At 38.9% G+C, this 72,089-nt stretch overlaps 2 protein-coding genes and 1 long non-coding RNA gene across 8 annotated transcripts in view; 2 read left to right on the forward strand and 1 right to left on the reverse strand.

Annotated features, from left to right (window-relative positions):
• Positions 1–3,348: 3,348 nt before the first annotated feature.
• LOC130578966 (autophagy protein 5-like) lies at positions 3,349–47,511 on the forward strand (the record flags this gene model as incomplete). Its single annotated transcript, XM_057375421.1, has 3 exons — positions 3,349–3,443; positions 18,871–18,988; positions 42,936–47,511. Coding segments are annotated over 3 exons (350 nt in total), but the record flags the coding sequence as incomplete, so codon positions are not given.
• A 6,958-nt stretch (positions 47,512–54,469) lies between these two features.
• On the forward strand, positions 54,470–69,980 carry LOC130578962 (uncharacterized). Of its 2 annotated transcripts, XR_008965935.1 has the most exons (5): positions 54,470–57,564; positions 58,657–58,853; positions 59,941–60,068; positions 62,595–62,764; positions 69,948–69,980. It is a non-coding gene; the product is annotated as an uncharacterized LOC130578962 (long non-coding RNA). The 2 variants fall into 2 exon arrangements; XR_008965934.1 differs by having other exon boundaries at positions 58,657–60,068.
• Positions 69,981–71,632: 1,652 nt separating this feature from the next.
• Positions 71,633–72,089, reverse strand: part of PRDM1 (PR/SET domain 1) — a 98,025-nt gene continuing 97,568 nt past the window's right edge. For all 5 annotated transcript variants that reach the window (XM_057375415.1, XM_057375414.1, XM_057375417.1 and 2 more), the window contains one exon: positions 71,633–72,089. This exon is cut by the window's right edge and continues 1,244 nt beyond it. The gene's annotated coding sequence lies outside the window, so the exon portion shown is untranslated.

A 72,089-nucleotide genomic window follows, 5' to 3' on the forward strand; every position in this document is an offset into this window, starting at 1 on the left:
ATTATTTGGTTATTAACTTTCTGATCTTGGACATAAAATACAGAGAGAAAAGTTTTTATATTTTATTTTAGGCTAAGTTATATAGCAGTCATTATCTCTTGTTCAAGAAATATGATTAGTGGAGTCACATGAAACTTTTACACTGTCACTATTCTCACTTCTCTTCAAATCTTACTGTCATTACTTTAAATTGTTATTCAGATATGGACATCTGCCTTTTGCAAGTACTGCTTTTTGCTAATACAGAAACTCTAACACTTTGAGCAAGCACTTTCTTAAAAACAGATGGACTGAGAAAAACAAAAGTAGTCAGATTTGACTGTTACAGTAGTTTAGATATCGTGCAGACTACATAAGCTTTTCACAAGGGCGGGAGACAAGTGTGTAAAGTGCTTTTGCTGGTAGGTAGAGGCAGAGAACTCTTCCTTGTTTACTGGCTTGATGAAAACTCAGTTTTGTTTTGATTAGTACGTTTCTGGCCAGCACCTTCTGTCTTTGTCCTGTCTAGCCAATAAACTAATTAGTTCTTATAACTCATTGTAGCACTAATAACGTCTTTAAGACTTTGCAAAAATATGGAGTATTGATATGTTAAAATGGGAGAAGGATGAATCCTTTGACTTGGGTTTTTAAGGAGATTGGGGGAATATTTGTCCCAGTACAGGTTTTGTGTATTTTAAGTTTTGAGTCTAAAGGATTCTGTGAAAAGCAGTTACTTTTGTATTTTGTACTTTTGGAGCTTTGGGACTCTAGCACTGAGCCAATGCTCTGCTAATAAAAGCTCTTGCCAGGGCATATATGTCAGTGTGGATAGCTTTTTTTCTGCCACTTCCTTTAAAAATCTTAGTTTTCTAACATGCAACTCTGTTTCCTGCAGTAAAAATACTGTATCCCTGGAAAGATGTTTGAAGGACAGCAAAATAAGGTTGTGAGGAGGAATTTGATTAGAGTGTTCAGATAGTGTTGTATGCACAGTGGAGATCTGTCTTAAGATATGTGACTCCATTATGTCTAGCTAAAATTCCTGGGCTATCAGGTGGATTGACAGAACTCAACTGTTGCAGATTTAGCACTGTTATATTTGGAAACTACAGAAACTATTAGAACTTTGAACAATAGATTGTCTTAAGTGTTCAGAGAATAATCTGAGAGATACAAATTTTGTGATTGCCTGCCTTGAATAAGATTACCTGGTTTACGGCATGTTTTCTGGAAGTGAGGAAGCAGGAATGAAGAACAAAAGTGACTTAACTGCACATTACCACTGTTTAACTTTATTTTTGTCATTCAGAGCCTCCCTTGTTTGCCATATATGCCACAAGGGTCAATATACTTAATCTTCTAATGTAAGTCTGTTATTTGTTCATAATTTCTTTTTCTTCTCATCCATAAGATGTGTTGTTCATTTCTGGTGAATTTTGAGGACAGTAAACCGTTCACCCAGCTTGCCTAATTACTATAATATGAGCATTAAACTAGTAAATAATGTTTATTTCTGTTCAATGGGATATCTCCACATATGGAGATTCCTTATTTAAGTGTGATGAAACTCACTCGCTTGAGTAGGTCTCAGTTGTTTTTTTTGTGTGTTACCATGACAGTTTTCTTAAGTGAGTTTGAAGTGGTAATTGAGGTATAAATCTACCAGTCCCTACTGTAGGATGCCTGTTCACCTATCTGTGGTGAAAGCTGCAAGCCATTCTCAGTGCTACCTTCAAGGATAAAGGAAGCAAACGAAATCTTCACCTTCTCACTGTAAGAGTTCCTGAGGAGGAGGCAGTCATCCTTAGTGTTGCACATTTTAAGACTAAACCTTTGACTCTGTAGACTGGGGTTCTCAAATGTGGGATTGCGTGATTACAGTGTGCTCCAGGGCTGTCATTGTCACTCCCAGCCTAGCAGGGAGTGACCATACCCTGCTATGGGGTAACACCCTGCATCCTGGCAGCTCCTCATCCAGGGCAGGTGCCTGCCTGCTGGTGCTGAGTATAGCTCAGGTAAGTGCCTGTCAAGAGGCACTTGCTACTAATCAGGAAACAAGGGTGTGGAAGTACTTTCTGAGGTGAGTATCAGGAAATGCTCCTACAGCATACCTGGCAGGAGTTTGTTCACAGTTTCTTGGAAATTCCTGCCTTGTGTTGCATTCAGTCAGGAAAAGCAATGTCTTATAAAACGTGTATATACTGAACTGTGCTTTTTAGTGCACTGACATGCATCTATCTGTGCTGTATGCTGGAGTGAAGCAAATCTGAAACTCATTTTCTGCAATTGCTTTATATGTTTATATCCTACTTTTGGAAGCAGGAAGAACCTTTGTCCTGTGAATACATTTCTGAATTTTACCTTGCTTTAGTGGGACTGAATTCTGTAATGGATGTATTTTATAAGAGCCCAGCTTCTTGAGACTTGACTAAACATTGTGCCAAGGAGGGACAATTTTGCACTGTATTCCTTCTATGGAAACATCCACATTTGGTGTCTTGGAGAGTTGAGGTCTATAAGGAAATGGATCCCTTGCTCTTCCCCTTCTAAAACTGCCTTCTCCAGTAAGGCTAATAGCAGCTTTATTCATCTTAGCTTTTCATATTCCTTTCTGTCACTTCTGATATTAGTTATTTCCTTCATTTGAATGATTGATTTGCATGTATAAAGGTCTTTATTACTCTTGGACTTATGCTGTCCTTAAAACATTTTAAATGTAATAAACTGTTCAGTTCTTGTAATGTCTGAACAGCATGAAATTATGTGCAGACTGTTTTGCTAACCCTAGTTGCTTGGATAATAACAAATGTGTTTCAAGCATAAACTTTTATTTTCAGGTTGTTGTGAATCTGGTAGTAAATTTTCTGGCTATATCATGCATTGTTGCAGATTATTTTAAGATCTACGTATCCAAATATAAACCACTCAAAAAGTATTTCTCCTGCTTTAGTTTCTCTATACTTTACACCCATTGTTCTTCTATAGTTAAGAACAATTCGATGTTTTTAGCAGACTGTGAGACAGTATAGACCAGTAGGAGCAGGGAGTGGGGAAACTGGCACTGTTAGCTGAGGTAATGAAATCCATAATTTATAGCCCAATATTTCCTTAACAGTGGGAGATAAGATACGAGTTAAAGTTGCTTTCTCTTTCAGTCCAATAAATCACCACATCACTGTTTTCATAGGAGAATGTAGATGGCCTACTTTTGGCTTCAGGCTAAATAGGGAAGAGAAATGTGGGAAAAATAATTTGTACATGTTAAACTTCCTTAAGATAAGTTTGCATGTTGTTCCAGTTGTGTCTCATTTAGGCTGAAAAAATATTTGTTCTTGATGTTGACAAAGTCTAATTTTACCTTCACAGATAAATTTGAGCAGTTTTGGGCAATAAATCGAAAACTCATGGAGTATCCTCCAGAAGATAATGGATTTCGATACATCCCATTTAGAATTTATCAGGTAGGAGACAATAAAATAAAGCCACTTTTACCAAACTCTTCCACTGAGGTGTCATATATTTTAATCTGTTTTCAGAATTATATGTTTTCTTTTCTAGCAATATGGTAAAACTTTGCATGCCCATCTTTGCTGGACCCTTGAGTTGTAGGATTAGCAAACAAAATAGACTATATATATTCTAATAGGTGATTAACATTCATTGTATTATAAGTGTGTAATACTTGAGAACATGCTAAGGTTCGTGTACATGATGTTTGTCTGTTTGTTTTTTTTTTTTTTTAAATAATACAACAACCTAATTCTGTTATTTAAAATAACTATTAAATATGAGGAGGGCTTAGATCAAAATGACCTATGAAAGGTCTAAGTCAAGTATTTTAGGAGCAACAGTTTTTCTTCAACCACTGTATAGTCTTCTTTGTTGTTGGCATTTTAAGGTGGAAGTAATGGCATAGGTCTTGCATCTGGTTCTTACCTTTGTCTTCTAATTGGATACTTCACAATCCAAAACTAGCTTTGAATGTTTTTTTCTGTTTTAATGCACCACCACTTTATTTTTCTCAACTTTTTTTGAGATATATTCCTTGGAATATACTTACAACTTTTGACATCTCCCTAGCTTTTATAGCATTAAGGTCACAATGAAGTTTGGAACGTTATATGGTTAAAAAGCTTATACAAGCTACAAACTTGTGTAACCTCTCTGTAAATTAAACAGTTGTGCACTGTTGGAATGTTTTGATCTATTTATATTTAAGTTTTGCACCTATAGCTATGAAAAGAAAGTCCTTTATTCATAGTTATGAATATGCTGATGCTACTTTGTAACAGGTTATAATGACATAGAAACCTATGCAGTCTTTCAGTGGGACTGGAGTAGGTTTTAATGTAAGATGTAAGACATTTACTGTCATAATGAAACCCTAGATTGAGAACGGAAGTCAGTTATTGTCAGAGATCATAGCAGATGGCAAGGTTTGTATAAGAATCAAAAAGTGTGTATCAGGAAAAGCAGTACACACAGCATTTTGTTTGGTTGGTGACTAAGTTGTTTGCTTGTTCTCTGATAGGTGTGGGGTTTTTTAAAAGTCTTCATAGAAATCACGTAAATGGGTTTGCAAAAAAAAAGAAGGTTTTCTGAATAGGTTGCAGATCTTTAAGGTGTCAGGGAAGACTTCTATGATACTACATGATTTCAAGCTAGCAAAGCTTTTTAAAACTAAATGAATAAATCAGTAAAATCTATCACTTTAGCCAGTAGTACTTGTCTTGATTCCCATTGTCTCTTCAATTGGAAGCCCTTACTTGCTGTAGTTTAAACCCAAAATACCTAACTGAGAATTTAAGACCAAATACAAATAAAGATTATGCTGAGACAGCCTTTGAGAAGGTTGGTGTGTATTTTTTCAGTAATACTGCTCTTAGCATTTCTAAATATTTCCAGTGTTTTAAAAAAAGTGGATGCAGGTGTCTTTAGCTTTTTTGTTTGGTTTGTCAAAGTGTGTGCTGATTACTGCTCTGTGTATTCAAAGGAATTTTCAGAAAGCCTTAAGAAGGGTGTGATTGTAATTTAATTCCAAACAAGGAGTTGATTCCTGTAGTTTTAACATAATTTTGCAGCAGTTAGTGACAAATGTGCATATGCAAAAATAACTGATTATTAATTGTTCTTCAGATGTATTTAACTCCCACTTCAAATACATTTAATTTCCATTAATGCTGGCAAAAGTCAGCTTGGCATTCTAACTGGTTGCTTGTATATCCCTGTGTAAACACCTGATTTAACCCGAGTTTGTGTTGCAGTGGATATTTATTCCCTGTGTGTCTTCACACAGTGTTCTTGTAGATCCTTAGGGATACACAGGTGGATGGTAGGAAATGACAAGGCAGGAAATGAAGAACACCTTCAATGGGGAGAGTTTCTCCTTTGTATTTCTATAACTTCTATTACCCCAAATTATTAGAAGGAAATTCTGTGAAAGGAACTGTCTGCATTTTCTTTTGACTGGTACGAGGAGGATGAATTTGTTCTCCTTCAAAGAAATGTACTAGATTATGATATCAAGTAAGAAAAACTGGTTTTAGCAGCAATTAAATGTGAGTTAGCAAAATTGCTGCAGAAAAAATGCATTCAGTAAAGTGATCTGATACTTTTTTTTTTCACTGAAGAATTCATTATTTTTAAAACTCAAAAACTCTTTCGGTTGTAAAGTTTATCTATTAAAATGCATTTCTAAAGAGTCATATGAATCATACCTCCTGTGGTGACCAAATCTGATGGAGTGTGTGGGAGAAAGATGGCAAAAATATGAACGTCGTACTTGGGTAAGTCAGAACTAAACTAACCACAGGTAATTTTAAAAACTCTTGTCCAGCACCTCTTCCTTTAAGTATAGCAGCCAAGATTGGACCAAAATCCTGGTGTTTACAGTAGATGATGCAAAAAAAGGTTGAGAATCACTAAAGATCAACTTGTTTGCAATTTAAAAAGTTAGCTAAGGTATCTGGGAGATTTTATTGCCAGCTGTTGTATTCTGTTAGCCATGTCATATGGAACATGAACTAGATAAACCTTTGATATGGGTGGAAACTGTTCTACCAGAAATGGTTTAAAAATAGTGATTATTTTTTTTCTAATACTTTTACTTTGATGTGTCAAAAAAGAAGTTCCCCACTTCATCACTTAAGAGGTGTAAGCTGCTTTGTCGTCAACAGACAGGTACACAAAACCTTTTTTTTGCCATTTTATCTGATAGTACTGTAGAATAGAGTACTTTTTGCACTTGTTCTTTAAAGATAAGAGAGAAAATAATAGTAATGTTTTGAGTATATTCTGAATTCAAGTGTTGCTTTTCATGTCTAGTACTAGAGCTAGTTTGGCTTTTGGAATTTCCCCCTGTGTTTATAACACCAGCTGATGTTTCACAGTCTAATTGAACACACAGGCTGATAGATGGCAGGAAGTTTTCATCAGTCTTTGGCTCCAGGCACTGTGACAGGGCATATTAGTCAGGAGAGCAGTCTCTACATGCTGAAGAGACTGCTGTGATGAACTGCTGCCTGCTGTGGGAGCACTCYGRGTCTCAGTTGTTGTGYACTTAGTTTTCACTCATCCTGCAATTTTGGGATTTTGCTCTCTTCCCATGTCACCCACATCATCCTACTTTTCCCAGGAGTCTGCTCTCTGAGTATATAGAATTTAAAGCTGTATATTGTATTTCATTCTTGACATAAAAATTACAAAAGTATGGGAAAGAAAAATAATGAAAATTTCATGACAAGTTCTCCTGAGTTTTTCTAGAGTCAGAATTTCTTGAGGCAGGCTGGTTGTTGTATGTTTGCCAGGCCAAAAAGGGATGATCTGGGATCGTTTGCTTGTTCCTTTTTTTAGTACTGGGAAGTACTATGGTGCTGGAATGAGCATTTCCTTTGCTTCTATTTTTTTGATTAGTTTATTAATTTTATTACTTAATTACATAATAGGTCTTAACTTTGAATAGGTTTTCTGATCATAAGTGCCTTAAGATGTTGTGATTAAGTTGTACAATCACAAATTTTTCGGATATTTATCTTCCTTAGTAAATTGAGTGAAATTGTCCATACTTAATAGTACATCAGCACTTTGCTTTTTATGTCAAAGCTGCAGTATTGAGATGTCTGAGTAGACATAAATGTTTGCCATGACCTGTCCTCTGAAAGTAGCAACATGGGAGTGGGAAATGAAATATTTTAAGACATTATTAATATCCGTCTCAATAAATGAATCAGAAGCTCAAGCATGGTCATTTCCAGGCAGTTGAAGACTGTTGTATTCATATTTCCAAATTAATTGGCAGAGTTCTGATAATCAATTGCAAAACCCATTACAAGTATGCAAATCAGCAGCATAATTTGTCCCATGTTATGACAACTATTAAAAAAATGATCAAAACAGATTGTTTGGAAAGATACTGGGTCTCCCTGTAAAGTTTTCAAGCAATAATTATATTTACCCTTTGATGCTAGTAGGTAATTAATTTTTTTTTTTTGTTATTATTATTGAAAAGTCTCCATTGCATTTCAAGTCTGAACTTGTCTGACTTGACAGTTTCTGGGTTCTGTTTTGCCACTTTAAAGTCATCTGACTTCCTGACCTCCCAAGTTCACTTATGGATTGATTTCAGGAGCTTTCTTTGGTAAGCTGAATCAATTGAGCTCTTTAAGCCTCTTGTCATGAGACTTGCTTATCAGTGCTGAAGTCAGTTTTTAGTCATCTTTTCAAATGCTGTCCGATATTTTGATAATCCACAAGATTAATATTGAGGTTAGGGAGACATAAAGGGCAAAAGTCAAGTTTATATTTATAGGATATTAAACCAAAAATGCTTCAAGCAGTGGTGGAATGCAGGTGAACTTAGCTGCTACTTGAAACCTCAGGTCTGAAAAATGGTATGAAAGAAATTGCAACGCAGTAACTCAGCAAGCAGAAGAACTGGAAAATGTTACGTGCTGCTGACCTGAAGAGGGCAACACAACACAGCAAGTTTCAGCATTTTGTTGAGAAGTGTAGAATGCTATTGAACAGATCTGTGTACAATGCCTTTTTTTTTTCATATTTATTAAAAATTATCTTTTCTTAAAGCACCTGCTGAAAATAGACTATTTGTTTCTTAAAAACTTCCTTTTACAAGGAAGAAGTTTGAGTGAATAGTAAAATCATGTGAAATGGCGATTTGTGTAGCAGAGCTGGGCTCAGCTGAATTTCTGTGAAGAGAAACAAATGGACTGTGATTTGTTCTAATAACTAATGGTTCAGTACTAAAGAAACCGTAGCACACTTCAACTATTTTTAAATTACTTCCAAATGAAAACTATACGAATGTGAAAGTTTAAAAGCTTTGTTAGGTAAATATTTTTCCTAATGCCTCATGATTGGGGAAAAAGTAAAAGAAACCCTTCTGTCAAGTATTGCATGGGGGCAACATGATCCTTAAACACTTGTTTTCTGAACTGGGTTGTTTTGTTCTGTGCTGAAAGTAATAGCAATTTGACTAGTTGTCACCTTGAGTTGAAGGTCGCTGTGGCCACAGTTGAGGTTCCATAATTGCGTAAGTTTTTCTTATGCATCTCAGTGCACAGTGAAACGAGCTGGCTCAAACCAGTGCTGTTACAGATGACTTTTTTAGCATATTTGTATTAAGGAATGCCCATGCAGCTCTCTTAAGAGACTTAAGGAACCGAGATGCAAGATCAGCCTTGCCTTTTAGAATCTTGGTACAGGATGGGAGTTTCAAAGAAAAATTCTGAGATTATAAATGATCTTTGCTGTCAAAATGTGAGTAAAGTTTCCATAAATATGCCCAAATAGTCTGTAAAACTGTCAATCTCTCTGTTTCAAAGCTATGTGAAAGTTACACAGTGCTCAGGGAAGGAGATGCAGTGGAGATGGAGCTGTAACACCTTGATTTGGGTTGATTCTCTGCTGTGGTTGAGCTGTGACCAAGCAGGATGGTTTTAATCTGGTTCAGGCCTGTCAGTTGGAGCTACAGTAACTCTTCTGAGTTGAATGTAGATGTAGCTTGTATGCAGTGAATGAAGTAGTTTTTCTTGTATACAAAATAGTTTGTTGAGGTTCTGGGTTATATTCCATCTGGTGTGAAATAATTTCGAGATATACTGGATTCTGCTTATTGAGGAAAGAATCAGTAGAGTTTTTTTTAAAATCCTTTTTTTCTTGCAATACTTAAGACACTTGTAACTCTCAGAAGAATCTTAAGTATATGAAAAACCAGTAGAATCCTACTAGTTAATAAATTAACTTTGTATAAACAGTTCTATGGATTTTTTTTTTTAAGTCAGAGTACATCTTAGTTACAATGAAATAATTTTTGAACACTTTTTGTGGGGAAAAAAGTCTATTCCCAATTTGAAAATACCTTAATCTTGCCTCTTTGATGCTCAACTGCAATTTGGTAGTTACTTTTTAAACTAGTTGATTTTTTTTTATAAAACTCTACATTTGTTGTCTTCTTTCAATTGTCTTATGATAATGGAATTGGGTGTAAATAAGTTTGGGTAAGTGTTCATGCTCCAAGTTTGAAATTAAGCCATGAGGTTTGAATTCTTGTGGCTCTTACTTCCCTAAACTGTTTCATTAAGGTGGTACCCTTATATATCATTGTATAGATATATACCCATTGTATATCATAAGGTGGTAGATTTATATATCATTGTAAATTTATTAGGAAAGTTAGTGTATGTATGCAGTTTGTTTTTTTTTTAAATGGCGCTTTTTACCTCAAGGGAAATCTTGAATCTTTATTCTTAAGGACATTGAGAAGCTGTGATGAACACAATTAATGAAGCAGTAATTCAGTTGAGCTGGGTCTGTGTATAGTTACTCATTGATCGTGTAATTTAAATGCATTGCTCTTCAGCATACAGCTGCCTCTCTCCTCTGATCATTTTACTGATCATTTTACTTTTCCATTTCGCTTGCTTTAGTCAACACAAACTGATTTGCCACTTTCACCACATACTTTGTAATGTGGTCAGGTTTTTATTTTGTGGCAAAAGGGACTTTGCCTACCTGAAGCTTACAATGTGCAACTGTATTCATCAGTTGATTGGCTTTTGTACTCTGATGTAATAGCAAAATTTAAAAAAAAAAAGTAGTTGGTGAACTGCTTTGTGCTCAGAAAAAGGGAAAAAGCTGATATGGAATATTTTCTTCAGTGAAATTAAAAATGTCATCCTCAAGGGGTATTTCTGTGGCTGTGCTGCAGAAACAATTCCTGTTGCTTAGGAATTAAACTAGAACTAAGCCTAGCCTACAATGCTGATACAAAACTCTGCATAGGTGAAAGCTACAGCCAGTACCTGTTTTGACTTATCAATATCAGTATGCTACCTTTACTTATTTTAAAATAAAATAGGCGAATAAAGCAGGTTAACTTCTGCACAAAGTTGAGGATTAGAAAGTATTCTGTTTTTTGGAAAGTGCCAAGACTTGTATTTGCACTTTCCAGAAGACTGGAAACAAATTCTCTATGGGTAAATGTAAATGGAACAAACCTATGAGGAAGGCGGATATGACACCGTACTGTAGAAATACAATATGAATTAGCAAACAAATTTTTGAAATTTTGCTGCCCTTGATTGTGGGAGTTCCTTCCAGTTAATCATGACTATAGGAAATTACAGAGAATTACTGGATTTAATGGTTTGAAGTAGCTTGAAAGTAGTTTATGAAGTATTGTATTCTTCACTGCTCTTAAGCAAGCAATGTAGTGTTTGCTTTTGTGGATATAAATCAATTTCTAAAGTTGTTTGCTTCATAGGTAGTCAGTACCCAATTGCTTAATTGTTAAATGAGGTGTAGGCCTGCATATGCACATAAACACTGCAGCTGTGAAAAGCACTATTGATTTGTTGTCCCTGACTCTTCAGATTTCATGATATTTTACCAGTTACAMATGCAAATTCTTTCCTGTGAAGGAAATGTAATACTTGAAGGCTGTATCTTYATTGTAGGTGTGTTTGTCTTCCCAGGGCTCAACAAAACTGCCTCTTGAAGCTGTTGTATTTGGTCTCTGCTATTTCTGGCTGTATTACGGTTGCCAATTATTTGGATTGCTGTCTGCTCCCTGTGTCTCAAGTGTTGACTTTCTTCTGCTACTAAGATCTGTCCAAGTCACCTGACATTCAATAATGCAAATTCAGTTGTTCAGAGGATACACAAGAAAATTTGATAGGTCATTTGAAAGACCAGGTAACAGTCAGAATATGGTTCAGCCATGCTTGCTAGGCATTTTGAGTGGTACTTCTGCAACTTTTTGCATGGAGTTGGAACTTCTGACAATACATACTTTTGTTAAAAATGACCCAGAAGGTATAACAGGGCCTTAGCAGTGGGACCTATGACAAGGAGAACTAAATTGTATCCTGGGCTGCTGTAGGATTAGACTTACCAGCAGCTTGGGAAATGATCCTTCCTGTCTATTGGACACTGCTGAGACCATGTCTGGAGTCCAGTTTTGGACTTTTCARTTGAAGAGAGACACGGAGCTGTGGGATGAGAGTGCGATAAAGGGCCACTGAGGTGATTGAGGAACTAGTGAATCTAAGGTGAGAGGAGAGAAAAGGCCATGGGAGCTKGGACTGTTCAGCCTAGAGAAGAAAAGATTTGGTGGTGGGGAGATCTCATCCGTGTGTATAAATATCTGCCTGAACATCAGAAAATACTTCGAATGCAAAGTCAATGTGGACAMCATGATGCATCATTTACAGTTACAGAAACTGAAGCAATGTCTTGTATTCTGAAGTGTCACAATATGCTCAGCCCACTAAATTTTTAATCAGTTTGTTAAGGGATGCTTTCTAACTAGACTTACCTTTTTCAGATAAGTAGAACACATGGTAGGACTTTAACTTTCAAATGTTTTACGTGGTTCGAAGTACTTTTGTTGCTGTTAAGTGAAGCTTTTTCTAAAAGATTGTGAGGAAGTATTCTCTGCCAGTTTAAATAATATGGGAAAGGGTGATATTTTAAATGGTTCTTTAATCTTTTAAAAGATGAGCAAGTAATTGCCCTCAACAATGTAAGGGAGAATTAACTGAAATAGTTGCCATATTTCTCTGTAGGTTTATAATAACGCTTAACTATTGTTAGTTGTGTACAAAGTTAGGATAGAACTGCAGTTGCTTCCATGAGTGTGCTCTGTTCAATGAAAGGCATCAAAGAAGACATGAGTTGTTGTCCATGAATGATTAGGAGAATAGTCCTTAACCATTCATGATCAAAAATGGTTCAATGTTATTGTCTAGACATAACTGTAATAAGCTCTACTACATAAAATTTTAACCTTATTCCAGATGTGTTTATAATTCTAGTTGTGGCTTTAATTTGACTACAGTCTTGGCTAAGATAGTAGATAATTTTGGCATTATTACTTGCATCAGTCCTTCACATAATATTTGCCACATGTTATGGGGGCCATTGTAAAGGTCTGTTAAAGCTTCCACCAAGAAAACACATCATATAATTCGTCTTGCTTTTAGAACAGTGATCATTAATGTTCAAAATGTAAAGGTTTTCCATCTTGTTCAATACTGTTAGAAGTGCTTTCAAGAATAACAAAATTTTCACTTTACTTGATGTTGCAATTCCTTGATATGTGTGATTGATATGATGATTACCCCCCCATATAAGAAGTTTTAAAGAGGTGTCTGAATAGATCTTTAGCATGACCATATTAAAGCATATGTGCATGTATTCATAGATTTATCTTCAGCTTCAATCTAGTGGTAAACTTCTGCACTACTAATTTAGGTGACTGGAGTTTGTGTAATTAAACATATAGAGTGTAGCCTGTTTGCTGAATCTTTTTCTGCTGTTGTTGTTTTAAGCATCTTAAAAATATTAGGGCGTATAAAGTTCCTGTCCATCATGATAAAGACCTTTATTTCAGGATGAAACCAAAGTGTACTTCTTGCAACATAACTGCAGAAGTTCTGCAGAAATTCTACAAACTCAAAAAAAGGTGAAAGGATGCATTTTTTTTCCATGGGTTAAACTGAGGTATGTGTTGTAACTTTTTTCCAGACAACTACTGAAAATGTCTAATTTATTGGAGAAATTTAAAATGTAGTATGGGAAAGCCAGATAATTTAACACATTTGTTGATTTTATTTATTTTTTTTTAACTAATCCTGCAACCCACAGCACATCCTGTCAGTGTCTCAATTTTTGTGGTAATTCTGGGTAGGTGTGTTGAGAATGTGTATTCTTCTTTTTGTCTTATGGGTTTTAGATACATGTTGGACATATAAAAGCCTTACTTGGTTCTTTTATTAAAAAAAATTAATTCTGTTTTATGGTGAATTATATCTTGTTCTCTGAGCAGTGATGTGATGCTGCAGGTAAGCAATTCAAAATTTTGAATACTAACAAAAGCAGTGCTAGCTTTATTCAAAGCACACAAATTCTTAACTAGAGCATCTACTTGATGGACTTAGCAGAGACTAAAGCAATATTAGAAATAGTCCTTTTTTTTGGTATGTTGTTCCAGTCCTAACATCTGAAAGAGTAAGTGAAAAACAAAAATTATCAAAGGCATAGCATAAAGCAGTGGGTTGTCTGGGAGAAGCCCTTTATTTCTTGGAAGATCTGAAGAAGAGGAGAGGAGCAATTAATACAGGATAAAGGCATATCATGTTGTSTATGTTTTATGCCTCTTGTAATAGAAGCTCAAAAAATACTAACAAAATTTGAAAGGTGACAGATTTCAAACAGATGAAACGAGATCATTTTTGTGTGTACATTAGCTTGTTGAGCTGAAAATCACCTTTATGAAAGAGATGGAAGTTTATTTTTTAAAGTTTTTTAAAAGAAAAGAAACAAAACAACAAAGCCCATCAATTCCCRCACAGAAGCATTGCTTGTGCCTTCTCCCCAATTAAGTACTCAGTGAGTCTGGTCTAATATTAAGCAAAAAGAAGTCACAGATACCCATCCTGAAATACCAGCAAAACCCCAGCATTTCAGCACCAGTGAAAGAGCAGTATTTCAGTATTTCAATACCTTGCAGTGTGGCAGCATCTTGCTTCTGAACAGGCATGGTGTTGTGATGGTTCTGTGACTACAGCAATTCATCAGCTTTTTAGTTAGTCACTTTTACATTGTGCATTGAGATTTTTAATTGAAAACATTTTTACAAAGCAGAAGACATCTAAAAATTACGAAATTATGACAAAATTACTTTTGAGCAAATATTTACATAATCAGGGACTAGTTAATTTTCCTGTTCTGTCTTTTTTTATATAAAATAACCTGCACATCATTATGCAAATTCTTATTACTTCTAAAGCTTCTTGGTTGAGTTTAAACAAAATGGTTCTATGAAATTAAGAGAGCTTTTTTTAGTGTAAAGTTGTTCATTATGAAATAGCACAGACTATGAATTTGACAAGTTACTGAAAATATAATGGAACATGTAGGGAAGACTCAGCTTTTATGGTTTTAGGTTTCCAGCTTATGCACATGTGGAAATTGTAAGAAGTTTTTGTTTTTATTTTGCAAGTTCAGTATGTATAGTAACTTTTATTTGAATACTGAGGAGCAACAGAATGTTTAGGCAGAAAATCTAAATCCCTTCCTCTTGATGAAAATACTGGTAACTGTGATTTTTCCAGATTAAAACCCAATGGTTCATGAGTTATGTTTTTAATTTTAAAAAGCATCCTGTATAAAATATCTGACTAATTAAATTGTGGATTTCATACAGTGTTTGATGTTCTGTTGATTCTGAAAAGGGCCAGGCAAGCTGACAATTTTTATTTTTTTTTGCCAGGATGGTAGGGAAGAATGAACTACAATTGTTAACACAGTGTGTAACTATATAGCTTGTCTCTCATCCTGTGAGGCTTTACACTGCCTTAAAGGGCCTCCTAAAACTTGCCCTCACCTGTAACTCTTCCCATTGACAGTAAACCTGAATAGGTAACTTTAGTCTGTTTTTTTTTTCCTCACTGTGGTGTAGTTTGTTTTCACTGTCACTTTTCTGTCATTGGTAGGGTTTAAACTTTCTTCTAGAAAGAGTAAAGTCTTCGTTTGTTCTGCAAAGTATGGGATTCGTGTACTATTGCTATGTACTGATAGAGAAGAATGAGAATTGCAGTTGCTGTTAAGTCTAACTTTCTRGAAAATATGTTAATTCAGAGATGAAGATTTGTTTTCATATAAATTTGATAAGTTGATACTAAATTGTGGATATGATCAGTGTAAAATGCACTGCAGTTTTTAGGCTGAGTGATTGTCTTCATATGCTCATATGCTGGAAGGCATTTGCTCTGTAGAGGTTGGCAGTTACTGATTGGCTGTCACCTGTTGTATCTTGCAAATGCATCCAGAATCTTGAATATCTCACAGCTACGTGGAGGCTGCACTTTAAAATAAACTCATTTTACAAGTGCTACATTCTGTTGAAGCTGTGATCATTTTAGTAGGTAAAATGATAGGTATTGTATGAATATTTGCTTTAGATCKCATGTAGATTATCAGTTATTCAGTGATATCTATGGATTAGATTACAGGTAGTACTTTTTTGCATGATTGATTAAGCAAATATTGTACAAAACACAATGTTATGTAAGCAGTTAATTAATGGTGGATGTTCTTCCATGTGTTCTTGTAGTAAATACAACCACAGAATAGTTTGAGTTGGAAGGGATCTTTCAGAGGTCATTTAGTCCAACCCACCTGCCATACTCAGGGACATATTGCACTAAACCAGGATGCTCACAACCCCATCTAGCCTGGCCAGGATGTTTGYAGAGATGAGAGTACTAGAGCAGAAAATTGTAGTCACGTTGGTCTTACATAGTAATGTACTTGAAAAGTACACTTGAAAAAGGGTGATGGCAAGATTTTTCTAAAACTATTTATGCTCCCRTATGACTAAGATACTTTGAAAAATTATCCTATAAATATTGGGGAATGTAGGATGGGTCTTTTCAGTTTTTAATGCATAAAGCATCTGCTGCACGTGAGGGAAGAAGTAAATTGGGGTAATACTCTGCCTGTAGGATAAGATTTGTGAACCACAGTCTTTGTATAAACAACATGCAGTTACTTTTATCATTTTAACATTGACAAAGACCAGTGATTTTTATTTACTTTACCACATCTGTGTTGCTTAACACTTACAAAGCAAAATAGAATTCATTTTCCTTAATGTTTCATGATAGCAGCTAAGGGTATTGTTTGCAGCAGTCAGCAACTGTGTGGGATACCTGAGAAAATACAACTTTGTCTTTTCCCTCTTGGCATCAAATTATTATAACTAGGACACAAATGATCATAATTTATTAATAAATAATGAGAAATTTGCAGTATGCTGTTGGGAAATTGTTATCTTAAAAGTCTGTTGATMATAACCTTTGCCTGCATACTTCTGTTTATTTCCTATTCTGCTACTTCAGACGGTAAGCACGTGGGAGCTATGACTGGATTTACTGTGCATACCTGATTATTTTTAAAACTAAACTTATAATTTTTTTTATTATAACAATGCTTTAGGGAGGATTGTCTTTTTCCCCCTTTTTAAAATTTTTTCGCATACACATTTCTTCAACATAACATCCCAGAGTTCACTTCTCARGTGTGGATCTGTCTGAGGTAGATGGAACCTCCTGGCTGTGTGTCTCCCATAATTTTTCTGATGTTCAGATATTTCATTAGCACTGCTCATAGCCACATATTGCTACCCTGAAGACATAGAGAATTGATTACAGCAGCTAGTAAGCKCCTTCTGATCAGTCTTTATAAGAAAAACTGGGAAAATACTTTTTTCCATATTTGAAGACTATTAGCAAGAAGTAACAAATAGCTGTCAACAGTTCTGCACTGTAATGCCCTGGACTTAATTCTGAGTTATTATACCACTCTTAGAAAAAGACTCCCTGCCTGCCTGTTACAGCTGCATTGTCATCCTTAATCTGCTTGTTGCTTTTCATGTATGTAGAGCTGACAAAGATCCCACTGTAACTTGCTTTGAAAAATAATTTTTAACTTTTTTTTTTGGGGGGGTGTGCTTTGTTTGGAGGGGTTTTGGTAGAGATTGGTTTGTTTGTTTGAGTGATTTTTTTTTCTCCCCATAAGCCTCCACTGGAAGATAAAACACCTCTTGAGTTGTTTTGTTTCTATTTTTAATTACCATGGTAGGATGGGAAACCCTTTTCAAGAGGTAGGAAACTAAATTTGAAAGGGCCAGTGGCTTATATTGCTTGTTCCAATTAATATGTGATGCAAGTATAATTTGCTGGAGCCCAGTCACCCATAATGAAGGGCTCATCAGCTGCTTTTGGGAGTTAGCTGCTTGCAGAAAATTGTCAGCAACAATTTGGAGCTAGATTAAAATGTTTGGGTTGGTTAAATATGAGATTTCTAACTTCCCTGGCTCGGGTGTCGAGTTTGGGTGGAGATGTCAGGGAATCGGGAAAAAAACCTTTGCCTGTCCTTACAATATTAGGTTCTTGCTGCCCCTGGAGCTGCTCTTGAAGATACCCAGCGAGTTACCTTAACATAACCATGGTTCTTAAATAAGTGCTGAAGATCTGATAGAAATAAATATGGTCAGGGACAATAAGGGCAACAAGAGAAGCTTCTGTAGGAATATCAGGGATAAAAGGAAGACTKAAAAAATGGTGGGCCCTCTCCAGAAGCAAATGTGAGACCCAAAACATGGAGGTGTTCGGTGTCTTCTTTGCCTTAGTCTTGACCAGTAWGTTCTACAGCCAGACTGCCTAAGTTCCAAAGTGGAGAAGGCAGGGACTGGGAGAATGAAGAAGTTCCCACTCTAGAACATCAGGTCTGAGAACTCCTAAGGAACCTGAAGGTGCAAAAGTCTATGCACCTAAGGGACTGGAGGAGAGACATCCCCACAAATACGGATGAAGTGGCTAAGCCASCATCCATCGTATTTGAGAAGCTGTGGCAGTCCAGTGAAGTACCTACTGRAATGTAGCCCCATTTTTAAAAAGGGAAATAAGGAATGCCCAGGGATCTACAGGTAGTCTAACCTCAGACCCCAGCAAAGGTCACAGAGCAAATCCTCCTGGAATCTGCTAATGCCTATGGGGAATAAGGAGTTTGGCTTGATCAGCCTGGAGAAGAGAATASTCTGAAGAGACCTTCCAGTACCTAAGGTGGCCTACAAGAGAGCTGGAGAGGGACTTTTTGCAAGGGCTTGTGGTGATAGGACAAAGGGGAGTGAGTGGCTTTAAACTGAAGGATGCATAGTTACAATCATTCTGAATTCCTTTGCATCTGCAAAGCATCAGAAGTGGGGCGTATATGTTCTTTACATACGACTAATTCCTTAAGTAGACAGGAGATTCTAGGTTGTCTGTCAAAGCAAAACACTTCTTTTTCTAAGTTGTAGTGTTCCTTGCAGCTGAAATAATTTGAAATTTTTGACATCAAATCTGCTGGAAAAGATCATCTGTTGAGCTGTAAGAGTACAGTATTGCTTTGACTTAGCAAAATGAATATGGGTATGTTGAACTCCTAAGTTTGTGCTCACAGCTTGTTTTTTTTTAATTAAGGATATATTAAAATGTGGGTTTTTAAGCAGATTGTATACCCATAATAGAAGGTTTGGGGCTTTTWAAAAAAATAGCACTCTTATATTTATGACACTGTCTGTAAATTATCTTTACAGTTTATCTGGGTTTTTTTTCTTGCAATTTTTTATAAACAAAAACTTGCCTGCATTTCATGATATGAATGAAATGCAAGGGTGGGGGGGGGCAAATGTGGAAATCCCAGATGTTTCTTCTGCTGCAGTCTTTAGTTCTGTCCTACTGTCTACCTGTCTCAAATGCTGATGTTACATATTTGCATGGTCATTAAATTGTTGGCTTTGATTTTTTTTTTTTATTAAAATAGGCAACAACAGAGAGACCTTTTATACAGAAGCTATTTCGACCAATTGCTTCAGGAGGACAGTTGCATACTTTGGGAGACCTGCTAAAAGATGTGTGTCCTAGTGCTATCACCCCTGAAGGTACTGCAGAAATTACTTTTGCCCAATAAGTTGATTCTTTTTCTGTTGATTTACTGGCGGTTTTGGTGGTTTGTTTTTGTTTTTTTTTTKTTTTTTTTTTTTTAATATGGGTATTTTGGAGGTAGAACTAATTGTCTGTACCAGAGTTTCAGTTTTCATTCCTCCCTKGATCTTTAGTGTGCCCTGCATCACTGTTTCAAGGGGGAAAGATTGAGTCCTTAGCCAGTCTTGGAAAAATCTCTACAAGTTTTATTCTAAAACTAATCTCTAGAAGTTTTATTCTAAAATTCCTGTACTCCTTTTCCATTATGTTGACTGTAATAAATACATTCACGTTATTTTCTGCACTTTAAAAAAAGAGTCCTAAAGCATCAGCAGAAGTTTTAAGTTACCTTTAATTCCATGTTGCAAAAACTTTTTTATATGTAAAACTCCAAAACTGACAGAAATTGAGGTTGTTTTCAGGATGCTTTTTTCCCTTTGTGTAGTTGAACCTTTTAAAATTGTTACAAGAAAGAGATTTTTACAAGTATATATATTAYGAGAGTTTTTGTATGGCTGCTAAGTAGTATTGTATAAGCCTATTATTTCATACAATAGCATTTGTTGATGTGCACTTATTTAGAAAATAGGCATTTTTGGATGTAATTTTAGTCTCAAAGCTTGCAAGTATTAGAACTGAGATATATGTTTTAGGGGAGATAAATGTAACAGTTATGTGCTCTGCAAATTAAGATCAAAATTATTTAATGTGAAAGGTTTGTCAGCATTTTCTTGCTGTTGTCTTACCAGTACCTGTAAATGAGGAACTTTTGAGAAATGTGTGATATTCTAGAGAAGATTTTGGCACAGAATTTACTGGTCTAGTATCAGCATCTTTTGACAGAGAAGCACTAAATTTGAAATCAGTATAAAATCTGTAAGATTTTGTTGTACTCAGAAGTTATGTGATTCAAAATTAAGCAGTTGTCATGGATTTCTCCAAGTATCATTATCTTAGAAATTCACTGAAATATCGAAGTATTTTTTCTCTTGTTTAATACTTGTTAACACATGGGAACAATTTCCAAAAATAAGAAAAGGTAAGAAAAATATGGAATTTTGCTAACCATGTGTCCATTTTTCATAAAGCTATTGTAAATTTTGGAGTATTATTTCAAGTAATGTTTTCCATTAACTATCCAAARGATAAAGGGAGTTACTAATAGACACATGAATGCTAGCACAAGTGAGTTTAACCATCTTTAAGTACTTAACCATCAATATCCTACAGACCCTACTGAAAAGATAGAGGGAGTTTAAAAAAAAGCAATGAGAAGGATGGATGCATTTTTTACTTGGAAGGTAGTCAAGTACAAATTAAATGAAAGAAACTCAAAAGCATTTATGCAYAAATTATTCTAGGATTATGGTGATAATTTTTCCATCCATTTGCCAAAGCTGCAGATGGTGAATGTGCTACTTACTGCCCTTATTAAAAGTGTGAATGTAATACAATTCTATCTGAATACTAGTGATAATGCTTCCCATCAGCATGCCTTCTTTTCAGATGTCCACAGAAGCACCAACCTTTAATAGCAGAAAAGTAATTGCTTGCTTCATTTTTGTTAAAAGCTAAAAACCCCTATATTTACTCAACTTGGACCAAAAAAAAAWGAAGTAGGTACCATTCTGACACTTAGTAGGAGGGATGTGAAATTTGGTGGGTTTTTTGTGTGTTGGAATATGCTTACCTGTCCCTATATACATCTGCTTAAATTTGGCCCAGTTTTTACTGAGCAATTTGCAAACTTARGAGTTTTATAAATCTGATCCTGCACATGAGCACGACCTATCCAGAACTCRGCACATTTTCTCCTGTAATGCAGCTTTGTATTCTAGCATTGTTCAGCTGTTCCTCTTGTCTTTTCTCCTCCCCTGGTGGTATGTAAGAGAAGGAAAACTGTGTGAGCTAAATGCAAAAAATAATGTGGGCTCCTGAGGTGGTGTGGGGGTAGGCTGATGCATAGAGCCAGTGGAGGGGAAGGCAGACTGACTGAACAAGTAATTTGGAAGAAAATGACAGATCTGGGAATCATTAAATGTGATGGGGARAGCAACTATAAACAATGTGGTGAAATGAAAGAGATTGGGGCAAAAGCCAAAACCTGACATAATAAATGCGAACACCTGGACAGAGTAAGTGGGGTAGGAGATGATAAAAGGATGAGYGAGAAAAAGAAGCATATTGCTTGTGGAACAGGAACTGAGTTTGTGCAAGGCATCTGTAAAGGAATGGGGTGTAGATATCCTGCTGGCCAACTGATTCAGAGAAGGGATTTGCAGAAGAAAGTTGAATCAGAAGTTGAAAAGAAGGGCAGCTTGTGCTGGCAGAATGACAAGCTGCAGGTGAAGAGGTGTTCAGGTGGAGGTGGGGATGGTCAGATTAAGGACTGAGGAAAACCTGTTCAGGGTTTGCTGTACCCCAGACAGGAATACAAAGTAGAAAATTAGTTGTGGCAACATGAAGAGAAAAAAGGAAGAAGCAGAATTAGAACAAAACAGTGGAGTGGTAGGGAAGGGTTCAGACATAAAGGAGACTGACCTGAAAAATTGATGCCCATGATAGCAGTGGTTCTTACTGCTAAGAAACGTGCACAGGGAAGGACAGTGCTGGTTTAGGTTTGACTGCTAGAGGTCATCATACTCTGTTCACCGATTATTCAACTTAGCCAATAAGTGAATTTGATTATTCTCTTGCTTGACTAAATCCATTCATTCATTATTCAAAGGTAATGTGCACCATAATAAGTGTTCATGCTCTAATATAGCTTTGATCTATTAGAAAACCAACTAACTCACCAGACTGCTTAGTGCCACTTTTGAGTTTTGCCTGCAGAAATGTTAGCAGCCTTGATGAGGAGAAGCTTCTCCCTTTTCCATCAAGTAGACTAAACTTCTGAGACTGCAGAACCGCAGCACATCTGTGCTACTGAAGTCTCCATGAAACCTATTCAATAAAATAATTTTCTCTCTGATGCTGTATYACTGAGAATTTAACAAGCTTCCTCTGTCAACAGATATTCCATCAGCTCAAAACACAGAGGAGATATGAGCATAGGAGAGATTAATTTGCAAGCATGTTTAGGAAACCTGGGACACATAAAGGTTTTACTTTTAAAACATTTGAAGTTGAATACTTGAGGTTTAGAAGGTGTCAGAGCTGTAGACTGCCTTACAATTGTAATTTCCTTACACACTTATCATTCAGTTTATAATCACCCTCTACTTCTCATCTCTCTTTGTCTTCTGTGAGATTATTGTCCTCCTGCACGGGCTGGGCATGTTTTAGTGTCAGGTGTGTGTAGTGAAAAATCACAGTCCTGATTCTTGAAAGGATAAATCAGGAATTAATGTGCATCAGGAAGTATTATGATTTAGACAGCTGAATACTGCCTTTGGGAACTCAATTTAGTTCCCTTTTCCCTGGAGAATTCATTCATATGCTATTGCAGCCAAGCTGAATGTTACAAAACCACCCATTTTATAGAGAGAAGCATCAGAAGGGTGCAGTGATCAGCATGGGTCTTCTGCTGAACAGGTTGCTTGCTTGTTCTTGAAATCAGTGAGAGCTCTGGCACTCTGAGTGTGCAAACCCCAAGCACTCTCTAAAGTAAAGTTTATGCCTTATTATTATTCTTCTGTCCCACCCTCTAAAAAGTGAATACTTCTGGCTATAATACCTATTTGGCTTCAATTTGTCTTCTATAAAATGATTATARTACAGTCTCTTTCTAAAGGAAACTCTTGCTAAAATGGTTTCTGAAGGAAAAACAGACTGTAGTCAGACATTAAGAATTGTTCTGTTTRGACTTTATTTAGTATCTTCTGATTTTTTTTTACTTCTAAATTTGTATGTTTTGTCTTAATCTACACTTGCTTGTGGTTGAGGCATTAATATAATATTGTAACAAAACAATACATTAGGAAAGGTTTATTCGAAAATTATGAAAAATATTTTTGGGATTTTCAGACTGTTGAGCTATCCAAGTTTACATTTACTTAATTTTTCTGAACAAAGGCAAAAAAAAGTGATATCATCAAAGATATGCTTTGATGGTATAATAGATACTGGAGAAGGTATAATAGATACTGGAGAAGCAGGTGTTTTTTTTATCTTTCTACTCTTTTCTTGAAAGTCATTTAGATACTTTTCCAAGCTGTTTTTAACTTCCCTCTTTAGTGAATCAATTCATTGGTGACATTAACTGCATATTCAGTTCAACACAATCAATACGAGCTTCTTTCTTTTTCTCCATCTGTTGACTTTTTTTTTCCCCTTTTCCTCTATGGTTTTCTCTTTTCCAATGACTTTTCATTCAACTGGAAGCTTCACGGTAATTGTGGTGGTTACTTGTCTGTGGTGACATCCATAACTGAGCTTTGTGCCGTGGGAACACAGAGAATGTATGGTTTTCAGACTCAGCATTTGTAGCCATGTATGTGAGCTGTTCCCGCTGCCAGATTCTTAGGGACCACCACAAGAAGAGGGAGGGAAGGAGTTCAAGAACCACCCACAGTGTCTATATGCCTTTGCTTTATGAAACATGGATATAATTAAGTCTTCCTTTTAACTGTGCTGAGAAAAATATTTCAATGAAAAAGTGTATTCATATATATATATATGTGGATTGAATATATGCATTGATTATCAACTGTTGAAAACATGGTGTAAAGAGCCTTGTCAGAAGAACAGGTTGAACAGTTATATTAAAAGATTGATAATGAAAAAGGTCTTTGTAAAATGCTATGTCAATATTTTGGACTGTTACAGAGTGTGGTAACTGTTTAGAATACTGTGTTTTATTTAAATTAGCTTAAGAAACTATTTATTCAATGCTTTTATTGTTTGTTGAAGTGCTGTAAAAAATGAAAACTTAAATTGTTATTATCCCAACCCGTACTTTTCTGTCTCTCCTCAAACTGGTCTCTTATTCAATTTTGTATTTGTGTATATGTATAATGTGTATATGTGTGTGTACATATATATATATATATATATATATATATATATATATATATAATTTTTCTGCTTAATGAATTCTTTACAGGGCTTACCTTTCTGGGTTGCTAAATTGTTTCTCAGGCTGTTAATCAGAGAAAAACTGAGGGGAAAAAAGGCTTTTTGTCATGGGTGTTGTTATACCAAAGCAGAGAGTGGCTTCTGTTTAAGAGTCCATCCTTCAACTGTTGTGATTGCAGGGAGTGTTGGTTTTTTCTTCTCTTATCCTTAATCACTGCAGTGGAGTTGGAGCAGAGTTCACAGTAGCTGGGAATGCATTTGTTAAAATGTGTATCAAGCATCTTATATATTAGTAGTAATGGTGAGGAAGTGTAAAGAAAAGCAATGCTTGGAGTTAAAACAAGCACTAAGTAGCCAGTGAGGTTCTTAAAAATATTGGCACTTACATTAATAATCCCGACTTTAAGGCAACAAGGAGAATGGACGCCTTTATTAGTAGCAAACACAAAATCATTGAATGGTTTGGGTTGGAAGGTTAAAGTTCATTGAGTTCCAACCCCCCTGCCATGGGCAGGGACACGTTCCACCAGACCGGGTTGTGCGAGGTACCATCCAACCTGGCCTTGAACACTGCCAGGGATGGGGCAGCCACAGCTTCTCTGTGCAGCCTGTTCCGCTATCTCGCCACCTGCTGAGTAAGGAATTTATTCTAATATCAAATTTTAATYTACCCTCTTTCAGTTTAAAGCCATTTCCCRTTTTCCTRTCACTTCATGGYTTGTAAGAAGTCCCYCTCCAGYTCTCTTGTAGGYYTGCTTTAGKTACCAGAAACATCTTTAAGAGATGTTCAACCTTCAAGGAAGATGCATTTATCTCACCTTGTACTACTCCTATTGCAGTATTGTACAATGCTTTCTTTCTTCCAGAAGGCTAAGTTAGAACTGAACTAATATAATCCTCTCTAATTTTGTGTCTAAAAGAGTATTTAGACAGCAAATSTGTTAAATCAGCTGTTTTCTCATTAGCTGAATAGTTTTTCATTTTACATGGTTCCTATTAAGCTGCTTCACAGGCAGTGGTTGTGATTATGTGGCAACAAGAAACAGTAAGACCAGGCCATCACCTTCCATTGAATATTAAGGCATTTAATTTGTTTCAGTTTTTTCTTTGTTCTGATTGTCCTGTGTTGACACAAAGTTTGAGAAGTAGTGAAGTTCTTCTTGTCATGTTTAATWAGTATTAAAGTCAGTATTTTCAAACAAATCAAATAATCACTTCCTCTGTATTGTAGCCTGCTGTAATCTTTCTTGAAGGCACGTTATATTTTTGTTTGTAGCAGTTCATAAATTAAAGAAAGTCACCTCGGTCCAAAAGYTTACTATGAGTAAACTTATATTGTGTATTAGTATGTTTTTTTTTTTTTTACTGTATTTCCTTAATTATTGTTTAATTCAGTTTGCCTAAGGTCTGAATACAGTTGAAATCAAATTTGGGAGTTCTGTGGTTGTATAGATTTACTTAGCTTGCTATTTATGGGCTACTATTCCTGACCTTCTAGAGTTATTGGAAATCCTTACTGGAAGACGGGCAGTTTAATTTCAGTTTTTTGAACACAGTAAACTGTGTTTAGTTCTCAGTAGTGATCATTCTCTGTTGGAGGAGTGTGCGCGTTTTTTATGTTTGCTTCTCCTGAGTTGTTGATACTTAAATCTGAGGCAAACTGGTCAGTTAGGTTTTGGGCCGTGTTTTATTATATTTGATTCTGATCAGGAAAGAGTGGTACTTATTTTTCAGTTCTCTTTCCAACTTGTGTTGACCCATTTTTATTTTCGGTAATATAAGTGTCTCTTTCCTGCTCATGTGCCTTCAACATCTATTCTAGTAATAGATAGTTCTTGCTGTCCTTTATTACTCTTTTAGTATCTGCTTTTGCATCCTCTAAAACTAACTCTTCTACTTCTTTGACTAAGCTCACTGTAATTTATATAACTGATTTTGTAGGTTTTCAGATCTTGGCTGATTTCCTAACAGGAATAGATCTAGTTCTCTGGGGCAGATGGGACAACATTCCCTAAGAGAAAAAAAAAGAAAGAAAAAAAAGCATAACCTCAAACAGGCAGTAGTTAGTCAATAGTTAATTCTGTGTTCGTTTTTTTTCTTTTTGCTTTTCATCTTTTTGCCCTGTGGTGTTCTGTTATCTGGATTTCTACTTCAGTTTCCTAGTGTTTTCCAACAAATTTTTGTACCCCTGGATATGAAAATTGAAAATATTTTGACACCTGTGGACAGTGCCCCTCTATCAGCATTCTTCCATTTCCCAGTTTCTCTTGCTTTGCATTTGTCATCCAAGATGACCAATGGACTGGTTAATTACTCAGGAAAGGTCAAAATTGTCCTTTGTCCCCCTTCTCATTCACATTTTGCACTCTTGAAATTGTACCAAGATCCTTTCCAGCCAACAGTCCAAAATTCTRTAGCTTTGCTTCTCATAGCCTGTGCATCATGTACTTTTGAATCTAAGCTCGTGACAGATGGCTTTTTTATTTTAATATGAAACACCCATTCATGAGGACTCCAGGGTTAGAATCAGATTATTCTGATTATTCATGCTGCAGCCTGTAAACTCATTGTCTGATCTTTTTTCCTATGYTTGTGGATGCCACTTGCACAGACAAAAGTTAATTTTTTAATTGGACAGTTCTTGTGTGGTAAAGTGCATTTGTCTGCAGTAATTCCAGTACCAGAAAATTAGGCAGTCATTTAAATAACTTCAGAGTTATTACTATTTGTGGGAAGATTTAGTGGATTATGCAGGAACAGGCTAAGATGAAGCTTGATATTGCTTGTGGTCACTTTGACTGKGTTGTTACAGTTTCTGTGCAGATAAGGAAGACAAGATGTTAAGACTATGTTGTTGCCTGCAACTACAGCATAAACTCACATACCTGATATAGTAGAACATGTTACTTACGAGTATTCTTCTCAAAACTGACAAGTAACAAAATTATCTATCCCTGAAGGAGATAATACCATGGCTACTCTCCCCTACTGTCTAAATTTCTCTGTTTTACTGWGATTAGGTGGATTAGGCCACCTGCTTACAGCAACACCGTTGTTTATGGCAGATAATAAAAATAAGTGTTATTTATCTGTTGCTTCAAGGAACTCATGCTGCGCTTCCCCATGGTTTTCTGTATCTGATGATAGTTCCTGTTGCCAATTAAGGGGCCTTTGTTTCCAGAAGTAATATCAGTTCTGAATGTCAGCATTTATCAAATTGAAAGAAAAAAGAAGTGGAAAATTCACAACTATTGAAAAAAAATTTTGTTCAGTACACCTATATGAAGTTCCTGTAAATGAACTTCCTAATATTGTAAACAGTTCATTTAGAAATAGTGAATCATCTTATTAGGAGAAAGGGAGGAACACAGTATGATCTTACATAACTGCAAAGCAGCAACTGCAAGAGGAAATAGTCTTGAGTTCCAACAGAATGCTTTGAAGAGGCAAAGGGTTAAAATGATGGAAAACAGAGTTCTGGGGAGGGAAAGACTTTTCCTCTTCCATACCAGAAATTTAAGACATTAGGCATAATGCAAAGATAAAAACTGTGTAATGCAGAAGAAAGCAGTTTTCTTCCACTSCTATCATGTCTAAACAATTCTGGATACAATTTTAATTTGCCAGTGTTGTTGAAGTCTTCATAAAACTTGTTTTGATTTTTGTCTCATGCTTCCTTGAAGACTCAAATGGTAAACATTTGGGCATAATGACGCAAACAGTAGGCTATCAATCAATCCCAGTTTTCACAGCATTGTTGTTCATTCAGAAAAGCTGTGTGAACTGACCTCTTTCTACAGCAGTGTCATTAGTTCTTTCAGAAATAAAACAAGGATCAAAAAGAGTTCCAGGATTTTTTTCTTAAGACTTGCCGTACTGARTGATTTTGTAAAATTAGGGATCAACTGTTTTCAATTAACTCTCAGCTTTTTTTAATGTATAATGTATGAGAGACTACATATTAATTGTTTTTGTTCTCCCTCAGTTTTCTAAGCATYGACTTCCAGTAAATTAGTTAAACAGAAAATTGAATTTAGATTAGATTTGCCATGTAGGCTCCTAATTTTGATACAAATGAGAAATTGTGCAACAGAAGGAGGTAAATTTATGCAGTGTGAATGTCTTTGGATAGACATGAAATATGACTGGGCTTGCTGTGCCTGAGGTCAGAATTAGCTTGACTTGGGGTTTACTGTGGGAATTGGAGCTGCACAGCACCATCCCAGTCTTTGCTGCTCCTGTGGTTGAGCAAACTTAGGAAGTGTTTGCTCCCCATGTCTAACTAGTAAGTCTGATTGCATGTGCTCTCTGCAGGCTGGGCTCTGCTTTTCCGTGCTATGAAGGTACAGTGTTGAAATACTTTCCCAGGCCGCCTAAATTTAGAAATACTACAAGCCCTGAGCAATTTTAGGCAGTTTATTAGCCACGCTTTATCCCACATGAGTATGAGAGCACTGTGAAGGGTTAGAGGTCTTGTAGAGTGTGGGTGTACYAAAAGATAATTAAAAATGACACAAATTCTAGTCCACTGTCTCCTCTGCTGTGAGAGTTATCTTGCAGGCCTCAGCTGACCTTCAGACCATTGCTTAAGCTGTTCCACCCTCCTTGTGTCCTTGACTCAGTGGTGCTTTCCATGTTGGAGGAGGTCATCGTGAACTTCTCCTTTCTGGTGTGAGTCATTATTTGTGCCTATTATCTTTTCCTAACTAGGCCATCTGCTTGGATTATCCTTCTGCATCTGACTTTCATCTGTCTTACAACTTCCTGATTTTTGGGTTTTTTACACCCGCAAATACCTACCTGTCCCTTTTTTTTTAAAAGTTGAAGTGGAACCTTTTTTTTCTGTGTTAAAATTTCATACCTTTGGATTTAGTAGTCCTTTTTGATCAAAAGGGGTGGAAGTCCAGAGGTTGTCTTGAGATKATAGAATTAATAGTCATGACTACAGAATTAATTCATATAGAATTAATTTGTCATGACCATGTGGAAAGGTGCARATAATCTGAGAATAATGTGGCAGCTGTGCTTCTTGTTAGCAATTTTCATTTCTAAACAAACCCTGCAAAATCAGAGAGGGCTTCTGTTGTGTGCAGAATGTTCTGGCTCACTTGCTTTCAGAAGAAAACATAGTGGGTATGTGGGTCTGCTTGTGATCTTTCTACATACAGTTTCTCAGGAAAYAGTGAACATAGCTTGGTTTCAAGGCTTTCTCCAACTTTGCCTCAATTGACTCTACAAGGATTATCATTTGGTATCTTATGAGTCCTTTCCTCCTCTCCTGTTGACAAATGGGATGAAATTTAATATGTCCAAATGCCAGATTTTGCAGTTGGGACAGAGTAGTGCAGAGCACAGATGGAAAATGGGAGAGGAGTGACTGGASAGCAGCCCTGCAGAGAAGGGTCTGGGGGTGCTGGCCAGCAGCAGACTCAGTATGAGGCAGCTGGGTATCCTGCAGCTTAGAGAGCGAACCACATCGTGGGGTGCATCAAACCCAGCACAGCCAGGTGGTCAGAAGAGGGGATTATCCTGCTGAACTCAGCACTGGTGCAGCCTCACCTCAAGTGCTGTGTGCAGTTCTGGGCCCCACAATGGAAGGGGTGTTGAGGTGCACAGGTGCCTCCAGAGGAGAGCAGTAAAGCTGGTGATGGGGCTAGAAGGCATGTCCTGTGAGGAGCAGCTTCCTGAGGAGGGGAAGTGGAGAGGGAGGTGCTCAGTTCTTCCCCTCGTATCTGGTGATAGGGCAYGTGGGGATAGCTCAAAGCTGCACCGGAGAGGTTTAGACAGGACCATAGGAAGCATTTGTTTACCATGGATGTAGTCAAACACTGGAACAATTTTCTAGAGAGGTGGTCGATGCTTCAAGCCTGTCAGTGTTTAAGAGGCATTTGTCCAATGCCCTTAATACCATGCTCTAACTTTTGGTCAGCCCTAGATTTCTCAGGCCGTTGGATGAGGTGATCATTGTAGGTCCCTTCCAACTGAAATAGTCCTTTCTCATCTAGTCTTTCCTCTTGCAACCAGTAACTTTTCTAACATCACAAGAGTAATGTTATGGTTTTTTGTGACTTAGATGTGGTTTCTGGGCATGCACAGGCACACACATTCAGAAGGGTAGACTATAGGAAGAGGAACAGCAAATAGGGAAATAATCCTGTTTCTCAGACAAGCCTTTGGAAATTTGTTCAGCTTCAGCTAAATTTGTTCTGCCGGCCACCCAATAAGTTTTATTAGTATCAGACTCCAGACTATTCTCTTTGAATTAGTCAAAARGCCAATGACTTTATTCAGGCACAACAAATATTTTTAAGTCTATCATTARCAGTAGTAGCATGAAAGGAGAAAGTAAAGTCTTCCACAGAGCAAAAYAACTTTTTCAAAATTGAGCTTTTTCTGTTTGAAAATCACAAGCCAGCATTTGTAAAATTCTCTCCAGAAGAGAAGTTGAGTTTTTCCATCCTAGAATAGGCTGCTCTTCTTGGGAACGTTATGACCAATTTCCTTACTSAATGCTATAGATCTGGAAATCTAGGCAGTTAAGAAAAAAATTGTGRAAAATTGCTGACAGCAAACCTGACTGATTTCTAGTCATCTTTTATGTACGTGAGCTTTAGAAGAACTGTTGGGATTAAAGCATCTTGACAAAGTGTTTTGGTTGTGTTGAATTTTCAGTTTTAAAATGAGTATTTTTTGTGTTTTAGGAGACCTCAGGTTCCTTGTGCAGTGTACATGTTGCAGTGTGTTCCCACAGAATTTATCACTTAGATAAAAGATGAGTGAAGAGAGACAAAAAGGAAGGAGAAATTAAGAGGCACAGAAGGGTGATGTGGCTTGTACCTGGTCACACTGAGGTCAGTAGCAGAGTTAAGAAYTGGATTTTTTTGAGTTGTGATCTAAGTCAGTCTGTCTTCCTCCAAAGAGGCCACAGAGACCACTCAATATGACTGMGACATAAAAAACGTCACAGAAAGAAACCCAAACCAAACCTTCCTTCTAGTTTCTCGTATGTCCTTGCTCACTGAAACAAGCATGTCAGCAACAGCTGAAGTACACAAAGTACATAGAGTTACAGGATATTTCTTATGGTTAGTTTCATAGAAAATGTGACAATGCCTTTCATGCTGCAATTGGTGCAGGAGTAACTGGCGGTTTGGGTTTCACAAAGCTTTCAGGAGACAGTAATAACCCTCTGTGAGGGCCCACAATGTCAAGTGCTCAACCAGGACACTGCAGCACACAAATGGATTTAAATGTTGCGGTGTCAGTTTTATTTATACTAGTAAACAAAAGAGGGCTAGAACATGTATTGTTTGTGCTATATGATTATTAGTAGTTCTCTGGCATAATTTTAGTCAAGGCAAATTAATRCTCTCCCAGAAAATTTGAGCAGTGTTTATGGATTAACAGTCTGGGGTCTATATTAATAGGCAATAGAGAGGGGCAGATGATTTAGCTGAACAGGCATGAGCTGTTCTCTGGCACTTGCCCTGAAGTTCAAAGAGTGGGTTCTGGTCCATTTTAGGAGTTACATCTATACCTTTAAATTAGGTGTATGGWCTGTGTCTTTGGGGATCAGCTGAGTAAAATCATCCCAATGTTCCCTGCATCTYTCTTGCAGTCTCTTGCAGATCATGACTCTCTATTTTCCCTTGATGCAGCTGGTMTCTACACTCTGGGAAGCTTTATTAGATCACGTATCTTTGTGCAAGCTCTCTCCAGACATTTAAGCCTAGAAGCCACATGCATGGACCACATAGACAAATAGATGCCCTTTTGCCTCTTGTGATGCTGGGCATCAGTATCCTCAGATGGAGGGGTGGTTGCAAAGCCAGTTTTCTTTAACACTGCAAACTAACACAACCAAAATAGTGGTAATTAATTTCATAGTTACATGTGTTTTTCCACATAGCTAATGATTCCTAGTAATCTTGCTAACTAATTAATGATAGTAACTTAGCAAACTTTGTTTGCAAATGCTGTATATTTGTGTTCTAAGCTTTATGGTTCTATTTTTCTGCTAAAAAGTGAAAAAATGCTTTCTGAACTCTAAACCTAAAAATACTTAGGTTATGAGTCAAACTCTAATTAAAAATAAAGATTATATTATAATCATCAACTTTGCAGCTAACTGTCTTAGTATTTTCGGAATGGAAAAGGTAAAAAGAACCTTATGTGAAAATTTACTTCCAATTTTAACTCTGCCCAGGAGCTGTTTTGAGAAGGGGTTCTTTTTTTTTTTTTTTGAAAGTGAGTGTTTAGTGTAAAGCGTCCTGCAGGTATTCCATTATTCCTTTCACCACTCTTTCCTGAATTTTCAATGCTAAATTCTTTAATGGTAGGGATCTCTGAAATACTTTAGTCTGCTAGCTGTTCAAAAGAACCTACAGTACATGTACTAAAAAAAGGTATTTCATGTGTGCAAACGCTACAGCCTGCTCATTACAGAATTTATTTTTCAATGAGTAAGGGCCCGGAAGAAGCTAATGTAAGTATTTTAGCAAGGGTTTGTATTTCTCTGATAAACAGCACTCCCCTTCTGTTTGTGATCACAGGATGAAAGCTCTCTAAGCTTGTATATGTACATTTTTACTGCTACATCATGTAGTGTGCTCTTAAGATTGAGATCTCATTCCCCAGGAAGCATTTCTGTCTAAGATTAATTGCCCTTTTAAAATCAGTGTTTGATGTATTCCTTTGGCTATATCCTGACTCACTTTAACCCTCTTTGACCTGACCCCACTGGCTATTACCGCCATGGCTGGAGCAGAAATCCTTCAGTCTGATGTATGCAGTACAGACTTGAGCCTGTGGTTTTTCACATCGATGGATTCAATTAGCTGAGTTTTTACTGATCAGCTTAGCAGAGGTTGAAGAATTTGTCAGACATGGAACAAAACTGTCCATAGTTTAGACATAATTGAATAGCTCATCTCAATTTTCACATGTAGTTTGCTTAAGAAGTTGTTTACTTTGCTAAATAACATAATATTCCTAGAAGAAGCATTTTTAAAAAGGAAAAGCTGGTTTATTTTTCTCTAGTTAAAGAGGAAACATGAAAAACATGAAATAACAGCCATTAAGCCTTCAATCTGTATGTGTCACATATCASTCTTCAGCCAAATGTTTTTAAATGGTAATTATGTCTCAGTGTCCACTTTTGAATTTCATGTATTAAACTGGGCAGATAAACTAGCAATTAGCATTATGGCTTGAAAACAAGTGAAYATGCTGGTCTCTTCTGTATTGAGAGTGATTTTTCAGAAACAGTAATCCTTCTTTGCTTTGCTAGGAATAGGTCATCATTTGATTAGCTGAAAAGTTCTTTATAAAAGATGGACGGCCATTAGGATCACAGAATATTTGCAGGCATGATGTGAATTATAGTAACTTGAAAATGAAGTAAACTTGAGGTTGAAAGTTCAAGAATGCCATTAAAAACCTTTAAAAGTGTATGAATGTGCATATGCTATGGGGATATATAATACAATTGCATAGAGAATTTGTTATTTAATTGTTTGGCATAAAAGTGTTTTGAAAACTATGACATTATGAAAGTTCTCACAAACTATGAGTACAAGGTCTTTTACAGCAAATTGATTTGCTTTAGACCAAGCTTTGTACAGATAAATCTTTATCAAATGTGATTTGGGTTTTGTGTTGGTTTTTTTTTTTCCAAGAACCACATTGATCACTTTTTGTTTTCCAGTTGTATAGAGAGATAGCCCAAATTTCTGAAGGTCAGTTGTACACAGTTTGGAGGGAAGGACAACCTCAAATCTAATTAAGGGCATAGTGCATGAAAGCGTTAACTTATTGTAAATCAAGATGTCTGCTCTTCAGAAAAGCTACACAACTCTTAAAAGTGATTTACCTCTCCCTCAACAATGGAAAACATATCATGGATGAGTTGGCCTCAATTTGTCACGCATTCAAGTGTTTATCTTTTAATGCACACCCTGCCTGCTCCTTGTGTATATAAATGTGTTGTGTGCTTGCTTGTTRCATGGAGCAGCAGCACGATTTACACTGAACTTTGTCACTTTGTTCACATGTCAATGGTAAAACTTAATGCATTGAAGAAAATTGTTTTATAAGCCTCAACTGCTAACCCCAGTCTTTTATAAACTACCACAGTTTTATTGCTGGTCAAAGCTGAGGCTAAGGCGCTGATGCTAAGGAAGAAGGATTATAAGAATATTGCCTGGGAGTTTAGTCTTAAATTCTTTTTTATTCTACTGGAAGCTAGATGTTTGATGGGAAGCATCTTTGGACTTGTAATATCTTCTAAAAAGCCCCTAGAAGACTTAGATGTCAGATGTTTAAGAAAAGTATTTTAGGGTTCTGTCATAAATCAGTTTGGGAATTGTTCCAAGAACCTAATTTAAAAAACTATGAAATATACAATAATTAAGTAATAGTAAAAAAGCAACAACACAATGTTTAGTTAAGTAAGACTTTCATTTCCACCCTCTATCTGATTTTCCATTGAGTTGTATGAACTCTTTTACAGAAGGAAAAATTCCCTTGTCTTACATGGCATTACTCTCAGTGTTAACAGTTTTGGGKAATTATTAAAAATAGTCTCTCAGATTTAGTCTGATTAGTGGTGTTTCAGGCCAAATTCACTTTCTCTAAAAACTTTTTGAGTGGACTAGAAAAAAATTTTCTAGTTCATTTACTTGCTTTCTGGCTCCTGTGAGATTAGAAGTGTAAGCCAAGTTCTCATAAGCTGCTCCAAAGCATCATAAACTTTTACTTGTGGTGATTACTTTAATCTGCTTTTTTTGCTATGTTTCAGAAATGTGGCTATCTAACCTGAGGATAGACTTGAGGTAGAAGATTACAGGAAATAACAAKAGAGAAAAATTGCATGGAGAAGAAAATTATGAATGGGGTGATGCCAAATACTTGATTTGATCTCAGTATTTAGTGATATTTAATGTAGATAATGGTAATATTGCATATGATAATATTGCACTTATGTTTTGGGGATTGAGAAAGCTTCACTGTGCCTGAATATAATCCAGGAAATGTAATTGTACAAAGAACTGTGACAAAGAAAGTTTTATTCCTCTCCATTAAGTCACAGATGTCTAGATTCAGGTTGAGATGTTTATACCATGAGAAGATTGTGTAGATACCAGCCAAGTGGCCAGTGTCAAAACTATGTCAAGAAATAGAGCAGTCATTAAATCAAWGAATATGGATTTAATGTCAGTCCATATTTTCACCTTGCCCAGAGTTGGGCTTTTGTAATCAGGTRCTCTGCAAAAATGGAGTTCACTGAGTTTGATACAGGTCTAGCTCTATCACAGCATTTTGGACAAGTAGYTCTTATGAGTGGTTCTGGTAAGATGACATGAAGGTGCTGTAAGGGTTAAATTGAGACATGTAAKAGAGTGACAAAACGCTCCAGGTTCGAGAGACTCACATTTCTAACTCTTTATTTTGGAGAAGAATTTTAAAAATCAAATTAATGAGTTAGGATAGGTTAAGCACTCCTGTTATCTGTTGCTTGTTCAGTAAACATATTAAAAATTAACATTCCTTTCAAGAGATTTTAAAACAAAATATGAAGTTGTAGATTTTATTTGCCATACCCATACTCCAAACTGAAAACATACATTTAGGAAAACTGTGACCTTCAGTTTCAGCAATTGAAACCATGTTACTATCAATGGTTAAAATGAGTGATGCTGTCTTACTGCTGACAGTTAACTAAATCTATGTCATGGTTTATTTGTATTCATGTGGGGCATTTAGAGTCTATCCAGGAACTGTAATTCTTATTCTCCAAACCACATCTTCTGTTTGGAAAAATGCTTATTTAAGACACAGAATAATTTTGAAAAAGAAATCTTTACTGAATAATGCACTGACCTGGTATTTCTGYGTGTGAGTTCTTCACCTGGAGTCAGTGCTGGTGAGATATGTAGGCAGGAAGGAAAAGTCAGTCCTAAGCGTTCGTGTCACATACCAGCATCTAAAATTTTTGAGGTCAGAGGAACYTTTTGTTGTGGCTAGGCTATTGTAGAGTTGGCTTTGCAGAACTTTTTGTGTGTTCTTGCTCTTGGTCAGAGRATGTGTATCTGGTGATGCGATCCAGTGTATCATCTGTGTGTCTCCTTAAACTGATAATTATTCCAACTTAGGGGAGAAGAAGAGAATATGGATTTTGGTAGCTTGTGTAAGGTTGAAGTGAGGTTAAAAGKATGTTAAGTTTGCTGTGGAAAAAGAGTTATGTCTCACAATACAGCCTACTATTGTGACAAGAAGGGTCATTTTTGCACAGAATGGAATTCACAGAAAAGTAGGGATAGTCTGGGATGTGCTGGCTGAAATAGGCTAGTATGAAGCTTCTGAAAGCTCATAAGATTTTATTCCTATTTTTAAAATTCTAACTAAAAATCCCTTGCTCAGTAGAACATGTGGTAAACTTAGACCTTGAAGCTTAGTTTCTTAAATATGAAATATTTGGTTTTATTAAAGATAACGTGTTTGCTGTCCACACTATTTGTGCTGAGCTCATCCAAAGAGCAAATGATCATTCAGCCATGAGATTTGACCAAAATCAACTCTTTTTATGCAATTCCCATAAAATCACATGGGCATTACGCTCCTGTTAGTACTCAGCTGAATAAGTACGATTTGTTCAGAATAAATAATTTGTTTTTCTGTTTGAAACCTTTATAGTGGGATTGTCATTACTGTGGAATCAGAACACCTCACTATATTTCTGTACCTTGGTCGCTATTACACTTACACATGCCAGAAACTGATTGCTGATGTTCCAATTGCATTGGAGTTTATGGATCGGAAAGTCTCTAATAATATGTTTAAACTTCTAATACTTTTTTAAGGTACTGAAGAAAAATAAAACGTGAATATTTGATTTATACATGGGTTTAATTAATTCTGTAGCTATGGTTGCTCACTGAGCAAAGAAATACTTTGTCAYGAATGAAAAGATACATGGCATCTACCCATAGTAAATATTACAGAAGTGATAATGTTCAAAAATACTTCTTAGTCTATTTTTTGTGTGTTTTATGAACGTATTATTTTTTTTTGGAGCACACACAATGAAAGTAATTGTGAAGCTTGTTTTGTTGTAAATGGTATCCAATTTTATCAGTTTTAATATTGGACATTGGAGCTGTTTCCAGTTTTGGACAGGTTACTGCTAAACAAGGTAGATGCTGTTCATCAGTTTCAGGGCTAACAAATTGAATCATTGCTGACAATAGTGAGGTTTGAGGGTTTTTAGAGATGCTACCTACTTAAAAGTGCAGAAAGTGAAGTACATTCATCAAATGTTTTTTTGTTTCCATTCTTCTACCAGTGCAGAAGTCACTGATGGAGAATTTCTTTAGACTATGAGGCTTGTTTGGGGCTGTCTTGTCATATCATAGAATATCCAAGCTGAGGTGCCTAGAGAGGGGAGTAACTTCAGCCATTGTCCAGTGCTTTCCTACCATGTGTGGTTACAGGTTAGAACAGTCTTTGAATTTGCTCGCTAATATAGAATAGTCTTTTGTAAATAAGTCCATGGTTTCATAGTGATCCTTGGTGCTAGAGCAGAAGCCTAGCTTCCAAGAAGGAAATTTTCACTTTTGCTTACTGGAGAGTTAGCCCTGCCTAGCTTTGGCTTTAGGCTTTCAAAATTGGGTCAGCAGTATCTGTCAGTAACAAACTTAGTGGTTGCACACTACATTACTCACGCAAAGGACATTACTGAAAGCTGTGTTTCTGTAAGTWACTTCGTAAGCTATCCTACAGAGGTAGATTAAAATCTTTCCAGTGAAGGTGYTGGTGTGTTTCTTTGGATCCAGAGATGTCCAAGGCACCAAGTGCTGAGCACACGCTGTTCTCCTGCCTCGTAATATGAGGAGCAGCAGTGGGGAGGAAAGCAGACACACCATAGTCACAAAAGGAAAATTCTTCTCCTTATAATGCTGTCCCAAGATTAGTTTTCCTACAATGTGGTATAGCCTGTTGTCAGGAATACCTTTAGTATCGTCATCTCCAGAGCATGCAATATGTTCTGAAGATAAGCAACCAAATGTCTGGAAAAGCTGGCATCCAGTTATGGTGCACTATTGAAATGCTGCTRCTGCTTAAAACTTGGTTGCGTGTACTTGCACATTTTGGTATCCTTGTCTATAGTTTCGTGGCCTTGTATCATACAAGAAATGCGTTGTTTGCTCCTAGTTTGAAGTACAGGGTTCTGTTTGCCTTTTTAGGGCTGTAAAGCTGGTTTTATAAGTGGTGCTGCCCCTGAGTACAGGCAGATCCTAAGACTTGCTATGCAGAGGTCTAGCATACTGAAGATCCTAATTGAGTACTCCAGGGGCACTTTTGCTAAAGCCTGAATATCTTGAATTGTCTATCAGTTAAGGGATTTAAGCYTTCTAAATTGCCCTGACAGGTGATTGCTTGAGGCCACAAATCAGAAGGGAGGATTTTCATCCCACTAAAGAATTTGTAGAAGATGCAGTCTGGATAGAGGAGCTGATCTCCAGTAGGTGAAAGGGAGTATGTCACTGCAGCACTGGTGAGCATTGAGGTGCTAATCTGGGTAAAAACCGGCTGAAATAATTACCTGTGACAGAAGCAGTGCCTTCTCATTATTCTCAGGCACTTGAATCTATCTCAAAACTAAACCAATCATTTCCCTCCATCTTAATTTCTTCTTTGTAAATAACAACATCATTCAGTTGAAAAAAAGTATGTAGATGCATCAGTGGTATGTGCAACAATCTGAATTAATGCTGAATAAGCTCATTTTCCTAATAGTGAGTAGTTTACTTTGTAAGCAGCAACTTGTATAGCTGAAGGAAATAGAAAAACTTACTGTATGATACCCTGACATTGCACATCTTCCCACCTTCTCTGAAGACTACAGATTTTCTTGTTTCTTCTTCTGCCATACTGATTCCTGGATATTGAGAGGTTTGAAAGGAAACTGGGGATTAGCAGCAGTGGATATTTTAGTTCGGATGTTGCCCTAAAAGAAGGCAGAGTGGACTAAGCTGCCTCAGATTGAGGCAAGGACTCACTTGAGATGCAACAGGCCACTCTCTCTTGCTTYCTTCCAGCAGATGCCTATCTGTAAAAGAGAGACCTTTGCCAATACTTTCTTGTTGTGATTTCCTCATCAGGAACACTGAGACACCTTACAGGTGACAGAGAAACAGACAAACTCTTCTTAAGTCCTTCACTTCAGAGGTTGCTTCTCTCCATTTTCTGTACAGAGCTGGAAAACTCCTGTGACTTTACATGGTATGATTAATTAGCCTGGGTCAGGTACCTACTTCAAGTGTTGCAGCCTTGAGTTAGTGTCAAGTTAGGTGATCTGAAATGTCTCAAAAATTACTTAGTACATAACATGTAAGCATAGTTATCTACCTTCTGGAGATGGAATATTGTTAAGTTTTACCAAAAAAGCTTTATCATTTGTGCTTATTGCTTGCCTCTAGTAACTTTAGGGCGCTGTAGTACCTTCTCTATTGATACAGGCTCCACAAGGAAAGCAGAAAAAAAATTAATCTTGGGACAACCACTCTGATAGATGACTTAATTTGTTTTCAGCTTTTTTTTTGCTTTTTTTTTCCCCCCAAATATCCAAACAGTGTTTGTTATTTGTGCATCACTTCAGTAATATAAAAATACTCTGATTTGAAGTAACACTATAAAAATTCCTTGCAAAACATGTATTGCTATGTTTTTATTCCCAAGAGTAATTTGCAGCAAAGTGAAAAAAAAAATCTTAGGTCATGTGATTGGTAACATGTAACTCAGTTCTGACAGGATTTTAAGAGGACAGAAGAAGTTGATGAGTTACTGGAAAATTAGTGGTTTCGAGGAAATCCTGGGGTTTTTTTTCACTACATTACTGACCATTGTAAAGTGAGTATTGACAGTAATTATATCAGACCCCACGCACTGCAGATGAGCAGACTTATTTGCCCTAATTTACATAGGCATGATCCAATGACATAGAGTAGCATTACTCTTTGGAATTAGGTAATTTAAGTCTTATACCACTAATTTAACTTTCTATTATATTTAGCAACTTGTACACTTTGTAGATGCATTTTTTCAGTTTAAAAAGACTTCTGACTGATCATAGAATATGGGGTGGGGAAGGAGAGGACAGCGGTTGGTATGTCAAGATGCATCCAAAATCATGGAAGGAAAAATATTTCATAACGTATTAATCTATTTTATTTGTAAAACAAGAGGATGAAGTTTTCATGATAGCTAGCAAATCATCCAGGACTCCGATCATAGTGGAAATGGGTAAGAATTAAACAGCTGTTGAGAAAACAGGAATACTTTTCAGTAATTTTAGTGTATTTGCTGTTGACCTCTTTTTGCTATGAAAAGTCAAGAAGACTTCTATATGGCAGAGACTGTGATTTAAAAGTGGATGTGTGACTGAAAACATGAAAGTTGAGGAAAGTTTGGGTAAATGTGCCTTAAGTGAGAGTTTATGGTTCCTTGTAACAAAAAGAGGAAAGAATGTTGAAGTAAAAACAATGGATTTTGTGAAAGAAGGCTACAGTAAATACAGAATTGGGAGATAAGATCTCTTCAGCCAAACCTCAGGGGGAAAAGGAATTAAGGAGATGTGATGCTTTGTCAGAGATAATACTAAAGCACAAACAATGCTAATGCAGAGATTTAGATTTAATTAAAAGTGTAAATTCTTCATTGACCTCTGAGGCATTCTCAGTTTGCCAGGGAACAGAATAAAAGACTTGTATGAGAAAGGGACAAAGCTGGGTAAGGAACAGGGAATGGAGACACCAAGATTAACTGCATTTCATTTTTAAACAAGAGTAGGCACATGCACACACATCCAGAAATACGAKGTTGTGCTGTAATGGAAGAGCCAAAGAAAATATTTATCATTTATAAGACTTACCTCCAATGGTAAGAAAATGATACTAGGGCTCTAAGGCTTCTACTGTGTTTTTTGCAAGTTTTGGCTGAAAAGAGATGTRCATGGGTTGCTAGTACAGTTCCATGCTGAAACAGCATTCTGTTATCTGGTTTTATGCAAATTAGTTGTTTCTGAAAACTAAATAGTACTATGAAATGTTAAAAAAGTCACTAACTCTCGCCAGTTTTAARGGATACCATAGGTAGATTTTCATTTGAAAGTTGTAAAATACATATATTTGGAGATTACTTAAAAATACTTAGATGATCCCTAACTTCTAAGAAGAAAGAAAACTGGTGTTGTGAATGAGTGAATGCAGCCCCACAACTGGGTTTCTGAGATGATTTTTTTTGAGTTTATTCTCTTGACAATCTGGTAGGGTTTCAGCCCAATAAATACCTGGTTTGGCTGGAAATACCAGAAGTTTGTTTTTAAATATGTGCTTTGTTGTTCAGACTTGTCTGCAATAAAATCACAAACCAGCAATTGTTTATGCTTCATTTAGTGTGATAAGGTGTATATTAYACCATTTAGAGAATCGAGACTTTGTACAGAATATACCATATGTAGTATAAAAAAAGTAACAAAAATAATGCTTTATTTTAAGCAAACATAACTCTCTGCTCTTGCAGGAAGTATTATTAGTAGCATAAAGTCAACTACATATTCAAGGATGATTTTTTTAACCAATATAATTTAGCTGTGCCAGCATAAATAATGGTGTTTTATATATATATATATGGCTATACTACAAACTTCTTCAGGCAGCTGTCAGATCATTTTGATTACCAAACAAATATTATTTTATCTATGGAATGAAATAGAAATCATACTACAACTGGGGTAGCTGAATGGAAGAGCCAGTAATGGTATCTACACTTCTAGATTCTGCTCTCTTCCATGCAGCTCTTGGTGAGGTTGGTGCTTTGTTCTGTAATACAGACACTGGAGTGGGACATAAAATGCCAATTAATGAATGTGGTAACATTTTTGAGTACTGAATGTGGATTTCACTGTGGTAGGTCCATGTGGGAATGCCACAGTATAGTATAAAATGAGTGAAAGGTCACTGCCTACTTTCCCCCCCCCCAACCATTATTTGAAGCATATTTCATATGCTCTTCTTATCCCATGGCTCTGAAATAAATTCGCATTTTTTTGGTGTTTTAGTTCATGTCATGACTGTTATGTCAGTTGCTTTAGCTGGTTCCCATCATTTGAATCAAAGGATCAAAGTACTTGCATCCTCCGGGAGAAGTATAAATAAAAAGAATTTAAATATTTCTAGAAAATATTCTTGTTGTACTGGGAATCATTTGCTAACTTAGCTTTTCCAAGAGCTGAAACTAAGTGAGAAAAAATCTGGTGCCAACTCAGCCTTCAGAGTAACTCTGAAATATTGCTAGTGATTTATGTAAATTAYTCTTAGCAAAGCAAAATTACCTCAGGAATAATAAATTCATTATATTTGTGACGTAATACACATAGTCCAGCTTTTTCAGGAGATCACGGTATTAAGAATACAATTTACCAGTATCTTTTAGGAAGCTCAGCATTTTAAGTGTGATCTGTGTAAAATTCATATGCTTTACAGCCAGGCGAGTGAGATGGATGTGCCTTAACTGGGTGGACAACAAGCCATGATCACTGTAAGGTTAAAAAAAAAAAAACCCTTGCAACTAATGAAGAGGAGCACTTTCATTAAGTTTCACTTTTATCCAGTTTTTTTTCTTGGAATTAATTTTAACTCAGAGTTTCWGTTTTAGATGGTAGAAATCTCAGCTTTCTCCACATTGATACTTTCTACTTTATGTTCTGTTAAATGTTAAACTCTGTAACACCAATTAAATCTACCGTAAATTAAGTATGAGTAAATGTTTAATCTTTCTGTGAACTTTGAATGGTGTACTAGTGGTTTCTCTTTTTCTTTGAATTAGATGGAGAGCAGAAGACTCAAGTGATGATTCATGGAATTGAGCCAATGCTGGAAACACCCATTCAGTGGCTAAGTGAACATATGAGCTATCCAGATAATTTTCTCCACATTAGTATCATTCCCCGACCTACTGATTGAAACTCAGCTATATTCGTATGAGGATCATTCTCAAGCTGGAATTATAAGGGCATGTCAACTTCCTGCTTCTGTCAGTCTTGACAGAGGCAGTCTGACCAGAAAAAAAGAAATCAACAAAAAGCCGAAACAAAACAAGAAGTCCTCACTGCTGTAAGCCAAACAGGAAGAGAGATCCTATCATCAGATAAGGGCAATTGGGTTGATCTTATTTTGCATCACTGCTGTGTTTGTTCACCGCTGTAATTAAATCAGTTGCAATATGAAAGAATTTACAGGACTTCTGCAAGTCTGCTGTTTTCTTGTAAAATATAATGAAGCTGAAACTGTCAGCCGAAGAGCAAATGGAAATATGCCACTTGATTGTATTTCTGATTAACAAATAAACAGGGCTGTTTCCTAAAGAGGTAGTGTTTCAGCTTTGAGGGTGGAAACATTGGTTTAATTTTCTAGAAAGTTAGGCACTGAGAGATTTGGTTACCAATAGCTTTTTGTAAAAGATCAAATTACTGTAAATCCATCTTTCCTTAATGAGAAGTTCATGTTTACAGTATATGTATTGGTATGCAAATGATCTTTTAACTTTGATAACAAGCAGTGAGAGATTTTAAAGTAAGCCCGTGAGCATGTTTTGTCAGTTAAAAACATGCACAACTTAATAATTACAAATACTTTTGATTTGTATGCTGTCACTGAATACTCCAATGTGTTTATTATTCAAACCAGTTTTCATAGACTAGCARCGATGTAAGATAATTTGTCTCAGGATTCATCATGGCATTTCTTTGTGCTCATCTAATTTTTTTCTCTAAGAATATATTTTCTTAATTTACTTTTTAAAGTTTTTTTTTTTTTTTAAAGCAACATGGATGTTGCAAGTGGGATTGTATCCTGCTGTTTATTCCCATAGACTAGGAAACAGTTAAATCATAGAATGATGAACAGATTGTTTTTTAATGATTTTGAATTTTGGAAAGCTGAGGCTTTTCCAAGCTAAYACTTTCTTCATCTGTGTTCCCTGAGCAATCAGTCCAAAATTTGGAAGCTTCTAATCTCATTGCACAGATTTTTCCTTAGTGTAGCAGATGTATTTTTAGCAATGATTTTTTCATCATTTTGGTTTCTAAATGTTTGTTACCATTGCAGATGCTACTGGAACTATACCATTTTTTTTTGTGTTACACCAAATTCATCAAACTGTGCTCTATTACTTTGTCTCCAGTTCGTGGCTGTTTGTGGCACAAAACTATGTTTATAGTAGACATATTATCCAATATGTCAGTATTATCCAATATAAAGAAAGCATGACATTTTTCTTCATAAATAGTGGCTGTCAAAGTTTCTTTTCACAGTCTTGGCTTGTAAATGTCCTGGTAACTCCCAGTGCTGTTCCCATTCGTTTCCATGCTCCCTTTATGGTAGGATACCTACCTGTATCTGAAAAAGAAGAAAATGAAAATCAATCATATGAACAAAAACCTCTTTCTGAAGCAAGAGGAGAAGGATCTCCATGGGTGAGGATAGGGTTGAGGCTAAGAAGAGSCCCGAGGGCAGCAAAAGTCGGTAGACAGATTAGATACTGTTTTAAATGTCAGTGAGGAAATAGCATTAAGGAAATGGAAGGGTAAAGGTACTAATGAAACAAACCTATGCTGTATTCTGCAGGAGATGAAGAATTTTTAAAACAAAACAAACCATGCTTTTCTGTGTTTATGCAGAATTGAAATACAATATTCTTATGGTGAAATGATTTCGTTGAGTTATTCTAATTTCCAGTTCTGTTTGGAATTTTGTTACTGTGTTGGATTGGCGTTTATAAACTTTCTTAGGCACACGTATCTAAATATTTTGGAGAATTTCAAAGTCCTGCCAACGGATAAAGCAAATATTTTGTAGAGTCTTCATATTTAAAAAAAAATCTTTTATAGGGATAATTTTTCCATTAATCAGGAAAAGAGGCAATACGTTTAAAAAGCTGTAGAGGTTGTGTTTCCTTTGTTTTTAAGGTAATCTAGAGTGAATCACTTGCTATTTTAATATATTCTACACCAGCATTTAAAGTATACAGCCCTTCTCATGGCCCGTATTTGCCAGTAAATTCGACTTTAAGGCCTAGCATGTAAGAAAGAAATAGCTTGGCTTTAAAACATACTCTTTCCTCTTCCTTTAACTATTTAAACTTTATTAAAAAATAAAACAAAGTTTGAGTCTGTCTTTATTTCCAGCTAAATAAGGATCTTTKTCAAGGAATGACAAGACTATTTAATTAATAAGTAGAAACTTCTTAAAAGATAAGAGTTTCTTAGAATGTGAGCACATATACAATGGGTTCTGAATTAAAGCAGGTAGGTATCTATTCTGTGTTAAAATACCTTGTTTTGAGATAGGCATGGTGTCATTTCAAAATGKCACACTAAACCTGAGTAATATCTCTTGGGAGAGAGGTAAAAACACATTCAGAACCAGATTTCAGATTTCTGTACTTTCAAGTTGCACTATCAAATTGGGTTGTGGAAGATGCCTTTAAAATGTTTTCTCTCTTTCCCTTGTCTTTCATGTTGCTATGATTCAAGTAATTAAGTTCTTTTAACTGTGAAATGAAACACCAGTTTCTCTGAACAATAGATGGAAGAACACAAAGGAATATGCAGACAGCTGCATGAAAAGTTTAGTGTATGTCAAGAGTTTTATATGTATAAAATAACTAGCATTGTGTGGAGTTGAAATGTGTGGTTTTAGTAGTATATATATATGTAAAAAACACTTACGATGGAAAGAGAGGCAAACACTGTTAGGGTTGGAGTGTCTTGACTACAAGTGAAACTGCCAAAATGTGTCCAGTTTTAATATAGCACCTTCCACTGAAGATGTTTAAAGCTATAATCCTTGCATCATCTCACTAATCTAGGTCAACAGATACAATAGAACAAGTATCTTGGGGAAATAAATCTGTGATCTAACTACTAATTTCATTATATCCTCAGTTCTCACCATGACTAAGTATGATGTGGGAAGGTAAAGCAATGTAGTTTGTTTGCATCTGTTGGAATTTGGAGAATTGCTTGCTGGACTTTAGTCAAGTGTATTCTGCTAGTTCACAGGCACCTCTTAGAAACCTCCAGAAGCTTGGTTCTTTTGCAAAGAAAATCAAGCTGTAGTGGGGGGAAAGAGAATCAATGGCGCTGTTCATTAAACCTGTCCCTTCACTGGCTGCCTGACAGTGAAAGACATATGGAGAGAATGCTTGAGTGAGAGCTGGTGATCTCTTGTTTTGTACAAATATGTATATGATTTCTCCTTGTGTATATTGTTGCTTAGTGTCTCAGCTGACATAAAAAGACAACTTGTTATTCTTTCAGCTAGACAGAGGCACTCAAGTGTTTTTATTACTAGAGAATTAAAGATCAGAATGGAAACTATCTAGCTGAAACTTGCACCTTACATGCTTTTCTGACTATAATTAAAATAATCTGCACTTCAGAGGTTTGATTTCCATCAGTTGTATGTATACACACCCTCACTGGATTTTTTCCATGTCTCAAAATTAGCCAGATAGGCTGGTTTTCCTTCATTTTAAGCTTTATCCGAGTCTCCAGGAGGAGGAGATCAAGACATGGGGGTGACCCCAAAGCCCTGAAGTCCTGGTGTGACCAAGAAGTCATACGGCTTCACTGTTCCACKGCAACCATTTTATATGAATCCTGGCCCTTGCAGATTCATCTTTAATTTRCAGCTTCTCTTTATTTAGCTGATCCTTGGCCTCAGCTGAGTGGTGATGAGGCTGTGCCTGCTCCTGGCTCCACAGTTCCCATCTCACCCTTGCAGGATTGCCATCGACACTCTGCTTGTGACTAAAACCCCCATCTCTGGAGCCCTCGCTGACACTTCTYGCACAGCTCCTCCTTCACCATCAGAGGTATGAGTTCATTTCTGTTGGCTCTTACCACAAACTGGGTGGCCCTGTAGGAAAGCAGTGAGAGAAGGGTGCAGAGGAGGAGAGGGAAACGAGAGGAATTAAAAAACAGTGAAGGTGGGGCTTGAGAGAAAATACTTTGTGGGGAGTGAAATGACAGAGCCGGATTCTTGATCTCACCCAGGTTTCTCAATCACTCATCACCCTACAGCTCCCACCACATGCTTTCCTTTCCATCCTTTCCATGAGTACAGTGCAATGGCTTTCATCTGTGGGGCAAAGTGTCTGGCACCTCTGGTGTCACCTGGAGTGAGCAGTGCACTGAGTGTGTATTTAAATTTAACTTTGATGGTTTAGCACATTGCTGAAGGAGGCCTTTATTTACAAGAATTKTTCAGAGCTTCCTCCTCTGCAGGAGATCCTGGGCTTCCTTCGTGTGAGGAGTCAGAATGGGGAGGTCCCATTGCASAAAACATCTTGGGCAGGCACCACAGGTTACTGTTCCAGTACACTGTATCCTGGAAAACTGAGTCATGGGCATGGCTTTTTKACTCAGGGGGATGGATGGAAGGGAAGGAAGGGGAGGAAGAGACGGAGGGAGGAAAGGAGGAAAGGAAGGAAGGCCCTTTCATGAAAATTACAGTTTCATGTTCTGAAATTTTACTTTATGCTGTTACATTTCATGCAGAACAGCAGAATACATTTTCAATGTGGATAATAAATGCCAAACCCAGTTTTGGTCACAAGGCTTTTCTGTTTCATTTTCCAGTCAGAATAAAATTCCAYTATATGGGGTTTAGTTGTAGAACAAGATATCAATATTTTTAATGAGTCTGTATAGGCAGTAGAAAGAGGATGTGTCCTTTTGTGTCATCAGCAGTTCTGTGCTGTACATCTCAACACCTTTCAATATGAAGATACATGAGGACTTCTGCTGAGGCATGGTTTTGCTGAGCCACCCAGGCAGTTACTCTGCCAATTTGGGAGGTCTCTTCCCCTATGGAAACTGTTCAGTTTGGGTTTATTGTATATAAATTTATACTTGATGGCTGTTGAGAAAAATGCTGGAAGAATAGCCATAATGGCAATATTTAAAAAATAAAAAAGGGCAAAGTTTAATTTATTGCTTGAATGGAATGTCTTACAGTAAGAAATCATAATGTCAGCTTTCAGTGAAATTAGTGATGTCCTACTTCTGGTTGTGCCTTCAGTTATTTCAGTGGTAAGAGGGAACAATCCTAATGGGTCAGCTTACAATTGCCTTGAAATGTATATAGTGTGTTTTAAATTAATATGCCAATAACAGGAACTACTTGGTTTTTATTCTTTCTCTTACTGAAACTTAAATGCATGCAAGGGTTTGCTGCAGTTGGCTTCCTCAGGGAGGTGCAGCAGGAATTGTGTTTCTTCTGGCCTCCATAGATCATACTGGGATCAGTGTTTTTTGAGGGTATGGGGGAAAATAGTTCCCTGCAGCCTATCTACTGGGCTCTTCTCTCCCTTCTTCCCCAAACTAGATGCCGCAATTTTCCATAATGCAGCCCTTTGGTTTCTTGTTTTTTGTTTTTTTGATTTTTTTTTTTGTTGCATGCTTTAGACAACAAAGCAGGAACTATAACTACTGAGCATAATGATTAATTCTTCAGTTGTCATTTTGAGGGTCTCTGAAATTTAAGTCTTTCAGGATTCTGAGCCACACCTCTCACAGAGACTTGTTCTGGGTTACCCACACAAGCTTCCAACAAGATAACACCAGGTGTAAATTAAATTCTCTTTAAAAATGTGCACACATTTTGATGAAGTATCCCCAGCTTTCATTCATACTATTTTTGCTATTTCTGTGTAACCAGCTTTCTGGATGCTGATTTCAAAAACTTTCAAAAAGCAAACCTCCTCGCYAAGATCATGTGGAGGGAATGGACGATGTTGCTCAACTCTCTCTGTGCCCAGCTCAGCCTTTGCTTGTGTCACTGCAGGCAATTAACAGTGCTCAAAACCACAGTGCTCCTATTCCAAAATGCCATTTGATGGTATCGGGACACTTGAGCCTTCAAAATAAAATTTGTTGGTATTTTAAAGGGAGTTTATTCTTCAGCATTAGAAAATGCTGAAGTAATAAAAGGCATTGAGTATGCAGCATCAACAAGGAGATCTTTGCTGCAAGTATGATCTGSATGGGATAAAAATGCTTCTTCTTTAGTATAATGTAAGCTTGAAATGAACTGTAATATATTTTTGTGTTCTGCTTTGATCCTAATGTGTTCTGGGGTGCTACACTGAAATGAATRTGGATACCATCAATACAGTGGAAGATCCTTAACACCTTAATGTATGGGCATGTGCCRCAGTTACCACATCATAAACAAGGGTGTAAGCTTTTCAGAGCTGCCCCAAGATAGAGAACTTTTACCTCCTCTTGTCCCAGGGTAAATAGGTTGTTGATGTTTCTGAGAGCAGAGTGCTTTCTCTGGCATTGGCAAGGGAGAATGAATAATTRCTGTGGGTTTGCCAGATGTGCTGTAGGCTACGTATGCATCTTGACCTGATAGGAATGAATCTGAGTGTTTTTTACCTGCAAGATTTATTTTCTGTGATTTTGTTATTTATGTCAAAGACGTTTTTGGGAATTTGAGGTAACCTTAGGCCTGGGATCATTTCATTGACTAACTTTGGTGCTGATTATTTGAAGCAAGTCAGTCACTAAAATTTTTATGAAGTTTCACTGTACAGTGAGATAAGATGAAGTGTAAATGGTGTGGCTGGAAACTTCTTGAGACATATTTAAGCTTATTTTGCAATGTCACATGGGATCACAGGAAAAAGAGAACACTCCTGCCTGTGCTCTCTGCTGAGAGTTTTGGTGGGTCACTGTTTGCCTGGAGTGCTGAAATATCCCTCTGCCATTCAGATCACATGGTARGGGTGTTGTTCTGGTGGAAAAGTCTCCTTGTCCAAGGTAAGAGTTGATCTAAACCTGAGTTTGGCTCTTCTGAATTCTTACAATAAGTAATCTCACTGAGCACAAGCCACATTGCTGCCTCTCAGTAAGTCTGTAGTTTTTTCCTGGATTTATTGCCTTGCAGAAATAAAGACTGCTGTTTAGTCTGAAAAATTCCTACCTCAACAAATGAAGAACACCTTAAATGTTTTTAAACTTAGAGGGAGAAGCTAGAGCTAGGAAGAGCTAGCAGAAACCTCCCAGGATGTACCAGAAAGAGAAAAAACTCAAATCTTGCATTTTTCATCACAGGCTTCTTGATGCAGCATAAGAGAAAAGTTTCTCAGTAAGTTGTCTGGGGTTCAGATAGGGAAGAGAACTGGGGGTCTTACTGCTGCTTATGTTGATGTCAGTACCTTCTACTTTTCAAGCAGAGCTTATGAGCTTGTGCCACGAATCTGCTGTCCTTCCCCTGCATGGATGTGGAAATTCAGCTTCCAGAAGAACTGCCATTTCAGTTTTRCTGGGGGAATGAATTGGTGGAAGCTTGGGAATAAAAAGCTGTCTAAAAGGTTAGTTATGGCAGAAGATYCTTCTCAGAGCCGTGTTTAATCCTGCTGTGGATCAGGTGCTGGTCAGAACTGACTCTRTGTTGAACCATCAGCTGATGTGTTGAGCCAGTCTGTCAGTGCTACCTGTGTGATGGCTTGGACCTCAGAAGGGACAGATGCTCTTATGCTTTGCAGTGCAAATTTGTGTGTGTGATACTGAATTTGCAAGAAGGCAGAGTCTGTTAAACAATGCACAGCCTGCATGGTTTTGTTGTGGAATGGCTCTTTCATGGCACAGCACACCATTGACATGAGAAGCATTGTTTTATTTATCTCAGCTGATGTTCCTCTGAAACTGCTTGGTGGGTAATTTTAATGGATGAGTGTCATGGTTTAGGAATGGTGTTCCACACAATGCAGTGTTCCCACTGAAACCACCCCAAACCACGCTCTGCTCGCTCACTTCTCCCTCCCCCTGCCCGGGATGGAGAGGAGAACTGGAGGCACAAAAGGTAAAGATGATGGGCTGAGGTGGGAACAGTTCACTGGAAATGGTAATGAGATATGAAAATGAACAGTAAGAGCAGCCATATTAGTGACAGAGGGTACAAGAAAGASGTRAACRATTCGCACACAGAAACCCCCTGCCAATAGCCRGCTGCTCCCTCCACCACCCTATGCTGATCCAGAAGGGAGCCTTCCCTGTCCCCAGAAAATGCTGTCAGGGGTTACAGAATAACCTCCAGGTCCTGGCCATGTCCCTTTCTKKCTATGGMAAAAATTAACCCTGTCCTGGCTGGAATCAGGTCGATGTGGAGTGGAAATCACTGCACTGGCAGGTACGATAGCCGCTCACCTTATTTGCTTCCAAATGCCCCAATAAATCCTGTATGGCACCTTCCAGTAAATGCGGCAAATCCGGCTTGGCGCTCAAGCCGCTGAGGAAGAAAACTTTTATATTGTAACATTAAAGGCAGACACTTTGTTTTAATCACTTGCCAAAACAGCTGAAAACAATTATTAATTAATAGGAAACATTAACTTTTAACTTTGCAAGCTCTCCAAGGAAGTGTCTGTGACAACTTGCATCTGGATTTATGGATAATTTGGATACAGTGAAAATGGGCATCGTACTGCAAAGGTCGACTGCTTTAAATTCATTTTAAGTGTGCACATAGTGCTCTTAAAATTAATATGTTTATAAACCTAAATTGGTTCAGTTGGATGTCCTTTGTTCTCTTTGTGGCTTCATTTGAAGCAACAACAAAAAGCTGTGCTTGTTTGTGTGTTTAACCAAAACGTTAAATGCAATTAATCCACCAAAAGCATACAAATATTTTTTGAATAATAGAGGCRCCCCTTTCATAGTGTCTTTGGTATTTAGCACTATGGTTTGGCGAGTAGAAGGCAACTTTTTCACATCTCATAAATAAAATTTAAAAAATCTTTTGCTTAGCTTGTTTAATTTGARCCAACACAGTGCAGCACCCTCAGTTTTTCTTGTCTGCTTTGATAAGGCTGAGGTTAGTATGTATGGTTAGAGGGAGGTGCCATTCCTAGTATTTTAGATTCTGGATCCTAATTTCCCTTCTGAAGAATACGGTGTCTGACAAATGCAGCTCCCAGGAAATAAGAAGGTGGGAATGAATATTGCAGTCTGAGACAGAGGTCCTGTTTGATCTGACTAAGGGCATGACTGTTTGGGAATTCATCATCAGATCCATTGATTTTGCCTCTTTTATCTAAAAAAAAGAAAAAAATCCTTGGATTGCAAGAAACAGAATATCCAAAATATTTCAACAAGATCAAACMACAAGAGTTAGTTTGTTATCTTAACAGAGGATCTTGAGACATCCCAATTATTTTAACAGTGGGAGAGTGGCTCCTTACCTGCCTGCTTCTATCTGGCCCACTTCCCAGATTGAGAAAGTCATGGGGAATCATAGGAGAACTTTAGCTACTGCAGGTCCTTCAGCAAGTAAAATCTCTTTTCTATCAAATGTGAGAGCTTTGCTTTACACATTTGTTCCTTGGACTCTTTAAAAAAGGTGTATTTTCATATTTTGTTTAAAATTCTGCCAGTCCTTCTAAATGAGCAACTCACTCGTAGGTAGTGGCTTGATCTGAGCTCATCCTCTGTGCATGGGACTGAGTGTTAATGCCARGGGTGCTCTGGTCACACTGTGTAGCCTGGGTGACTGACAGTTGGGGTAAATCAAAAATCTAGATCTGGGGATAGAGAGCCAGGTACCAGGCTTCACCCATGCCATTTGAAGAAAGTCCATCTGTTCCCCTTTTTAGCCTGCTGRCTCCTCAGCAGTGTGTAATGACTGGGAATCATCTCAGTTGTCCTTGTTTTGCTCAAGGCACAACACATCTAGCTACTCACCAACCTCTGGAAGGCAGATGGGCCTCTGTAGACCTGTATTTATGGTTAAGAAGAAAATTGTTGCACAGTTCTAAGGTTGTGTCCTCAGATAATAATGCTTTGATTTTCCTGGAATGTTTTGCACAGGTCTCATAAAGAAATAGAGCGTCTCCTTGCATTATCAAATAGTTCAGACTTAAATGGCAGTGAAATGATGCCTACATCTCGTTTCCCTTCTCCCCACCCAGCACAGTGCTCCTGTTGGAAAGGGGGGATTGATAAGTCAGATGTGTAGGAATGAAGGGCAGTGCTGCTGCATTGACAGAGTGACATCTCTGCTCTGGTTGATAGTGGTCAATAATTCAATAAGAGTGATCATATAAATACCTGAGAATTTTATGGGCTGAACTGTGGCAACTGCTCTGCTTCAATKTATGTTTGTACCTGCTGAAGTCTTACACATTTGTCCTGAAAATACATTTTTTACAAATAGTTGCTGTTTGCATGAAGAACTTCATAAACTCAAATCAGTTGTCTTTCTTCAAATAGATAATTGGGTCATTACCAGCTTTTTCTCAATAGAAGGGGAAAAATTGACTAGTCTAATACTTCTCAAAGGCAGACTGAAAGGAAAAAAAGTAATTTCTGCAGTGGGTTGGGCATTTTCTGTACTTCTGTTCTCTACCAGCTGTTGCTTGATGCACTGCACTGTCTGGAGACTTGTACTAAACATTCACCCTTCCTCACATAGCCTGACAGTGAACTGCACTTGTGGCATCTCCAGAGCATTGGGACCAATCACAAAAGAAAGCAGTAGGTTGCTTCTGGTTGCTCACTGGTGTATTAGATTTCTAGTAGCAGTACCATTTTCAGGTTTGTAGGTTGTGTGTRGCAGATGGAAATAATTACTTTCAGTGTGCTCTGGGGTATTGCTAACTGAGCACAAAAGGCAGTGTGGCTTCTCTCTCCCACCACCCAGGGTTCAGGATACGCCAAGTTGGATTGCTGCAAAGATCTGGATTGATTCCTGAGTTTCATTTTTGTGTTTTTCATCATTTCCACAGAAGCAGTTGAGGGATAAATGTAAATTCCAAGTATCAGCTTCCAGGGAAGGTGTGAACCTGATCTGTGTTGGCCCTTATTGAGAATGATTTCAGAGTAGCCTTCCATTTAATGCTTGATTTTTGCATGGGCAGAAACTTCCCCCAGCTCTTGAGTTTTCTAAACACAGTCTGAGATTTCAGTATCCTCTGTGCTTCTGCATGTAAGAAGTTGTTTGGATTTGGTCTGTTTCTCTCCAGTTCTTTGGCTCTGCCAGATCCGTAAAAATTATGGGAAGTTAAAATTTTAAAATTAAAAAATAAAACATGTTTTGATATGTCAACTTCAGAGGACAACTGCTGATTACAGTTCAACTCTCTGTGCTGTCCTCTTTTTGACTGCTGTTTTCTGTTACTGTGGTAGAATGAAATGTGTGTTATGCTYGGTGTTTTCCTATGCTCACAGGACACGAGAACCAGCAGGTATCTAGAAATTTCTAGGTATAAAAATCCAGCATGAAAGAAGTGATTTGTTAATGTTCTGCAGTTGTCCAGAAGGTAAAATGCATTGTCCTGCCACTGAGCAATCTTCAGAGTGTTCTTTAAATGGACAAGCAGTTTATTTCACTTGGTCATCTTGCTTAAGATACAAAAAGTACCCCACAAGCCTCTTTCATGGCTTTCATCTGTATTTGAGGAGCATTTTGCAAATGAAAGTTGGGAGGTCTGCCATCCTTGTAAACAATATTGCAAACCCCAGTTCCAGAACAGGGAAATGCCTCTCTGTCCAACAGACAAAATTCAACAGATGCTGAATTTTGCRGTTTTTTGATGTCTCGTGGCATAAAAACCATAGAATGAACATTGAGGAAARGTCTTTTTCCCACCAAAACTCTGAAGTGATCCTACAACTAAAGCAAAGCTGCTTCCTCTGTCCAGAAGAGAACATCAGGGAGAGGAAGGGATGTGCAGCAATGAATGAGAGGGTTTGAGTCTAACTGGTTTGTTTCCTCAGGACCAGCAGAATGCTGTTTGTTGCAGTCTGTTGTTGAAGTACCAATATTCTATTTTTAAAACRATGAAATGTTGATTTGATTAAAATCAGCAGAAAACAGTGCGGGAAGCTGCTGGTGTGGAAAATTTTCACATCATGCCAAGACAACATTTTTTATCAAGTTTTTTTCTTTAAGGTGTCGCTTCACAAGGTTGCATGCTGATGAWAATGTTTTGCTGCTACAGATGGAGGAAATGAGACTGATGAAAATCTTCTATGTGAAAATCTGTAGAAGTTGGCTTCAAAGAGAGAAATGTCCATAAAACAYGAATGTGGCAGAGATGTTCCACAGGAATGTTTCAGCTATCAGGAACATGAACTGTTGGGAGCATCTCCCCTCTCAGATTTGCATAGATAGAGATGCATTGGTTCCAAACAGAAGAAATTTGGTAAGTAGATATTCGCTTCAGACAGAGCTGAGTAAAGAGGGGAAAAAAAAGGCAGGTCACAATCAAAACAACAGAAACTCATCAACTTCATTATATGCTGTGAATGGTCCTACTCTTCAGGAAACAAAGATGAAAAGGTCCTTCATTAAATGTTATTGGCTCACATGAAACTTCAAGCCTCAGCTGCTTCTGAAATCACCACAGCAGATACTGCAAGCTGCATGGCAACGTCTTTTCCTGAAATCGTTTGGATTAGCCTACAAGTGAAACTTGCTTGGGTCAAATGAAAAGGTTTGGATTTGATCAATGAGTTGGTGTGTGTTTTGTCAGCTTCTGCTGCTGCTCTGCCTTGTCGGTTGAGAAATACTAAAAACTTTGGGCAAGATGAGTTAGTGAAAGTAATGCAACAGCTTTGATAATGTAACTTTCATGATGGCTAAAGGATGGCTCAACACCAATTATACATGGTAATAATAAGAGTAAGCTAAAATTATAGCCTGACAGTGCCTAGGAGGGGACTTGGAGGATGTGTGTAATACGTTTGCTTCCTTCCAAAACTTGTTGGACTAGCAGCCTGACTACAGGAAAATCACTGTAATTTAGCTTTTGCTGGCAGTATCAGCAGTGGAATCTAGGGCATAAATACATTGCTTTGTGTATATCTTAGCCCAGATCTAACAYGGGAGCAAGTGAATATGGGAAAGCTTGCACTGTTGTTGCTTGTCCTTTTTTTTGAACAGCAACAGGGACAGCTCAGGTTTAATCATGCTAAAAAACAGACATGCATGTAAAACCATTACCTTTATTTCATCCCAAATAGCTTATTAAAGGGAGACAGGAGCCCAGGTCTTACCCAGTCCAAAAGAGAGACCCTCAGGCAGACAGCAGGGCTCCTCTCAAGCAGCCACTGAGGAGGCAGATGGGAAAACTCATGGGTCAGGTCTTCAGGCTTGGCACAGGAAGGCAGCTCCCATTGCACCCAGTCCCTAGCTAGCATGAAAGCAGTAATCACTGCAAATCTGGACTGTCCCCATGCCTCATGTGTGACAGAAACATTGGTATTCCCTTCAGCCCAGTCCTTGGGAGCATCTGACACAGCTCACAAGCTTTGATTTGTGTGTCTAGGGCAGAATTTGTTTGTTATGCTAGTCAGGGACTACAGGTAAGAAAAATTGTGGGCCATGGTTTTAAACTTTGGATGAGTAGGATAGTTAAGGTTTATGCTTGCTTTGGATGCATTCAGTTCCAACTCCTGCCAGCTAAGGAACCTCACTCATGGTGACATGTTTTGCCAAATAAATTAGCATAAGCAGACTCAGCCAGCCCTGAGTGTGTCACTGGCCACTTYGGTGGCCCTTTTTGCCACACTTGTAAGAAACCCAGGAACTGCTGCAATCTGGAGAGAGAAACTTTYGAGCTTGTGCCAGCAGGCACTTGTTAACAGGGCTTTGTTGAGGTCTCTGACCTCCACAGATAAGCTGCTCTTGYGGGTTAGGAGATTTGAAGCTGCTGGGCTGAAATCCAGCACGTTACAGCCCAAGCTCTTTACCTTTTCGTTGGTTAAGAGGTGCTTGAACTATTTGGCAGGGAGCCAATGAGGTCTGCTGGGTCTGCCATGGGGCAGGCAGTTACGTTAAAAGACCCAGTTTCTAATTAAGCCAGGCCTTTGTAACTCTCTAAGCAGCTTGCCCAAAGTCACGCTGGTGCAGGGTCACCCTTGTCTTTCGAGAGTGAGAMGGGGCAGGTGAGGCCTCTGGTCCTGCTGAACACTAAACTACAGTAGAGAGCATTAACATTTTGAAATTATTGGGAGAGAAGTTCTAGAAAATTACCCATGTGATTATATCTTGAGGRGCAGAAGGCAGAGCAGAGTTACCTGACTGATGTTTCTTTCTCGGGCTGGAGTTCAGCGTTGGCCCATGCTCTCTGCTGAGGCTGTTTTTTGACTGAAATAGAACTTTGCATGGAACTGTTCTTGGTGTGGCTTCTGTTTAGAGGAGATGAGAATGAGGGAGAATTCATAACCAAAAATTAGCCTAATTTTTTTTCTTCTTTCTGCATTTCTGATGGTAGTTCAGTACTGGATGTGGGGAAATGGCTTTGCTGCACCAGTCTGGAAATGTTACTGTAGCTTTGACCGAGGTTGCAGAGGATGGTCCTTGCTGCCAGATGTGTCTTGGCTTTACTAGTCCATGAGGTTATTTTTGATATGCTCTTGGTTCTTGGCGAGCATCCCTCAAAGGTAATCGGTGCTCTCCAGCACTGAAGTATGTGACATGTGAAAATGGGATGATGTGGTAGCTCTGTGACAGATCTTTTTGGGGTAGCAGGGTCACAATGAATACCTATWTTCAGTAACTGGGATTAGGTTTGCCAGGAAAAGGCCTGGTTGGCATGATAYTTCCATGGACAACTGATCGAAGCTGTGAGGAGCAGCACAGCACTGGCAGCGCTAATTCCTCTGCTGCTGATTGTGACAGAAATGGTGATTGTCTGCCATAAATGGTGAATCAGTGCAAACCCTGGAAATGCTTGCCTGTTGCTTTAAAAATTCACCCTCACAGGGGATTTCAGATCCTTCAAATTTGATTTGCTCAAAGAAAATTCATTTTAAAAAATAGGCTGATAACAAGGCTCAAGCAGGAAGTTTATTCTGTTCATTAATGTAGTCYCTGTAAATACAGTGTGTTTGTTAATATGGTATAAATTGAGCTGAGATAAAAGATCTAAGAAATAGAACTCCTGCCTGAGCCCTGTGTGGTGTATATTTAATGAATTTTCACTTAATTATCCATTAATATGTATTAATAAAATAAACATGGAAATTGARCAGCACAGTACTAAAATACTGTTCTGAAAGAAAACCACATTGAGTAAACTAAAACAACTGCATTTCTTACTAATCTACACAATGYATTTCATTTAAAAGGAGAATTTATAGTATTTGAAATATCCTACCACATACTGAAACTTTTAGTGTAAACTGCCACTTTCTGACTATCACATATTGAAATACTTGTGGTGCGTAGTGAAATTTATGTTACATTGTGTAAAATATATAGTGAAACCGAACTGATGTATAATGAGACACACATGTGCCTGCAATGACTTATCAGTTCCATTATTTTCTAACTAACATTATTTTTGTGATCAAGTTTTTCTGGGTCAGAGGAAGAAAAYGGTGAAGACCAGGACTGGCACTCCAATGGAGAGTGTAGACCCAAACTTGYACAAAAACCTAATCAAGCTGAGTTATCCTTTGTCCTTTCCTGAGATAAATTCTAAATGTRAAGTCTGGTAATGGTTACAACATGTCTCTCTTTCTCTGCCAAAGCTTCATTACGAACATCAACATCACCCCAGCAAGGGAAATACCACCAGCCACAAGCAGAGAGGCCGGCTGCCCAACTCTCAGCAGTTTTTACCAGAACGGGGCTGCCTCACATGAGACCCTGGTGAGATATGTGGGGCCTGCAGGAGCACCCAAGCACAGGTTGGGTCATTCAGACCCCTTCAGATCTCRTGGGAAGGGTAAGTAGACAGCTCAGACCTGACCTCCTTGATCCACCAGGGCTCCAGAGCTCCTGTGAAGGCTCAGGGTGGATGGGCACCTGCTGGTGACTGTGACCTGCAAAACCTCTCCCTGCTGCTTAGATTTGTTTTTTTTTTCTTACTTAAGTTGGGTCCTGACTACACAGGCAAGCATCCCTGGCGGGCAGGGCAGCAGGGTGGCTGCTGGGTGTGCCCTGCTGCTGGCAGGGGAGCGCTGTGGCAGCCGGTCCAGCCGCTGCTGGCCTCCTGCTGACCCGGGCTGATCCTCTTGTTTGCAATTTGCTGCTGCTCTCCAGTTGGGCAGTGCCTTGGGCTGAGGATGGGGGCTCTCTGGCTGGCTTGGGAGGTGGTTTTGTCCTGGCTGACTGTGATCTTCACAGGTCCCAGCCGGAACAAGGATCTGCCCTGTCCATTCCTAACAAGAACTTGCTGCTTGGACCATAAACAGATTGCTGTCTCCGAGAACTGGCCAAAACAGTAACTGAGGCCCCAGGGCTGCTCAACCAAAAGAGCAGCAAATAAACCACAAGTCTCACACCTCCTTGATCAGACCTATTCCAAGCTCCATCGGAGGGTTTTCTTTTATGGTTATCTTTTACCTGGTTTTGCAACTGTGCCAGGGTGACCACGCATTTGACACTCGGAAAGTGATAACCACTGTGAAATTCCCTCTTTCTGATCTGCCTCGATAACTCTCAAGTCAGGGTGTGTTTATCCCGTCCTTGCATTGGACTAGTGGCCTTTTGCTTAACCAAAACCAGCTTGGCCCTACTGAAATTGAAAGAAGACCTTCCTACTTCACGGCTGTTGTGCAATTGATGCTCATCAAGGATGGTTAAAGGCACAAGACAAAACACACCCTGCATTTGAGGGTAAGGTGTATTAACCTTTCCACTTGGAATGCCTAATTGCTCAAATATTGCCAACATTGTTCAAACTGCCAGATATGTTAGGGAACAGGCAGAACTGGAGGGACAACTCTATATGAGGGGTATGACAAATTTATTGGGTAAATTGAATGGGAGTGCTTAACCCTTCTCTCTGTTCTGTTTTTTTGTAAGGACAGTTGCCAAGTGGAGTTGGTMATGACTAATTCATGTGAGGAAACAGCACAGAGAAGTTAAACAGCAACAACCAGTTTAATTTCACTTGTTACCAATRTGGCCTAACTTAAATTTCAAAAGGAGATGAAAGGTAAATTTGCCATTTGCTCTCTATGTTTTAAAAGCTGCAACAGTGCTTGAAGAGTGACATGCTCTGTATTACTAATGCCACCTCTGTCCTTAGAGCGAGGTGAGGAGACAAACACAATTTCTGGGTATACTAGGACAAAAATGCTCCAAAGAATAGAATTTGTGTTTTGTTCTACCCTATTCCTTGCTTTTAWAAATAATTCTAGAGCTAGATTAGTTTTCTCTGAAGCAAAGCAGAGCGTTCGTGGGCTCCTATATGTGTCAATGCCCAAACTGACCAWGATGATACAGAAACAATAAAGGAATTGTCATGAGGAAGAAAAGTAAGCAGGAAACATATCCCAAGTATCTGAGCATCAGCTCTTAGCAAGCAACACATCAGGTATGAATATTTCACCGGAACCAATCACCTGGTGCTCCTTTTTTTGCCTTATCTTCTTATCTCCTCTGAATCAAAGGGTACAACAATGGTGACAGTGAATGGATGAGGTACTATGTATTTAGACAACATTGTAGAAGATGATTTGTCAACAGGGAGACAGAAACCTTTCATAATGCTTGGAGGAAAATTCAGMGTAATCCCAGGATAATAGATTTTTAATCCTTGGTTGTTTCCTTGTGCAATACAAGCTAATGAGTGTCACGCACTCCTTTGAAACTTTCAGCAACTTCCTTGAGATAGACCATTTCCTTTTGAAAGATCTTCAGTACATACGAAAACATTTACCAATTCCTTCATCATGGCTWGGTTGTTATTTTGCTAAAACAGAACAGAGCAAAGCAAGAATAATTTCAAAGGCAGATTATGGAATTGTTATCCCTTTGAGCTAACTATGGGGAGCCAAGCACATGGCTGAGCTGTTGTAAAATCAGGTTTAAATACACTTCTCTTCATTTAAAATGCTTCTGCAGAAGCCATTTGATTTAAATGTCCACTATGTGGGTTGTAGTTGAAGACCCTCTGAAATGAAGCTGYCAATGGACAGATCTGCCCTCTGCTCAGCTGGGTGAATCTCTGTGAAGAGGCTGAAGGCAAATGGTTCTTGCATASTTCAGCAGATTAGCAATTTTCTCAGAAAAATGGGGGTGATCACTTGCCAGTRAAGGGAATATTTTACYAGCATGGGCCCAGTTATTTTCTTCYCTGTCTGCCTGTATCCAGTTATGGAGATGTCAGTGTCCTAAAAAGAGTACTAGYTCCATATCACTGGATTTTCAGCTCCAGGAAAAAGTATTAGCAAAGTAAGATGTRTCAAAATAAGGAAAATCCTTTTAAAAAGAGTAATTTGGTAATATCAACCAGCTAAATACAAAGGAAGCTTTGGCAGGGTGGCAAGAGGCTTCTAAGGAGGCAGAAAGCATCATGGATGTTGCTGTTTGTCAAGTCATGGGTGAAATTTTGTGCTTCAGAGTAAAGTCAGAGATGAGAAACTCTGGACCTTTCAACGTGGGAGAGCTGAATCTATCAAAATAGTTTCACTTTGCATCTACAGACTGTGAAAAGATGTTCCTTTTTTTTTTTTTTCTTTTTCTCTCTCTTAGTATTTCATCTCACCTTTGCCCTTAGTTGTGTGCCTCACTTATGAGGCACCAGGGTTTCCAAAGAAAGGTGGTGTTTCACTGCTTCACTTCACCAGAAATTCTCCTTCTGGGAAGACTGAAGTAGCTGGTGGCCACCTTCCCCCATGGCCAGTGTGCTGGCAGGGCTGGCAGCAGTGGCAGGGATCCGGGAGCCCCAGGGATGCTCATCCAGAAGGCAAGAGGACAGGGCTGGGCACAGGGAAGGGGAGAATRAGAAAACTAACTGGGATGGAGAGAAAGAGTGGAAGGTTCATCACCCTCCTGGGCAGGTGTCCATCATGGGTGACAGTGCCATGGCTAGCAGAGCTGGTGGATTGGTATATGGGAAGTGCCAATCCTGCTGTGTGGTGCTGACATACCATGGAACAGCCACAGAACGGACAAATCTTGCCCAGTGCATGTGCTTTCCAAAGCCTCAGAGTTTGCCCAGGCAGCTGGTGAGAGCAGCACTGAGGCAGCAATGTCAGGCACTCAGAGGCTGAGAAAAGCTGGAATTAAGGTTCAGTCAGTCCTGCATGGATGTAAAGATGTGGCCTTTACAGGATACATGTTACCYTTGCCCTTGGCCTTTGGAATCGGGAGCCAAAGGAGGCTCTAACGTGTAAACCCCACGCCTTGCAGATGGCCTCTGTTGAACAGGGAGGGCTGGATAGAGGGGCTGTCTTGGCCAGGGAGTGAAGAGCTGCCCAGGGGAAATGTTTTCCACTGGCTGTTACCCAAGGAGYTGWGCATAACATGAAGCAAGTCACTCAACTTGAGTTTTCACAGGTCAGGTAGTATGGTAATCCCTGTATGTGCTTGGTTTGAAGGTGTTCAGGATTCCCAGTGACCCCTGAAGTTAGGATAAGCTAGTCAAATAGCATGGGATGAACTACCCTGAAAAGTCTGGGCACCCAAATAGAGTATTTATTTGATTTTAAACTCCTGTATTTTGTTTCTTTTTCAGTCCTGCCTAGGAACACCACCTTCCTCTCCCACATGGATGCTGACTGACACAGGTGAAGCCTTCAGCCATCTTTCCATGTCCACTGAAAGCACTGAGGAGCAAATGGCCCCAGCTGGAGAGTGGGACAGGAGCACAAAGGCCAGCACCATGTGGCCAGCAAGGAAGATGAGGTGAGAGGGATGGCATCCCTGCCCTATCCCACACAGGATGGGCATTTCCTGCCTTGCACTGAGAAAGGTACAAGTCCTACRGGAAAACGATTGTGTGAAGCAAGGGCTGCTCCTGGAACTTTGTGCAGACAAGCTTAATTAACTCTGTCTCTTCATAACTTCTTTTGGTGCTTGACATTTGAGCCTTGCTTGTGGTGYGATGATGCAGGGAGAGAGGTGAGGGTGTGCGAGTGAAAGTGGTGTCAGTGTTTTGATTAGAACAAGGTTTCCATCAGACACAGACACAGTCTGACCTGGTACCTGTTTGTTTCCAAGCCATGTGAAAGCCCACTCAGTTCAGCACAGTTCTGGGGGCCCAGGCTTTTAATAGCATGTAATATTAATTTCTGGCAACAGATGAGAGTTAATACATTGTGTTTAAAATCTGGGATGAGTTGTTGACCAGCTGTGTCTATGCACAGAGATATCAAATGCTTTTCTTTGGATAATGTCAGTTCCAGCCTGCAAACCATATGTGGGTCAGAGGCAGGACTGAAGACCAGCAAAAATAACCCATTTAATCTCACRGAGCCATGTCTCTCCTGCAGAGCATTTGGTGCAATTGTCCTCTAATGATCTAAGCATTTCAGAAAGTTCTGGGTGAGGTGGCTCCTTTTTCAGTGCAGCATGTCAGTCAGTGCTGGTGGGAGGTTTTTGCCCTTCTGTCTGCACTAGAGAGGTAAATTAGTTAAGCAGAGGCATGAATTATTTGCATGCARCTGAGGTGGCGAATGTGTTATCTCAATAGCAGAAAAGGAAATGGTTCTCTATAGATTATTAGTTACTGAAAAAGCAAAGGCATGTCTTTTGTTGCCACCACACCRCTGGTCTGACTGTTGAGTAGATACGGATCAATATCCCCCCTTCCTCCTTACCCCCCTTGCTCTTCACATTTTCACTGAGGCTGAGGTGAAGAGGTTTCACTTTAATTTATGTCATTCTTGTATTGCCAAATGGCATGCCAGCGCAACCGATCCAGGCGTGATCTGACTCTCTGTTTTGTACTCTCACATGCAATCCCCTTGTGGGAAAATGCTGAGAGAAAATGGAAATTTAAGCTGTGCACCTAGCCACTGTGGTTTCTTGGGTTTTTAATACTGCTTCATTTGTAAGGTCCTTGGGGCAGAGAGAGTTTGTGTTGAGTTCAGGGTAGTCATAGCCCATAAGTGAGGATTTCTAAATATTATGGTATTGCAGARAGTCCTGTAAGCAACCTGTTCTCTCTATGAAAAACAAAATACATGCAGTTACAGATCAGAGGATCTCAAAACAAGGTACAAGTATTAGTGCTACACCACAGCCTGAACAAGTCTTGTACCTATTCTACAAATGAATCGGGTGCTGTATGGGAAGGTCAACTGACTTGTTCCAAACCTCACTACTGGTTAGTAGAGGCACCAAAACCAGAACACAGCCATCTTAGCTCCAGGGTCCTTGTTTTTATTGCATAGCTCTGGCCTTGAAATACTGACATTTTTAGATTAAAATTAAAAGTTTGTCTTCAAATCTCCATTGTGATAAGTTTGACCCTGGATATATGTCCCTATGTAGTTACTCACCACTGCCTTGGCGTTTAGATTGATCTAAATAATTACAGTGAAAATTAATATTTTAAAAATTGAGTAGGAATGACATCAACTGATATTCCTAGACTTAAATACCTTGAATCTGGGGGAAACGAGAACCTGTAGCTGAACTCTGTGTTTGGGCCCATCCCTGGATATATTTTTGGAGTCAGATTCACATGGGGTTGAGGAGTTTCCTTGCAGCAAATGGGTGCAGAGGGAGATGATGGGCAATAGACCAGTGACGAAGAACAGATATTTAGCATGTTCATGTCTAACAAGGCACTTAGAGTGTTTTGTAGGGGTGTGTGCTGCTTCRGGAAATGGGTTTAATGGTCAGGGAGGGCCCTTGTTTTCTGGCCTCAATTTGGATGAGTAGCTRAGATTTTGAAGGAATTCAGAGAGCACTGTTCCTCCATTAAGGTCTGTATCCTCTGCCTGCCTCTCTGTTGTGTGCTCCCTCGGAGGATAAGGATAATCCTTGCCCTACACAGCAGAAGGGTCTGAGCCACGTTGCCTCTGCCCAGCAGATCTTGAACCACGTCCACCTGCAGYCTCTGTTCCACCTCATTGCCYGGGCTGCTTCGTGAGGTCAAGCAARATAAAYGACAGTGCAGCAAACAGCACAGAAATTCCTGAATATTGTATCTGGTGGGGATTACAGACTCAAGCAGATCTGAGGGAGGAAGGAAATCTGCACCAAGTTGCTATGTAAGTTATAATTTTATCTTAGAAGTTCTCAGGTATTTTAGGAACAGGTCTCCCAGTGATTTGTGGCATGTGGCTCCCAAGGAGGGCAGTAGGGACCGGGATATTTCCAGGATTTCCGGGATATTTTACACTGAGCTCCTCCTGAATGGCTGCTCTCAGTCACAACCGGTGTGGGGACAGCCAGTAGGGACACTGGTGTGTAATCCAAAAGATGGGTGTTTGCAGCAAACAGATGGGATGATAGCAATGCTCGTTTGGAAATTGCCTGTGCAGCTGGGCACAGGGGTTTCTGTTCAGACCACAGGCCTTTGGAGCCAAACCAGAGCTGCTTCCCAAGGGCCATGGATGTRCCTGCCCGGCCCTTCCCTTGCTGCCATCTCTACACATGGGCACAATTTTTGCCTGTGGCTTGTGGCCAGACTCGCTCAGGGCCAGCCCAGGGAGGAATGGGGATGGGCGAGCACCTCCAGCAGCTGCCCAGTTTGCAGCAGCCAGGCTGGGCCCTCAGTGCTGGGGCATCAGTGCAAGGAAACAGAGTTGAAGCAGGATTTTAGGGCAAAAGGGATGTAGGATAAGAGCCCCAGCCCTGGGATCCAGGCTCTGCTCACTGGGGTCCTGGCTGCAGCTCTCAAGGCAGCTTATTGCCTCACTGATTGGCTTGTGAGGGTTTTGGCAGATTGGGATGCTCTGCTGAGAAAGAGCCCTCTGGTTGTCACCTCTCTCATTTCTCTGTGCTTAAAGCATATTTTCTCAGATGCAGTGTCAGGGGGCTGGGTGCACTGTGAGGCAATTTGGATTCTGCGTTGATAAGGCGAGCGCAAATTGTCCCCACAACTCTCGAGAGCAGAATCAAACTGAAACTTACCACTCAGAGTAGAAAGCACATAACACCCACAGCTACAGACATGCACAAATTGCTGCAATATAGGTTAGAAAAGGAGCCCTGCTCTGCACCCTCTGGTCTCATTAAAAACATGCACACGCACCAAATCTTCACTGAATGACTACTGGCACCGGCGTGTGTTCCATCCTGAACACCCAACTTACTTGTAACGGCTCATTAAAAAGGCAAATTTTCACTTTTCATGTATTCTTGCTCCCCTTAGCACCTGGTTGCAGTTTCTACAACATTTTTAACTTCTGTTTTTTTCATGACTGATTGTGAGTAAAGTGAGATCTCTCTGGGACACCACCCAGCCTGGTTAACTGGGTCCCCACCTAGGGACATGGCTCCAGTGTGGCCAGAAGAAACCAAACTTGCCCCTCTGAGTTAAGAAKTTCTGCATGGGGCTATGAGGCTGACAAGAAGGGCAGATCTTCTTGTCTGTAAAGATGTACAGAACCTTAAAAACAGAAGGTCATCTGAATATGCAAGGTAGACTAAGAAGGTGAAGGTAGGGAAAAAGATGTTTTCTGGGGTTCACAGAGGGACAGTTCTCATGCAGAGTTTTGCCACTGGAAAGCTGTAGGGAGGCTGRAAACAATAATATCCAAGAAATCACATACAGAATGCTGCCTGCCACACTCCTCTTCCTGCCCAAAAGCTGGCCACTGCTTTGCTCATGTAAGTTAGGATTTACTGTGTAAAACTCAACTGATAAAGGCAGGAAYGTTGGATCTCCCTAAACCCAAGAGTGGTGTCACATTGTGACAGCTCAATCTTCAGCACAGGCAAACTGGGAAAGAGGTTTTCAGCCTCTGATTTTGCTGTGYGTGGTTTCAATATTGCAGGAATCACTTCTCTTCCCAACACAGTGTGGCCACTYTGGGGCAGGAATGCTGTAAGGAATCTCACTCGGTCCTTGGATAAGGAAATGATCAAGGACTTGCTTATTCACAATTAATGGAGAAAAAGAGCTGAAAGCCTTTATTAATCATGGCACAATAAGGAAGTCATACTGGTTTTKCTCCSTTYAATAGGGCTGTTTGGTCACACCTACCTAARTGGTTTGGCATCCCAAACATCTCTCCACGTGCAGCTGGGGAGGAGGAAGGAAGGGCCACTGCACCCAAATGTCACCAAGGTGCCTGGCTGACAGCTCACAGGGAAGAGAGAGCTCTGAGYGTCCATCTCCCTTTCCCAGAGGGSCAGGCATCTCTTTTYAGAGATCTCTGCCCAGTGCACACACCWGTGCTGCCTGTCCCCATGCTTTGGGCACAGGTTTCTGCCCCAAGCCCTGGTGTCAAGAAGGAGCAGAAGTTCCTGCATGCCCTGTGCCAGAGCTCCCCCCTGCCAGCTTGGGGGTCCCTGCAGGGGAGGGTCAGCTCCCAGGGGCGTGTGCCACCCACCCAGTGACTGCAGATCCTTGCTCCACTGCTGGGCTTCTATTGTGGCAGCTATTCTGTGTAAGCCCCAGCTCCAGAAAGCAGTTTGTGACTAGATGTAATGGCTGGCAGTGCCCCTGAAGTGCCAGGAGACAGATGTTCAGATTCCAGACTGGCACAGGGAGCTGCACTGCCCTGCCCAAGAAAAGGGTGTTGAGGGTCATGTCTCAGGGGTCTTTCCTAGGTGAGCTTGTGCAGGCTGAAGTTTGTAGAGCTGAACAGCCACAGTTTGTAGAGCTGAACAGCCAGCACAGGAAAGCACCATCTCAGCTTTCCTGGGCAGGGTTTTCCTGTGCAGAGCACCAACCTGTGCCAAACTGCAAGCTCTCATGGTGAAACTGAGGATACTTTGGTTTTGAAGCAGAAGGGGATTCTCATTGCACGCACCTCTGAGCAGACACCTGACCCCTCTGTCATGGGACAACACCACARTGTTGCATCAGAAGTTGGCAGTCAGGCAGCAGGGTCCTGGTGAGGCTTTGTGGCCCCTCTTCTGTTTGGCTGCCACCGTGAATTGCTGGGAAATGTTCCCCAGTCTCTTATAAATGCAGCAGTCATGCAACRTGTCAGAAACTATTGTTGATGGCAGTTGGTACCAAGGTGGCCTCGACTGGCGTGCAGATGTGCTCTTAGCCAGCTCTTCCACATGCTTCTCATGAGAACGGGAAGAGCTGCAGCCATGCTGGTTTCAGGAAGGGTCTGGTCCAGCATCTCATGAAAAATGAAACACCTGTGGTTTTGGGAAGTGCCGCATTTTTGACAAGAAGTCGTTTTTTCTGCTGTCCAGGCAAGACTGTGCTGAAGTTGCCAAAATGTCAGCCTCTGTCCCCCACATCCCGGACCAGGCAGCCTTTTCCCCGCCAGTGCACCCCAACCCCACGCAAAGGAGGGAAACCTCCCTCTCAGTGCCAGGGCGGCTCTTTGATGCTGYCAGTGAGTTTTTCTTTAGCCACCAYGACAGGCTGTGTTTTGCAGATACCTGCCCCATGACGGGCACATTCCTCAACTGCATAGCATCCACTCAGCTCCGGCTCACGCAGTAATTAGCCAAGTGTTTCCTGGCTGCCTTTAATTACAGCCACAACTATTTCCCTCACTCTAATGTAACACCTGTGAATGACAGCAAAGGTTTTGGGCCGCATCCCACGCGGTCCCAGCACGTGTTGGGACGCAGCCGTGCACTGGCAGACACCAATTTGAACCCAAAGGGCTYGTACCCCCTCAGTGAGTCACATTTTTCATTTTCGACCTCAAGGCCATAATTGCCCACAYTGGGAATTAGCGGTGTCTCCGCAGTACCCAGCTGAGAGGCACYGGGCTTTATAAACCAACCAGAAGGGCAGGATCCTCCCTAAATCTGTGCTCGAGTCTATCTCGGCTGTAACTCACCCTGTCCTGCGGCAAAGCAGCTCAGCTGGCATGGCCACATTGCCCAACACTTTTGGCCCCTTGACACTTCCACAGTGACGGCAGCAAGATGGACATCAGTCCTGCGGCTCTGTGCCGGGGACACGCGGTCTCGCATCGCTGCGTTTTGTGGCAGCTCCCAAATCCACAAGCTTTTCCTCACTGCCCCTCGCTAACGCTGCTGTGGTGATCCTGGTGGTTTTGCCGTAGCTGAATCCCATGGAATCAATGGTGGGAGCACACATTGCTGGCTCAGGGGCCRCCAGAGACCCGGGCAGCAGCTGCCSGGCTCGGCCTCGCRAGGCTGTGATCTATAAYGTGCATTGTCTTTTTATGTAATGTGTTTTATTAAACATCTTCTAAAGCTTACAAGTGTCCCCAGGACATAACTCTCCAGCACAACCTAATGCTTTGCCAAGTAATGAAGTATGATTTATGGYGGTAATGGTTATCCTATGTTTTTTTTAAAAAAATTATTACAGCAATAGCTCTGTCGAATATAGGAATATAACATGCTGCATTTGGCACGTTTATGACAACAGTGCTCTGGTTTTCTTAACTCCACAGTTCGGTGTTGGCAGTATTTCAAATTCTTGAGACAGATGTTTAAATGAATTTTTTTAAGAGGACAGTGAAATACTTTTAAAACATCATACGGTGCTGAGTGTCTCAATATGCGCAGGAACGTTATTTCTTTAACATTCAGGTAGGGCAGGGCAGCACATGGCCTCTCTGGTTTAGATCTCACGGTAAATGATGGAAGTAGCAAATGTTGAATTAGCTTTCTGGGGCATCCTGGTCTGCTGTTACTCTTGGGCTGAGGTGGGGAGGGAGGTGCGGACACTTGACCTTCCCCTGGATTTAGTGCGCGTTCACATCTCCTTTGTGAGTGTTTGCAACAGATCCCCGTTTGTTTTGAATGCAATTCCCACCATGCCGAGACAGGACTAAGTGGTCTCACACTGACATTTTGAGTGTGTCATTGTGGTCCCGGTGGTTAGGGTTTCAGGCCAGAAATGACAATCATTTGGAAAAATGTAAATGAGAACCCTGGTCATATATATCTGAGGCAGATAGCATTCACGTATTTCCATTGAAACACTGAAAACTACTGGCTTTTTTTTTTTTTTTTTCAGAAGGTACCGGCTGAAACTGAGGAAACCTCTGTAAAGGTACCGGCTGAAACTGAGGAAACCTCTGTACATAACAAAACCAGGGTTTTCGGCTGTGGCGTTGCTGTTTGCAGCTTTGAATGAGGGAAAATCAGAACCCACAAAGGCAGGAGTCAGCACTGCTGGAGACACCATCGCCCTCGGCACAAAGGGGTCACAACCGGGATGTGCACCCAGTTGGTGCAGAGAGATTGAAGACAAGGGAAGCGTCAGTAAAGCAATGAACACTTATATTTAATTTACATTTGACAATTTGCACATAAATAATGATGTAAACCAATACGTAAACATATGATAGTTTGTTGTTCTAGCAAAGTAAAAAGCCTGTTAACTTTGGTCAGAGTCTTTCTTAAGAGAGACAAAAAACCCCCAAAACACTGTTGATTGTTGCTACATTCACATGTAAAACGTCTAAGGGAAGGGGGAAACAGTAAAGAGAAGTAACAATTCTTAAAGCTGATGCRTATAAATTCTTGTAAATTTTGTATCAAATACAAGAAAGCACTACAGGCGATAATAGGAAAAGTGTGTGTCCAGTGACAGAGTAGTGATACTTTGGTTTATCCTACAATTAAGTACTATATTTATGAACTATTGCTACATTTAAAAGATGTCAGCCTCACAATTTGCAGGAGTGGAAATGTAATGAACTGGAGTCCTTCAAAAGCTGTGTTGAGAGATGTGTATTTCAGGATTGTTTGGGTTTTTTTAACAGAAGGCATTAAAATGAAGTTTGCTAAAAAAAAAAAAAGATCACCGAAACCTGAATTGCTGAGGTGGACTTTAAAATTTTTTTATGAACAAAAAGAGCTACACGGAGGGGAGGTGTGTAATAATGCTACTTATATTCATGTGAGTTGACTGTGCAACTCATTAGTGGCAGGGCACGATGAGACAAGGGCCTTGTCCCAGCTGACTGCCACCCTGCCCTTACTGGGATTTGTGACCACATCACGCACGGATCATTTTTGGCCTTCAAGTTCTTTCAGCTACATTTTCTGGCTGTCTGTTGACTGACCACCAGCCTCCTTCCCCCACAAAGCAGAGTGGCAAGAGAGAAGGAGCCCTGGCCTGCAAACAGGGTCATTCCCACCAAATTCACTGAGATGCCACACGTGGATGGATGATGACATCATTCATGTGTTTGCAAGTTCAGCTTCACCTTCAGCTGTGCATGTGTATTTGCAAGTGATAAATGCCTAGGTAAAACCTTCTGGTTCTGAGGTCATTGGTTATTTGCAAAACTGGGATAACATTTGATTTTCACACTTAGATGAAAAATAGGTTTTATTACATGGTTTGGCTCACAACTTAAGTGGTATAAATATATATACATATACATATATTGTATAGTGGTATAAATATATCTATAAATATACATGTATTCTTTGCTACACCTCAAACATCACCATATCATCTTTGGGCTTAGCAAAACAAAAAGATAAAAGGACGTGCATTCTATCTTTCCCTGTGCACATTTTGGTTTCTTCTCTAAAGTAGCAAAGCATTTAGGTAAAACAGCATTGTCTGCACCACTGGACACAAGCACTGAGGTAATTGTTGTTCAACAACTTTGCAATGCCCTTTTCTTCTTTAATTAAATTAACCACAAAATGTACAAACACAAATACTGAGAAAAATCTGAGTCGTACAGGAAGGAAGAAAAAAAATTTATGTGCCAGGAAAGGACTTTTTTCCCCACTTCTACCCAGGCAAGTGGGAGAGAAAAATACAAGTAAAACTGAACCCCTTCTTTCTCAGGGAATCTGACCATCCTTTTTTTTTTATCCCTGGAAGGCTCTGGCCAAAAAAAAAAGCCCAAAATAAAACAAAAATTAGAAGAAAGAAATCTGCCAAAAAATCCCTTTTGSGCAGATAATTAATAATATTTGAGTCTTTGTCTTTAAACTGCTTTTGGAAACAAAAGAATGTGAGTGAGATTTTGGAAAAGCCACTTTAAGCTCATGCATTCCTTTGGTCTTAAAATTACACGACAATGTGTGGGACTAGAGCTGTTTTTTAAAAACTTGTGATATTGTCCATGGCAGGTTGGTTTTTGCTGTGTCACGTCTGTTCCAGGCAGAGCTACAGTTAGAAGAATCTTTC

Source organism: Malurus melanocephalus, unplaced genomic scaffold (genome assembly GCF_030028575.1).
Source record: "Malurus melanocephalus ecotype Western Australia unplaced genomic scaffold, MMel_1.1 scaffold_248, whole genome shotgun sequence".
NCBI classification, from domain to species: Eukaryota; Metazoa; Chordata; class Aves; order Passeriformes; family Maluridae; genus Malurus; species Malurus melanocephalus.